Below are 71938 nucleotides of genomic sequence, written 5' to 3' on the forward strand. Positions count from 1 at the left end.
CTAGGTAGGGCAGTTGGTACCTTTAAAAGACCAACACCTGTCATGTCTTGCTATGGACAACCTGGACAATTTGTGACTGCACTCAATAATACCGTCTAATATTTTTTTTTCAGAAGCATTCTTTATTTTACAGTTTGTTTCTGAGATTGGAGGGATGTGGATCTGTGTTTTCCACTGTTGTAACAAATCATGCCCCTGTAAATTCATGGTCATATTAACCAGAAACGGCTTTAATTTCCCTATTTGTCATTCTGCCCGGCCCTATCCACTCAAGCCATCTTGCACTTTGTTTTATCTGAGATAATGTTCTGATCCCTAGAAGCTAAACATATGCTTCTCAAAGCATCTAGAGCAGACCAATTCCATGGTTTATCACAGGTTAAATTTTTTCTTAGGTTATGCAAGTCAGTCTTTAACACATTACATCTAGTAGTAAATTATCCTTAAGGCTGTTACGCTGTCCAGTATAGCCAATAATAAACTTTTCGGAGACATTCCTATGGACCATAGTTTAGCAGTCCAGTTAGAAACGGAAACATAATGACCAAAGCCATCTTTGTCAGGGTGCCTTGTCTGAGTGCTAACTGGTTAATCAATTTGATCAGGTGAGGCCTGGATACCAATCGTCAAAACTGATACGGAGCCATGACCGCGAGCAGAGGCATCCAAGTCCTAAACTTTACTAATGTAAACAGGAATATTATTTTCTTCTCCGCTAACAAAGTGAAGCAAAAGCTGACTGGGCACCTGAGCCCATAGTGCTTAGCAGCGATAGGTGCATTTAACAGAGACAGCACAGCAAGAAACAGCAACTCTGTAGTCAAATCTTCCCCCCTCAGCATTTTATAAGCTTGACCCTTAGTATTTTTTAATTTTTATTAATTTATTCAGGTTACATCTCAATTGTTATTCCATCACTTGTATCCTCCCGTTCCTCTCTCCTTCCCTCCCACACTCATCCTATTCCCCTCCCCTAGGTCTGTGACAGAAGGGGACCTCCTTCCCCACCATATGGTCACAGCCTATCAAGTCTCATCCTGGTAGCCTGCTTATCCTTTCTCTGAGTGACACCAGGCCTCCCCACCAAGGGAAAGTGGTCAAATATGGGGCACCAGAGTTCATATCAGAGTCAGTAGTAGGGAGATTCTATCAAGGATTCTGTCCCCCCCCCCCTTTTTTTCCTCTCCTTTTCTCAGGCGTAACTTGAGTATATGAAGACCCAATATCAGCATCAAAGCAGAGATATCATTAATATCCCCTTTAATTTCTATTGAGAGGAACGGGTGGCGGTCTGGCAGGTAGCATTAGCATTCTTATATGTTATTTGCCTGAAAATAATCATTTCTGCCTGTCCATTAGCCTTCAGGCAACTGTTCGCCTGATATGGCTGACCAGCAACTTGTATCTCCTCGCTATCCTCGACAATCTGCAATAATTTAGTTATTTGCCTTTGTTTAATGTTGAAAACAAATATAGGAGGCCAAATAAAGCCCATCCCGGTAACCAGTTATGATCACCAGCACAGGCATGAATATTCCACCGAATACAATCCCTTCAAGAAGCAACCGACAGCCAACTGGCATCTCCAAATCATCTTTAACAGCCCATAATAAAATGACAGGTGCTGATCGCAAGCTCCTTCAGCATCAGGACCCTTAAGCACAACTCCCTTGATGCCCACTTGGAATTACCATAGACCATTAACAGTTCCCTGCCTGACCCAGTTTATAAAAGAGTTATCTCTTTATAGGGCTAGTGAAAGCAAGGACTTTAAATACACATCTTTAAATCTGTCTCGTTGTCCTGAATAGACTTTATGAGCTAGGGGCTCTCTCTTTCCCTTCCCCCTCCCCCACCCACCTCTTCTCTTTCAGGAGGATTTTTACATCCTTACTGACTGGCAGTCAGAGTGGTTTTTTTTGTTGTTGTTGTTTTTTGTTTTTTTTTTTTTTTTTGTTGTTTTTTAAATACAGAATTCAATCGGCAGGGCAGATACACGTTGTTCCAGACTATAGATCAGATCATTTTTTGGTCCCCAGACATGTGTTTTAACCTTTTTCTTAGTTATGCACAACATCATAGTGGCCCAACATGAGCTAATTTTTCTAGGAAATGTGTAGTCTTAACATTTTTCTCTTTTATCATGTCTCCACATCACCCTTTGTCCATCCGTATAAGGAAGAGAGGCTATTATTTTGATCTGCTGCCAGCCTCTCTAGTCTACCAAATATTGTTTATCTTTTATAGTTTATTTTGTTCTGATTAGCTTGTTCCTGAGTAAGTGCAGGGGCAGGCGCGCCAAAAGCATCTTTGAGTCAGAGCCTCATAAGGAGGTCTCGGGCATACTTGCTTGAGTCACGACCTCCAGGGCATAAGGAAGACCATCAAGTAGGGCCAGATAAGGATATTTCCCCAGAAGTGAGAGGGGTAGCATGGTCAGGACATTCCTGGGAAAGCTTAGAAGCAGCGCTCCCGGGAGAGGGTGCAAACGATTTCTTAGAAAATTTCCATCAGTCTGACGTCCCCAACTTCCATCACAACTGGAACAACAGGAATCGAAATAAACACGACTGCCTGACTGATTCCCAGATTGGTGATGACCGACCGAAAGTTGTCCGGAGACGAAGAAGTCAGAGGTCGTAAGAGTATCTGCGACCTCGGAAGCTGAGGTAGACGGATGCCAATGGAGCTGACCTAAGGGCTGTAATTTGCTAATGTGAAGACTGCATGTTTACGGCTAACTCGGATGTGTTCCAATGCCCGTGGAGGTGGGACTTCGCGTGTAACCACGTCACCTCTAAAGCATTGCATGGAAGTGGAGTGACACGTCCACTTAAATTGTAGGTGGTGGGAACAATTAATGTAACTTTAATATTTTGAATTTGATTATCCTTAAATAAGACTGCCTTTCCTCAAGCGTTTATCCTATCCTCCAGCTTTTTATCACTTTTTTTTTTTTTTTTTTTTTGAGTGATTGGTGCCTAGGACATATTTCTTGAAAGCTAATCTACGTGTTCTGCAGGATGACCCTGTTAAATAGTGCTGTGGCAGAGGCCATGACTGGCCCCACAATTCAAATTAAGGCAGTAACTTCTAATAGGAGGGCATGCAGATTTGTAAAGCATCCCATAATATTTGGTTCAACATGTGAAAATCAAAATGTAATCCAGCACACAAATAGACACAGGGAAATAAATCCCAAAAGGTTTCAGCACAGCAAACACATTGCCAACGTGGGGCTACGGGGAGACTGAGGGCCTCTCCTTGAAAAATCTTTGTAGAGACTTGTCTCTACACTCACGGTCAGTATAGTACTTGAAGCCTGGGCTAAAGCAATAAGACAAGAGAAGGAAATAAACACAAAAGGAAGGCCGACACTTACCCTATTCCTTAGTGACTCTCAGAAACCTCTTAGATCTGGTGGGCACTTTAAGTAAAGAGCCAAGATAAAACCAACAATCAAAACCCAGGAACCGGCAGGAGCAGAAACCACATTCACAGTAGTGCTCCAAAACAAACAAACAAACAAACAAATAAATAAATAAAAACAAAACTAAACTTTGCTTAACCAAGGATGTGAAAAGGCCTCTCAATGAAAACTTCGGAAAGAAACTGAATTAGACAGTAGAAAACAGAAAGGTCTCCACGCTCCAGGACCAGCAGAATTAATGCAGGGGAAGATGGGTACATTGCAGAGGGTGGATGTATACAGTCAAAACTTCAAACCCCATCACAATTTGAACAGTATTCTTCATACCAAAAAAGGATCCCAAACCGTGTAGGCATCACATTACCTAATCTCAAACTATGTAACAGAGCCATAGTGACCAAAAAAGGACATGGCACTGGCACAAAAGCAAAATGTGAGCTGGAGAGATGGCTCAGAGGTTAAGAGCACTGGCTGCTCTTCCAGAGGTCCTGAGTTCAGTTCCCAGCAACCACAGGGTGGCTCACAACCATCTGTACTGAGATCTGGCGCCCTCTTCTGGCCGGCAGGTGTACACGCAGGCAGAACACTACGCAATAAATCTTAAAAAAAAAAAAAAAAAGCAGAAATGTAAAGCAAACAAATACAGCAGACAATCCAGAAATAAACTGGCACAACTACAGATGCCTCATTTCTGACAAAGGTGTCAAAAACATACATTAGACGGGACGTGGTGGTTGCACGCCTTTAATCCTAGCACTCAGGAGGCACAGGCAGGTGGATTCTCTTGTGAGTTCAAGGTCAGGCCAGTCTATAGAGCAAGTGCCAGGCCAGCCAGGGATACACTACTACTTAGAGACCCTGTCCCAAAACAATACCAAGGGCAAACATGCACTGGGTGGGGGGTGTGGGGGATAGGGGATGGGGGTGGGGGGGTGGGGAGTGGGGGCCTCTTCCACAAATGGTTGGCAGGTCTGATGGTCACAAAAGAAGGAAACTAGAGCCGTATCTCCTACAAGAACCAACTCAAAATGAAGCACAGATTCTAACGTAAGATGTGAAAAACCTGTAAGAAAATACAGGCAAAACAATTCAAGACGCAGGCACCTGGGGCTGGTAGAGTGCCTGACTTCATGAAACCCCAGGCTGTAAGTAAAACCGTTTTCTTCAGAACTGGGTCTTTCAAACCCGCTACTAACCTATTTAAAAAAACAAAAACCCAACGGAGATATGGAAACAGTTGTTGTCTGTCACTCTTCTTGATTGTGTAGCGTCTGTTTTGGTTTGGTTTGGTTTGTGGGTTTTTTTTTTTTTTTTTTTTTTTTGGCTTTTCAAGGCAGGGTTTCTCTGGCTGTCCTGGACTCCCTTTGTAGACCAGGCTGGCTTCAAACTCAGAGACCCGCCTGCTTCTGCCTCCCTGAGTGCTGGGATTAAAGGCGTGTGCCGCCACCACCTGGCTTGTTTGTATGGTTTTAATGATGTGTGGGGTGGGGGACGGGGTGGTACTTTTTGCTTTTGTTTGTTTCACTTGGTTTAGTTCAGGATCTTGAAAGAGCATCTCACCTACGTAGCACAGGCTAGCTTGGAACTCCTGATCTTCCTGAGTGCTGGGGTTCTTGTGTAGCCCTAAGCTCTCCGGTGCTGTTCCTCGGTGTTTCTCTGGTACTGTTTAGGGGCGGCTGTGGCTTTCCCAAGTGGGAAGCCACATGGTGCTGACCCTGAGGCTCCCGGAGGAAGTCTCTTCTGCACCCACATGGTGTAATTTACTCAAAGACTGCCCTTGAAAGCCTGAAAGTTATCAACTCACTTAGCAAGGGACTCTGAGATTAAACTGCTTTTTAACACCACACGAATCACCCAGCCAGTCAAGTTACCATCCCGTAGTCCCCAAGCTGGCCAGTCTGCCTCCCAGTGACAGGCTTCCAAAGAGGCAGGGCACGGAAAAAGACTCAAACTGAGGAAAACCTCCTTCGGTGCTGAGCAGAGCGGGCCGCCAGTAGCTATTACAGCGGCGGGATGCGTCACTGAAGTGGAAGTTTCCGGCTTCTTTGAGGACTCCGTTGCGTGAGGTCCTGTGAGAGGTCACGGGGTGTTATTTCTGGAAGGTGTCCTGTGAGGGGTCACGTGGTGTTTTGCTGGGACCAGACACGTGAGAGGGCAGATGACGGTGGGGGAAGAAGTATAAAAAGAACCATGGACGAGGCTTTCCGCACTTTCATACCATGGAACACTTCCCTGGTGTTCGCTGGTCTTCATTGGTCTTCGCTTCACAGAGGGAAACAACACAGAACTCATGGGACGCTGTCTGATTCTGGCTGCTCGTGCCAATTCGACAGAGCCTTGTGGTTTCTTCTGGGGCGTGCAACCACTACAAATTCCTGTTGCTGCCTGGTGTTGGCTATTGGACTGGACTGCTGGGATCCTGACATCGCAAAGTGGAATCAGCCCAAGATTTCATCTAAACGAGTCCACAAACCCGCTTTTCCTGTTAACATTCTTTCTCCCCTTCCTCCGGTTGGTGGGTTAGAAGTGGGGTGAAGTGTTTAAGAACCCTAAGTGAAACAGGTTTTGAACAGTCTAAGCCGACAGGTCACCACCCAAGTCCTATGTGCCTGACGCCATGGGAAGGGAGAAAAGTTCACCTTGTGAGGATTTCAGCTGATGGACATGTCAAAGATTTCAAAGCTGCCTTCTGCCAGGGCAGGCCCAGCAACGGCAGATAAAGTCCTTCCTCGTTCTCGGAGATAGTTCTAAAGTTCTCCAGAGAGGCCTGACAAGAAGGATCACAGATCATGGTGAGTCAGGAAGCTGACCGAACAAACCAGAGTATGCAGCCCCAACAATTTCTGCCTGTTGGCCAGCAGGCTCGAGATCCAAGGAGAGATGCCCTTTCTGGTTGAGTTCCGGAAGCAGGAAAATAGCCATTTATCTCAGTTCAAAGGCAGCCAGACAGGAGAAGCCCTCTTACTCGGGAGGTGGGGGGTGGTGGTGGGGTGGTGGTGGATGGGGTAGGGTGAGGGGTAGGGTGGGGGCGGGGGTGGGGTGGGGTGTCAGCCCTTTTGGTCTACTGGGCACTTCAGCTGATTGCGTGAGCCCCACCCACACTAGGAAGAGCAAGCTTCTTGATTCAATGGACCCACTTAGGTGTTAATTTTATCCATAACTGCCCTCAGAGAAACACTCAGAATAACGTGTGTCCGGACGCGTGTCCTCTCCATACCTAGTCACACTAGCACTTAAGATAGTTGTCATATTAAGTTAGAAGCAGGCAGCTCAACAGCAGTTCAGCAGTTACAAGTCATCCCACACTTGCATGACCCTTGAGCTACAAAGTACATAAAGCCCATAGCTAAACCTTGTGCAACTTAGCCCTCCCAGTGCAGGAAATAACAGTAAAACCCACATATACGATACCCAGCAGCGAGGGTTATACCACCAGGGTTGAGGAGGGGCGGGGGCCGCGGGGTGCGAGAATATGACCTGTTTACAGTAGGAAAGGATTTTTCTCTTTCAAAAGACTTCATGAGAAGAGCAGTGCTGGGGCTGGAGAGGTGGCTCAGCGGGTAGGAGCACTGGATGTTCTTGCAGGGGACCTGGGTTCGGTTCCCAGCACCCACGCGGAGACTCGCAGTCATCTACAACTGACCTCATGACCTGAGGCCCTCGTCTGGCCTCTGTGGGCACCAGGCACTGGACATGGTATGCACACCTGCATTGGGACAGAAAGCCCATACACATAAAATATAAATACTGTATTTTCCGGACTATAAGATGCACCTGACCATAAGATGCACCCAGTTAGTCTTAGAGCAATAAAACAAGAAAAACAATAAAAAAATAGCAATCGGACCATAAGGTGCACCCTAATTTCACCCCTACTTTTGGGGAGAAATATGGCTCCCGACAAAACAAGACTAAAAAGGCTGATTTAAAATGTCATAATTTTTAATCCCTCAATCAAGGCGTAAACGAGGGGTTTCTTTTCTTGTGTTCAATAATTTTTTTAAAAATGGCTAAACAACAGGTCTTAACTCAGAAGGATGCTGTGAGTCACGCCAAAATGCTTGTCCTTTAACATTTCCAAATTTCATTGAGTCTGCAAGTGTCGGTAGTTGGGTACTTGCCAAGGTTCTTCTAGTTTTCACTTTAAAATAGAGGGCTGTGGTCAGATACAGATATGGCCTGAGCTAATTGGATACAACAGCTCAGGACCCAGGGGACTAGGCCTGAGAAAGCCATTTAAAAGGGCCAAGACAAGCCAGGTCACCTCTTGGCGTCGGGCTGCCTGCCTCTGGCTGGGTTTTGGTGCCAGCCTGACAGTCACTATCAGGGACCAGCATCCTTAGTCGGATCCTTCTGATTGAAAATATGACTCTAAAAAAAAAGAAAAAAAAAAAAGAAAAAAGAAAAAGAAAGAAAAAATGACTCTAAAAAGACAGACAGCTCTTGTCACACAGAGCTATTGAAAATTCATTTTAGGGGCAAGTCTGTTGGTATCTCAGCAGTGGCCCCCTCTTACAAATTGGGAGATAAAACCTGTTTCTGTTTTTGATCCCAAGTATGGGATGGAGAAGAGGGCAGGATGTTTACCACTTGGATGTGAGAAAGCAGGATGTTTTTCCACTTAGAAGTCCAACTATTTCATGGGGGAGCTTGGTGAAAAACGTCATTGAACAGACTGAGAGGATAAATGTGTGTGTTTGTGTGTTTGTGTGTGTGTGTACATATATATGTGTGTGTGTATATATACACACATATATACATATATATGTGCTCAAAACAGGAGAGCGGGCTTTTAGTTGGGACTTGGTTTTTGGCTGTTCATCCCTCTACTTCAAGAGGTTCCTAAAGAGAACTGCTCCAGGGAAAGCTTCAAGGCTTTGGATTCTAGGCTGAGGCTTGAGGTTTCCGGCTGCTGCCCCCGGGTCCAGCAGCAACCTTGGTGGGATTGCTGGTCTGCTGAGATCCCGCTGACTACATCAGGAGAATCATTCCTCCAAACTGATATCCTTAAGGTTTCATTATAGTGTTCTTTAATGTCCTTTTCCGATTGTTTGGGTTAGTTGAGTTGTTAGGGAGGCAGGCTCATTTAATAAGTTCATAATAAAATATAATTGAAAAGAAAATTGAGCCTACAGACAGAGGCTTACTATCATGAGATAGGATCTGGCCAGGGTTTTGGACACACTGCGATACAGATATCTGGATTATTTTAGGTAAAGAATCTCAGAGACTCGAGAAACAGAGGAAGTTGGCATGGCAAAAGGACAAAAGGCTTTAACATATGGGGAAGGAGATGAGAGGTTAAGGAGTTAGGACCACAGCTGGAATACCAAGAAGTGAGATAGTCCTATCTTGTGATACGGGAGACCATGGCCTAAGCAGTTTGGCAAGGAGCCAATGCACTGTCTCTCCTTACCTAAGTCTCTTCAGGCTCGTTGCCTTTGCTAGCTTTGTTCAGCTTTAGCTATTTGGGTAAACTGAGGCATACAGGAAGCTGTGGTATTCTTTAATGGTGCTCTATGAAAAAACAAACAAAAAAAATTTTAAAAAAAAATTAAGGTTCCCCATCTCTTTGTGGGCTATATGTATAGTTTTATACAATTGCCAGTCTATGAGGTGTATTTATGGTTTAAAGTTTTATTTTGGTACTAAAAGAGCTTCAAGATTCTAATTTTTAGCCGGGCGTGGTGGCACACACCTTTAATCCCAGCACTTGGGAGGCAGAGGCAGGTGGATCTCTGTGAATTCAAGGCCAGCCTGGCCTGGTCTACAAAGCAAGTCCAGGACAGCCAGGGCTACATAGAGAAATCCTGTCTTGAAAAACCAACAAACAGCAACAAAAAAGAATTGTAATTCTTTTAGGCTATAATTAGGATGTGCAGATTAATGGTCACTTTATGAATGATCAGATTCTTTAAAGTTCTTAGCACTATATGTGTAGCCATGCTAAGAACTAATGCAGTTCATTGACAGAGATAAGAATTAAAAAAAAAAAAAAAGATTTATTTATTATGTATACAGTGTTTGCCTGCATGTGTGCCTGCAGGCCAGAAGAGGGCGCCACTCACCATGTGGTTGCTGGGAATTGAACTTAGGACCTTTGGAAGAGCAGAGAGTGTTCTTAACCTCTGAGCCATCTCGCCAGTTCTAGTTCACCTTCTGTAGATGTTTTCAAGGATAAGCCTAAAACAATTAAAGTTTATTTAAAAAGTCAGGTATACTTAATGGGTGGCCCTCAAAAACTCCTCAGAAATCTGCTGAACGTGGCATTTAAAGTGTTTAATGAAAAAGGCTTGCTATGATAGACAAAATTTCAGCCCCTCGTGGCAGCCCTAAGTTCTTCTTTAAAGAAGAGGACACTACCTGGATTGCGGTAACCCGGACTGCTGGGAGAAACCACCCCATGCCTCTCCTGCCACCAGTGCTCTGCCCAAACTGAACACTACTGGTTTGTGGCGGCTAACATTATTAGGTTAATAGCTAACTTTGTGTTTAAAAGTTTAAAGTATCTGTGCTTAAGAGAACTGTAAAGCAAAACTGGACTTCCAAATGTTAAGGACTCTTAGGGGTTCCTTTTGTATTTTTTGTTTGTTTGGTTGGTTGGTTTTTTGAGACAGAGTCTCTCTTTGTAGACCAGGCTGGCCTCGAATTCATAGAGATCTACCTGCCTCTGCCTCCCCAGTGCTCGGATTAAAGGCCTGCACCACCAGGCCGGGCAGGGGCTACTTTTGTAAATGCCTGTTGTCTGTTTACTCACAGACATTATGTAACTTTGTGTTCTTTGCCTTTAAAAGCCCCTGACTGAGGCGGCTGCGTTCGGAATCCAGAGTCTCCCGCGTAGCCGGGTGCCTGTATATGACTGACACCCTCTGCTTTGTTAAAATGTATTAATGGTCGGATGGGTGGAATGGCCCCACACCCATAACAATTTGTCTGCCATACTCTGCCTCATGAGGTCAACTTTTCCCACGTTCCTTCTCTGCAAGGAAAGTCTCTCTCTCTCTCTCTCTCTCTCTCTCTCTCTCTCTCTCTCTCTCTCAGATTTTCTTGGTCTGGTAGCCAAAACTTGACTCTGCTCTGTGTGGAAGCCGAAGATTTAATGCTATCCTGTATGACTGCCAAAGTGACCAATGTCCCCAATAACACCACCATGACCATGTGAACTTAGGGACCACCCAGGTGACAGCAAATCTCTGTCATTTTAACTGATACATAAACCACTGGGAATATACTTCTTGATAAATTCTTTCTGTTGTTGTTTAAAGATTTATTTATTATTTATACAGTATTCTGCCTGCATACCACAAGAGGGCATCAGATCTCATCATAGATGCTTGCTTGGGAGCCACCATGTGATCACCAGGAGTTGAACTCAAGACCTTTGGAAGAACAGCCAGTGCTCCTAACCTCTGAACCATCTCTCCAGCCGGATAAATTCTTTAAACTGGTTTCAAAGTAACTTTATGCTGCTCCTTTATTTAAAGGAACTTCCCTTGCAATGGCTGCTCACAGTAACCAACCACCTGCGTCTCATGGTGTTGGAATGAGAAGAAAAGGGTTAAAAGGGTTCTGAAGGTCAGACGGTGGGGGAGGAGGGTCCCCTGGGTCAGAGGTCTAGGAGAGGAGAGTAGGGCAGAACAGGGAAGGAGGGTGGGAACGGGAAGAGATACAAGCAGGTAGAGATAACAATTGGGATGTAAGATGAATAAATTATAATAAATGAGAAAGAAAAAGAAAAGTGTTCTACGATGTCTAAAGGCAGCTTGTAAAAGTTTGAGGACACGAAAGCTTAAACGGTGAGGCTCTAAAAAAGGTTTTAAGATGTGTAAATGCAAGTTATAAGGAAGCGGATCAAAGCCTATAAACATTTTTTAAATATCGCAGATTTCTCCTTCTCTCTGTGCTACTGTTACACTAAGACTTCTGAACACCCAGAGCTTTAACATTTATCAGCAGAGTTCTGATAAGCTATTGCTCTAACCTGGGTAAAGCACTCCCGTAGTCACACCAGAGTCACAAGCTCAAAATTATACATTTACTTTGGTTGTCTTCTAAGTATATAGACTTAGAATTGCTTCTCAAAAAAATGCATGTAAGCTTCAGGGAGTGGACTTGGATCCATTTCTCACAGGTCAAATGGATTCCAGATAAGTACCCCGGTCAGTCCACAGCCTAAGTGCCCCTGCCTACTGCCTATTCCTGAGGGTTGGTTCTTCCCACCTCATCCCCTTCCTGCCCCCCACCCAAGTCACCTGGCCACCAGGACGAAGGGTCTTGAAGTTTCAAATGTACACCCCAGACACAGATTTCCCCTAACCTAGTCTACACCTGTCCCAGCAGATTTCCAATCAACTAAAGATGACAGACCACTCCAAACACGCCAGCCCTGGGTATGCCTAATGGAATTTCCAACCAGCCTGAGCCTTTATGTCCCAGAATGCTCCAAAGTGGCTGCATGTCCCTAGCCTTCTCCCCCACCACCCGGTGGTCCCTCAGAACCTGGCAGCGAGTGAAACAGGCATCTTCCAGCCTGGACTCCTCCCTTCCCATTCTCTGCCTTTCTGAGCCCCAGCCAAGATGCCCCAGTTTCAGCAGGAAGTAGTTATGAACCATGGCATCCTTTTTATCATCTACAGTGAGTGCTGTAAGCCCAGTGAGGGACCATGATGCAGCCCACCCTCTCTGTGTGGGTGCGTATGTATGTGAGTTTGTGTGTGTGTGTGTGTGTGTGTGTGTGTGTGTGTGTGTGTGTGTGAATTGCAATGAACCCAACTCAGCAAGAGCCCATGGGGATCACTTACGGTATATAAAAAGTGTTATATGTGCAGATGTTTGCTGTTGTTCGTTGCTAACTACGGCCGCAAGGTAGTCTCCAGCATCTTCCTTTGCTAGCTTGCTTATTTTCAATGTTCCATTTTTGAACATTTGAACATTTTTACTTCTGTGGAGTCTTCCTGTTGTAAACGTGTCCTCTCTTATGGAAAATGATACAATTAGGTTCTCAATCTCAGGGTTTCTTCCTTTGAACCAGCTAACTGTCGAAGTGCCAATTGGTGCATCTCGGAGATGAAGATAAACTTCCGCTCTTTCATGAACTGCAGGCGGCTCTGCTTCAATGTGGATTCCAATACTCGGAGGGAGGTGCCAGCAGGTTAAAAAAGTGGCTAGGGAGGAGAAGAGAGAAACTCATCAGTGAGACCCTTCTAGGAGATGAAAGATGGGGCTCTAGGTCATGAGAGTGTGTGCCCTTCCCTCAGCCACCATCCATGCTGTTTGCAGAGTGGCCGTCAGTAACTTTGTAAGTACACCCGATAACCTATTGGTGGTTCCCCCAAGGTGAATGCCGGGCCAGTGAAACTGAACTTGAGTTTGTTGTTGGGGCCTTGTGGGGGAGGGGGGATAGGCATTGTAGCACCCCCAAGGAGAAAAAAACCTCACAACAGATGGCAAATCTGTTCATGTTATTTCTCATAGGAGTAAGACGGAAAATAGTAAGTAGAAGAATATGTTTAAAGGGAAGTGAAAAATGGACATATTTTTAGTATAGAAGGACCCGTATGTGCAGTTTAAGATGGCCGGCAGCTGGATGTTTTTTTTCCCAGAATGGAAGAGGAGGCTGGAAGGCCTGCGCAAGTTACAAAACTCTGATATTAGAGTGCCTGAGGTCAGAGTTCAATACAATGATGTCGAACTGTAACAGGCCCACAGACCTGCACATGGGCACACAAATATGTGTGCACACACGCATACACACACACACACACACACACACACACACACACACACACATACACATATACCCAAAACAGGAGAAGAGGCTTTTGGTTGGGACTTGGTTTTTGGCTGTTGATCTCTGCGTAGCTTTGACCATCCTGGACTCACTTTGTAGACCAGGCTGGCCTCGAACGGTACTTGAATTCTTAACTAGATCAACAAGACAACTGTAGGAGATGCAAACAGGAAAGGAAGAAGTCAAAAGTAACTTTATTTGAAGATGATATGGTCTTAAACACAAAAGACCCTTCCTCTCTCTGTCTTAAGCCCTACAAAGATACATCTAGATTTTTCTCTCACCCTTCAGGGGTGCAAAGCACCTCTAAGACTGCTCGTCTCCTTAGTTCCTGGCTCTGGACCAGCAATCTCGAGACAATTTGCCTCATCTCCCTAGACTTACCTTGCACAGTCAGGAGCCTGGCAGTGAACAAGAGACACCATGGTGAGTAGAGTCTGAGCAGCCTGGAGCTCAGAGCCTGTCTGTACTCGAGTGGGTGCCTGGTCAGCATTTCTGCGACCGGCCCCTTGCACCAGAAGCTGGTCTTCTCATGTCGCCAAGGGGGTGATATTAGGGACACAATGGAACATTCAGGAAATGAAATCCCAGAGACATGAACTTGGCTTTGGATCAAGAGGTCGATAAGAGGGCTGGAGAGATGGCTCAGAGGTTAAGAGCACTGGCTGCTCTTCCAGAGGTCCTGAGTTCAATTCCCAGCAACCACATGGTGGCCCTCAACTATCTATAGTGTGATCTGATGCCCTTTTCTGGTGTGCAGGTGTACATGCAGGCAGAACACTGTATACGTAGTAAATCTTAAGCCAGGTGGTGGTGGCACATGCCTTTAATCCCAGCACTTGGGAGGCAGGCGGATCACTGTGAGTTCGAGGCCAGCCTGGTCTACAAAGTGAGTCCAGAACAGCCAGGGCTGCATAGAGAAACCCTGTCTCAAAAAACCATTAAAAACAAACAAACAAACAAACAATCACAAACTAACAAACAAAAAGAGGTGGGTGTGCAGCCATGAGGGGCCAGGGAGCTGGGGGACAGAGAAGGAAGGGAAGCAGGTTCAGGGTAAAGAGTAGGGTAGAGGCGTGGCCAAACCCCAGAAATATCATCCTGAGATGCATAGGAGTAGCACCACCCTCCTCTGCTCTGGGCCTGCATGTTCTGGTGTAGTAGCCCTGGCCCCTCCCCATTCTCCCCTCCCAGGAAGTTAAAATTCCACTCCTCTTATAAGATCGTGTCCAGCAGCATCTGAAATTCCTCCTTATGCAAATGAGGCATCCCCAGCACCCTGGCCCCGGCCAATGATGTACACTCACCCTTAAAGCCCCTACCCACCCCCTAAGGGTTTAAATAGCCTTTGTTCTGGACCCCCCCCCCCCCATTAAATGAGCTGTTTCACTGAACCTGTCTCCCTAGAATTCTGTTTCTCATCATGCTCACCCTGGCCATGCCCACCTCCCTGCTTCCTGCCCCCGGATCCACTAGCTACGGTTTTGAACAGCATAGCTGGGTCCCCATACTTTGACCTAATAAACCACGGTGAGTCCCTTGAAGGTGCCTGCTCTGCCCTTCCTTTTCTTTTCCAGTCCTGTAAGGGCAACCCGTGAGTTCACTCACCTTCAAGAATCACCTGTAGGGAGGGATTACAGGAAAGTCACCTGAGCAGAGGACAGAGGTCAGCCGGTACACAGAGACGTCTCTCTACACCTGCTACTGAGGCTGGTTTTAGCCCAGGATATCCAGGTCACCTCCTCTTGCGTTTTCAGGACGTGCAGCTCTTTCTGCTTCTAAATTTCTGTCCAGGAACATAGGCCAATCTGATGACAGATAAAGAACTGATCTCCTAAACCAGTCATGACTCAGCTAGCCCATTTTTCTGCCCTAGAGTCATCCTCATCACCTCCCTGCTGAGAGTAAGGCCTCCTCCCAGAGCTAAGATGTCACTAAGAAGGCCAGGAGACAAACTAGTTAGGTTTTCTGTGTCACAAAAGGAAACATACCCTTAGTTTGGGACCCTAAGGCATCCCTCTGTGATGAAAACAGCGCCCCCCCCCCCCCCCCAGGCCTAGGACACAGCAGAGGTAGGGGCTGGGGAAAACAGTTGGCAAAGGCCTGCAGCAGTCTGTGGGGGATGGGGAACTGAAAACTCTCCCAGGGAAGAGAGAGGAAAGGGCAGGAAACAGGGACGAGCCCTCACAACAGGCCCTCTTCTGAGCCCATGTGACCCTGAAATGTCCAGCCCCAGAGTGAGCTGAGTTCAGAGAGGTAAAGGGCAGCAGAACTGATACCAGGCTCCTCCTCACAGGGGGAGGACAAAGCCGACGGCAGATCATGGAGCCCCCTTCATCTCTTCTCCCAACGTGTGTCCCCTGGCAGGGGCTCCTGCTTTCAGGTGAGGGGGACAAACTTAGGCGTGGGCAGGAAGATGGTGAAGAGATTGGCTGTGCCACAACCAGGGGGTGTATCCGGCACAGATCCAGGGATGGGCCAGACTGGCTGGCAAGGAAACGAAGGCAAGACAGACGGACACACAGACATAGGGGAAAGCTGGGATTGGGTGGACTGGGATCTCACATGGAGAAACCACAGCACAGGGCAGCACAATGTGTGTGTGTGTGTGTGTGTGTGTGTGGTGTGTGTGTGTGTGTGTGTGTGTGTGTGTGTTTTTATAGAGTTGTTACCCTCAGCTGAACAAGGAGACTGGGTTTGTGGGAAACAGTTGGATCAAGGGGACAGGAAATGTCTTAGGAGCAGTTTTACAATTAAAGTAAGAATGTAATAGGATGCCAGGCAACCGATATTATATTAGATGAGTATTTTATTAAATGAGCATCGAGGTGAAGGAAAGGGGGAGGGGTACCCCAGAGAGAGCCAGAGACAGAGACAGAGAGAGAGCCAGGAGGAGGATCTGTCCTTTTATACAGCCCTGGGCAGGGCCACGCCCCTGTGGCAGGTAAGCAATGACATCATAGGGAGGCAGACTGAAGCAGAGTTCTAACATTCCTCCCTTTTCCTATAATTAAAAATTGAGGAACGTTGGGTTAATATATATATATATTAAGTTGAAATATATAAATATAGGTTCATTGAAAGCAGATTTTGGCTGCCATGTAAGGGGAAAAGAGAGAGCTAAAAAAGCAATAGCGACAAAAATGTCCAGATGATGTGGTGAAGGGGAAGGAAAGCTCTGTCCTGAAAGTTTAGCGGTTAGGGCAGGGTGTTGTCAGCCATGGCCTGCAGCAGACGGGGACCGTGGAGTCCTGGGGGAACCTGGAGCTGTCTGTCCCGGGCCTGGAGCACAGCATTTCAGCCTTTTGTAAACGGCTAAGGGGCAAAGTAATTGTCTTAACTACTTCCTGTTGACAGTAGGGCAGCTATAGAGGGTTAAAAGGCTGAAATGTTGGCCAGGTTCCAGAAGAACAGGCTGCTGCATTTGCTGTCCAGGGTCTGAGAACATCTGTGGCTGGGAGGGACAATGCAGGTCCAGCTGACACCATCTGTGAGGTTGGACTGGAGCACCTGTGGGTAGCTGCTTTGGCGATGTCTCAGATAGAAGCAGTCTGGCAAGGATACTGGAACATATATGTGGGCAGAAGACAAAGTTAATAGGTTAGGGAGAAAATTCCCTTTAGGTGTACATTTGAAACTTTTGGGAGAGCAAAGAGGAAAAGCTTGAAAATAAGGAAAGAGCCAATGTTGATGATGATTGAGAACTTTGGGAAAGCAAAGGAAAGGTTTGACACAGGGAGCTTCCTTCCGTTTACCCGATGGCTGGCAATAATTAAAAGGCTTTAGTTTTGGATCTGCCCAAGTTTGGTTGCAGAGGCGTGTAAGCTTAGCAGCCCTTGATGTGGGCACAGGGATTTGAAATTCTCCAGAAGGCATCCTAGAGGCATGCTAGGAGGAACAGGAGACTGGATGTTTCCCATGGGGTGGGCGAAGCCAGTAATCCATTAGGGCATCCCCAGATAGTGACTCAAACAAACAAACAAACATAAAAAAAAACCCAAAAAACAAAACAAAAAACAGGTGCACAGACTGTTCCAGTGACTCCAAAAGACCACAGCTCTGCAACTGAGCTGGCCTGGGGACACAGCCCCCGCCTAGTGCACTAGGAATTTTCGGTGGGCAAACTGGGTGGGGGGAGGGTGGGGGGGGGCGGGCTGGTGGCAGGGGGGTGGCCCGTCAGTTCTCACCCAATGAAAACTATCCTAGTTGTAGGTCAGCGAGATGGACCAGGCACAGTCAGGCAGATCGGGGTTGGGTACCTCTGCTCCCGGTGGACGTGGATGTGTGTAGGAAGGGAGAATTCAGCTGGTGATGGTGTAGGAAGGTGGCAATCAGGTAGTTAGGGGAGTCCCAAAGCCGGTGAAAAGGGGGAGACATCAGAGATAGGTGAAAGGTAGGAAACGTAGGCTGTTGATTGGCAGTACTTCTCTGGATTCCATTTGACCCAAGAGATGGATTTTCTGTAGCTTACAAGAATCCCGTTAAGTTCATAAAAGGAGACACGGTTTAGACACGTTAGCATCATCACTGTTTGTAATCTGGAGGGAGGCATGCATTGTTAGATGTGTCCACAGTGTAGGAAAAGGCGGCAGACATACAGCAGAGCAGAGGCTTGGGAAAAGAACTCTGTGTTAAATGCACAAATACTCTTTTTTTTTTTTTTTTTTTTTTTTTACTTTTTTATTAATTTATTCTTGTTACATCTCAATGGTTATCCCATCCTTGTATCCTCCCATTCTTCCCTCCCTCCTATTTTCCCCTTATTCCCCTCCCCCATGACTGTTCCTGAGGGGGATTACCTCCCCCTGTATATGCTCATAGGGTATCAAGTCTCTTCTTGGTAACCTGCTGTCCTTCCTCTGAGTGCCACCAAGGCTGAAGCCTTCCTGACATCTGTGGAACAGTACATGGGGAGGACAGAAATCTCCTATAGAACAGACAGGAGGGAAAAGGCTCACTTCAACATAAGCATCCATCATGAAAGATGTCTGTCCAGAACATTGGGTGTATATAATTTTAGTACAATGAGAGACATTTTAAGAAAAAGACAAACAAAAGGAAATTTAAAAATTTGAGCTTGGAAATATGATAGCAGATTGTGTAGTGGAATGTTTTACCATAGTTTGATTTAAAAAAAAAAAAACACCAGAGCTGTATTCATCAGGGTCTTCATCAGGGTCAACACTCTGAACAGTTAATCCAATAGTACAGCAAAAGGATGAATAAAACATCTTTTAGACATTTTAACCTTCACAACTTGCATTTACCAACTTAAAACACGCTTTTAGACCTTCTACCATTCATAACTTCCATCTACCAACTTGAAACCCTTTCTTAGACCTTCCAACATTCTTAATACACCTTCTTAGACCCTCCAATATTCATAACTTGCACATACAACTTTAAAACACTTTCTTAGGCCCTCTAACATGCATAACTTGCATGTATCAACCTTAAAACACTTTCTTAGACCCTCCAATAGTCATGAGACACCTTCTTAGGCCCTCTAACGCGTACAACTTGTATGTACAACCTTAAAACACTTTCTTGGCCCCTCCAACATTTGTAAACTACCTTCTTAGACCTTCTAACATTTATAAAATGTCTTTCGGGACGCGTTAAAATATAAGTGAAATTGCTGTAAGTGGTCACCGTCCTTTAGCTAAAAGAAGTCGGGTAATAAGATAAACTGTATCTAGATCTGACAGTTGCTCTAGGAGTGAGGTTTAAAGTTCGGTCTCCTGCATATGAGGAGAGCTGGGAAGGTATCTGACGCCTGGTTATCTTTATCCTGAGGTCTGTGAGCAAGGCAACTCTGTTTGTCCTTTTAAATGAGAGATCTAGTATCTAGTAGTTTTAACTAGTTAATGAGTTGACCAATGAACTAATATGGCAGATTACTTTAGGCTAAGGAGCTAATTGTTTTCTTGCTATCAAGCTAATGTCAGCTTAGCTGTCGATGTGATCAGAGACCTGAGAAGGGTTAGCATATTTTAAGTTAAGCGATCTTTGTGTCTATTTATCTGCTCTAAACTATACTTTGCAAATGTAAAACTGAATGCTATGATCTCATTCTATGTTTGGCCTTGAAAACATAATTAATCTTATTGGTTCTTAGTATGACTAAAAGTACATTTTTGAATATGTTAAAGGACTTGATCATTTATAAGACCTTAATAATCAAAGACTAGGAGCTTAGGTTTTATCCCTAAGTAGGGGAGCAGTGAGAGTACTTAGAGAAAGCAATTAGGTGGCAGACAGTAAAGGGGCCATGGGATTTATGACCCTTTGGATTTTGTATCCCGGGGTTTGGCACCAATTTTATAACTAAAATAAGCTATAAGGTAATAAGATGCCGGGCAACAGATATTATATTAGATATGGAGTTTATTAAATGAGAATGGGGGGGTGAAGGAAAGGGGGAAGGGGTACCCCAGACAGAAATGGAAGAAGAAGGAGGAGGAGGAGGAGGAGAAGGAGGAGGAGGAGGACAAGAGAAGAGAGGAAGACAGATAGAGAGGAAGGAAGTAAGAGAGAAAGCTAGGAGGAGGATCTGTCCTTTTACATGGCCCTGGGCAGGGCCACGCCCCCATGGCAGGTAGGCAATGACGTCACAGGTAGGCAGAGCCCTAACAAGCAGTCTCTGTAGGGCAGCTGTGGTGGGCATCTTCTACATCCATATGTTCCCTCTTGGTGTCCCCTGAGGAAAGATTTGCCGTCCTGAGCCTAAAGTTGTGGGTTCCTTGACATGACCCTGTCGTGTCAACAGCACACATCCTCTCGGGATTTAAGTCACCCTGGCTTTCTCTGCTCCCTACATAGCTGGAATCTCATGGGGGAATGTAGGATCATAGGAAGGGACGAAAAGGCTTCTCTTGGCTTCTGAGAGGAAAAGACAAATAGAGGGACAAGAGGCTCAGCAACAGGAAGTGCTTGTGACCTGCAACTGGTAAGAGAGAGGAAGAGTTCCACTGCCTCTGCTCCAGATCCATCCCCAGTGGCCTCTGTGTTCTCAAGACTGATTCTCACAGTGTGTCAAGGCTGCAGTGAGTAACAGAACCTCGTGCACTGGAGGAGCAGTAAACACCCAGACTTGTCTGTCTTTCCGCCGAGAATGCTGGGAAAGGATGCGGTTTACAACCTGGTGGATCCTTTGCTGTCCGGAGGGCCAGGCTTTATCTGAATCCACCCCCCCCCCCGGGTATTATATTTGTTTACCCCAGACTTTCCCCCCTAAATCTGGAGCATTGCTTCTTAGTTCATAAAACTCATCCTCGTGAGTGACGTCACTCACAGCAGCCTAAGTGACCTCTGTGTTATCTTAGGGACAGGCCGACACTGACTGCCTCAGTCATTCTCCCTACACCCTTAATCTTGAGTGCTGTTTCTGAGTTGACAGAACCCATCTTTACGGAAGAGACCATATGTACTTTGTGAAGAGTCTGAACATAAAAATGTCTTAGGTTTGTTGTCTATTTGGGACTGAGTTAATTGTTATCAGGAAACTCCCCCCCCCCCCAATTGCACTGTGCTTAAATATGGCTAAAATAAACCACCTAGAGTCAGACTCCAAAAGTTTGTCCCAGCACCAGATAACTAAACTGGGTTTCGTTCTGATGTTTGCAGGGACCCCACACAAGGTGACTCAAAAACAAAAACAAAACAAAAAGCAAAACAACAATAACAAAAAACTGGACCCATTAAAAACTTTCCCACAGTTACAAAGCTAAACTTTCAACATATGGGATCATGGGAGTGTTGCTTCCTTCCTACGCAGGTATCTGAGCCTATTAGCCAACTCAGACAACAGTTGAATGAAACCAATCCTCATGATGTTAGTCAGGAAGACAGACCACCAATGGCATCTCGAAAGTGGATTCTGTAGTTGACAAAAGCCATGGGCAGAAAAGATCAGGGGAGGGTCAGAAAGTGGAGACCGAAAACTGCGTCCCACAAGGCTGGGTCCTGAAAACCTGACTGGTGTGACCAGGCCATAAAAAGAAAATGACAGAGACATAGACATAGGAAAACTGGGATGAGGTGGGCCGTGGGCCCCGGTGGAGACGTGCAGAGGGAAGGCAGGTGACTTGGCGTGCTTGTTTTATGCATCTGAGTTGAGGAGGCAGGCTTATTATTATGTATGGCTGAACAAGAAGGCAGAGGGGTTGGTTAATGTCAGTAGGAGGAAGACTCTCAGGGTGGAAACATCTGGAGGGAGGAAGCCGTGGTGGACATTTCTGCATGCAATCGTTTGTAACATCCATATATGGATCAGAAAAAGATGTTGCCATCCCTAAGGCAATTGCCATTCTCCTGGGTTTGGGGTCTTGGGGATCCTCGACATGGCCGTGTTTGTGTTAACAATACACATTGACTCACGGACTTCATCCACTCCCCACAATCTAGGGTCACTAGAAGAGGTGGTTAAGGAATACGTGCCCCCAGGATGCCTGAATGTGAGCGTGCCTCTGAGGACAGAGTCGAGGGGGCGACTGGTACAGGAACCTAGGGGGATGTTCTATTGTACAGAACAAGTGACAGGTTGAGGAAGCTGAGGGAATACAGGTCATGCTGCTGACCTCAACAGTGGCAGGGGCTGATGGAAACACACACACACACACACACACACACACACACGCCTGTTGAACAGAGGCACCTACTCGTGACACAGGGCCCCTTCTTTCCACACACAAAGGGTCCACATCATAATGTCTTTCTCTATTCTCCCCCTTAGCCTCACTTTTAACCATCTATAGCATACCCACCATGGCAGAGCCCACTGTGGAGTCCATGCCACCTGCTGTTCTAGAGGGGAAGACCGTCCTTCTACTTGCTCACAACCTGCCAGACGACCTTTCAGCCTATCGCTGGTTCAAAGGGGAAGGGTTGCTGGACAAAGATCTGATTATAATGTATGACATGAAATCTCAAGAAGCTAGACACGGAAAGCTGTACAGCGGCAGAGAGACGCTGCACCCTAATGGATCCCTGATGTTATATAATGTCACCTTGGAGCAATCTGGGGTCTACAACCTAAACATCCATTCTGCAGACCTCGGCCAAAAATCAGTGTTTGTGGATGTCTCTGTATACCGTAAGTGATCCTCTAGGGTCTCCAGCAACAGAGTGGGGTTCATTGCAGTTTACACACACATGTACACACTCACACACACTCACAAACCCACATACACATACTCATAGACACTCATACGCACACATGTTCACATACACAGTCATACATTCCCCCCACACACACGCACGCACACGCGCGCACACACACAAACTCACGCACCCACACGGAGAGGGTGGGCTGCATCATGGTCCCTCACTGGGCTTACAGCACTCACTGTAGGACACACGGTGGGAACAGTTCACAAGAGGGGCCTCCTTCCCCTGCATCCGAGCTGCACAAAGCAGGCTGGTGTGCAGGGGAAGCTCTGCCCCACACCTGCTCTCTGTCCCAGGTACATGGCTCTGAGGAGGACCCTGGAGGACCCACTAAGGACAGCCTAAGGGACCTGGATCCTCACCAAGTCGGTCTTTTCCCCAAGATCTAGAGGTTGTGAGCACTGTGAGAGTTATCTAGAGATGAGACACTGATCCCAGAACACTTACCCTGCTGAAAGGAATCCAAAGCACGAGGAAGTGCAGTTGCTGAATCTGGGCCACCCAGGGCATGAGTGCTGCTCAGAGGACCAGATGCCACCTGCAGCCACATCCTCGCCTCTATGGCTGGATCCCTTCAGAAGCCCCTGGGGCCCTGGTGGGTCAGGTACTTTCTTCATAGACAGGCTTAGGGGAGAGACTGGTCTGTAGGTCAAAGCACACATACAATATTTTTTTTCATTTGTTTGTTTATTTTCAAGACAAAGTTTCTCTTTGTGCCCTGGGCTGTTTTGGACTCATCTGTAGACCAGGCTGGCCTGGAACTTAGAGAGATCCACCTGCCTCTGTCTGCAGCGTGCTGGGATTAAAGGTGTGCGCCACCACTGCTCAGCCATAATCCTTTTTACTCTGCAACAAAATGACCTAAATCAAGAGAACGGCTGGGCTACGTCCTCCAGGCACACATGCCAGCTTACTCCACGTAAAAAATCACACATTTCTTTGATTCATTGCCTGGGGGTGTGTGACTCCCTTTAAAAGATAAATGATAACAAGAATAAATTAATAATAAAAAATAAAAAAAAAAGAAGATTAAAGAAAACACAGTACTTTCTCCTCTTCTCTGGACGCTGGTCCCAGAACAGATGCCAACGATAGTCAACTCCTGAGAGCTTGGCGATAAAGAATGGGGGGCGGGGCGGGGGCGGTGGTTTGGGGAGCTGAGAAAGATGGTGTCAGCCTTTTAATCCCAGAGAGGGAGCACCGCCAAAAGTTCTAGACCAGCTCAGACTGCATACTGATGAGTGAGCAGGGAGTAAGTGGGTGAACCCTTAAAGAGTTTTAGATTCTGTAACATGTAGAGTGTAGACCTGCAGACATCCCCACTCTCTGTTCATCCTGGAGGCTGATCCTGTGCCGTTCCCATGAAACACGAGCTCCTAAGGCCACCCCGGCAGCCATTTCTTGAGTGGACTTTTAGTTCCAAATTTCTGGTTTACGTCTGAGGTAGCTGTGGGGTTTGTGGTCCATGTGAGCTTAGATGTCGCTTGTAAGACCCCTGGATCCTTCTGCTAATTTGCCCATCACATTCCTTTCTTATCACAAGTGGGACCACGCCTCCTCTTCCCAGCTTGCTTCCCCCCCCCCCCACCTCCGTCCAGTTCCCTTCCTACCAAGACCCTCTTGTGGATCACTAGCAACCGCAGTAAATGGAGGAGGCTGTAGCTTCAATGAGACGCCACCATTAGCCAAAGCTCTATCGGCCTGAGTCTGACCCAGGGCTCTTCGGTGTCTGACATGTGCTATAAGCCACAAGACCGGGCAGAGAAATGACTTCCACCTACAGTATACGGATTTCTAGGGAGACAGGCTGCAAGCTACAAAGTTCCTGGCTCCTTCCCTACAGGTCACCGCTTCCTAGACCCTTCAAGAGGGAACCGTTTCAGGCAAGGCTGGGCCACTTCCACACACAACTGTGTTCTCGGGGTGTCACCAAGTCCTCTTACACGGTGACACTCGGAAGCTGTTGTCAGCTCAAATCTGCGAGTTTGCTGTCAATTTGCCCCATCAGGGAGAGCCTGATACAGCTCTGGTTGTGGTTTCTGGGGTCAAAGGTAAAGGGATAAAGCATTTCATATGCATTTATTGGCTCCTGTGCACTTTGCCCAACTCTCCAGAGCAGCTGTGGACATCCCCTCCTTGAAAGTTACTGCATTTAATGTAATGGGCAAGGCCGATTTCCCCGTGAGCGGTGCTGTCCCTGTAGAGGGACTCTAACACTGAGATTGGGGCTTAGCACAGAGTTGATGTCAGTCCTGCTTCAAGACTTCTGTGCATGGTTTTCCTGGTCACTCATCTAATGCTTAGGTGAGGGGGGATGTGGGGGATGGGATGCCCCGTGGTCACTCACCAACATGACAGCCTTGAAAAGCAAAGCCTCAGGGGACTCATGCTGAGGCTGAGCAGTGGAGAGTGCCCCATCTTGAGGGACTCAATCACCCCATGCTCTAAGGTCAGGTAGTGTGGGCCAGGAGAGCCAGGTGGGATTGCTGCTGCCGTTCCTGGGTCAGTCCACAGCCAAACACGGCAACTCAGCTCACGTGTGGGGAAGCCAGTTCTTCTCCCACACCTGGTGCAGTGGCTGAGTGCCCAGAGCCTAGTGCATCTGTCTGTGGTCCTCCCTCTTGGTGGATGGGTGAGAGAGGCCCACCCTGTGAGGAAAGGACTTTGCAGGTATCTGGTTACCACACAGATGGTTCTTTTTTTTTCTTTTCTTTTTTTTTAGTATTTACTTATTATGTATACATTGTTTTGCCTGCCAGAAGAGGGCACCAGGACACCAGATCTCATTATAGATGGTTGTGAGCCAGCATGTGGTTGCTGGGAATTGAACTCAGGACCTCGGGAAGAGCAGGTGGCGCTCTTAACCTCTGAGCCATCTCTCCAGCCCACAGATGGTTCTTTTCTGTTACCTACGCAGCTCTGTTGAGCAAACCCTCCGTAAGAAGCAATAGAACCGCAGCCGTGGAGGGTCGAGACGCTGTTGAGTTAACCTGCGAGCCCCGCCTCCTGAAAACAACTTACCTGTGGCAGCTGAACGGTAAGCAGCTTCCAGATGATAATGGCACCATCCTGTCTCAGGGTAACACGACTCTCACTTTACTCGAGGTGTCGAGGCATTTCAAAGGACCCTACGAGTGTGAAGCCAAGAACCCACTGAGTGCCTCTCGTAGTATCCCATTCTCTCTGGATGTGTTCTGTGAGTAACTTGTATTCTTCTCCTGCCCCAGCTACCCAATATATATCCAATGCTTGGGCCTGGGACGCTGACTCTTGCCCCTGAACCAGACTGGCCACACCATCTGCTCTGGGCACATGCTGGCAGGCCAAGGCTTTACCCAGATGGTGGAGGGGCTGCTCTGTTCTGGAGAGGTTCGGGATCACTACCTAGTGCGAGGAAGCAGGGGCAGCCACAGGTTTAAGGTTTTTAATAAACAGAATGTGGGTGGATCCTTTGTGTGTGTGTTTGTTGAGTGTGAGAGAGGGGTGTGAGCCCTTGTGAGACAATTGCTTTCCAACTGATCTAATTGAAAGACCAGCTTGGGCATGGTCTTGCACACGGGAAGCAGAGGCAGGAGGATCTCTGTGAGTTTGAGGCCAGCCTGGTCTACAAAGCAACTCCAAGACATCCAAGGCTACACAGAGAAACCCTGTCTCAAAAAAAAAAAAAAAAAAAAAAAAAAAAAAAAAAAAAAAAAAGAAAGAAAGAAAAAAAGAAAGAAAGAAAGAAATATCTGCGCCAGGCGTGGTGGTGCACGCCTTTAATCCCAGCACTCAGGAGGCAGAGGCAAGTGGATCTCTATGAGTTCGAGGCCAGCCTGGTCTACAAAGTGAGTCCAGGACAGCCAAGGCTACACAGAGACCCTGTCTCGAAAAGCCAAAACAAACAAACAAAACAACAACAAAAAAAGAAATACCTGCTTGGGACATGTTATAAAGCAAGGTTGTCATGAACACACACTGGCCTTTTACACCAACCAGGTTCTTTCTTCCTCCTTTCATGTCATCATGTGTCTTTTTCTTTCCTCCAGATGGCCCAGATACCCCCGAGATATTTCCCCCCAACAAATACTTTGAGGAAGGAAAAAGCCTGTGGCTATCCTGCCAAGCAGAGTCTCACCCCAAAGCACAATATTCCTGGACTATCAATGGTAAACCCTGGAATTCTAAAGAAGAGGTATTTATCCACAAGACCAGCGTAAGTAATAATGGATTATATGCCTGCCTCGTCAGTAACCCAGCAACCGGCCGCAACAATTCCACAGTCAAAGAGATTACAATAGTTGGTAAGTGGCTTCTTGTAACCTCGGAATCTCTGGGGGTGGGGTGGGGCCTGGTTTTCTGTAAAGAAAGGGGGAGGAAGGAACTGCACAGCTGAGTCCATAGTCACATGCAAATCCTAGTCCTCCCCTGAGGTGCCTTGATCCAAGAGGCACTCTCTTTCCCCAAATACACTGACTTCTCTCTGATGACTTGGGGTTCAGTGTGGGTTGGAGGAGAGGGGTGCTCCAAACCCTGTAAGTACTCAGGCAGTATCAGCCTGTCTCAGGGAGGAGGAGGAGGAGAATAAAGGGACTTTGTAACTCCTTCACCCTCCGTGTTGCCTCATGTCTTTTACGCTCATAATCTACAAGGACCACCAGGATGCTGGGACATGGTCACGCTGTTTGTTCCTACCTGTGGGATGGTAACACATCACCCCAACAATAGATGGTAGACCGGAATTCACAACTCTCCCCAGTTCTGCTCCTGTCCGCTGGCTGGTTCTAGAATAGGTCAGGATCTTAATCAAGATGGGATGAGAGGGGGCTGGAGAGATGGCTCAGCAGTTAAGAGCACCACCTGCTCTTCCAGAGATCCTGAGTTCAATTCCCAGCAACCACATGGGGGCTCACAACCATCTATAATGTGATCTGATGCCTTCTTTGGCAGATAAAGCATTGATATACAATAAATAAAATAAATCTGAAAAAAAAAAAAAAAAAAGATGGGATGAGAATGAGAAAAAGCGAGCTTTGGAGTAGACTTCCCTAAGCCTGGTCCTGGCCCTGAAAATGTGTCGGGAGGTGGTGAACAGGTGGTACCTGTGATGCCCCAGAGAGAGCAGATAGTTTCACTGTGGCATCACTCCTTGGGAAGGAAGGAGATTAGGCTAGAAAGATGGCTCAGCCGATCAAGTGTTTGCCATTGCAAACAGGTGGAAACAAGTTCAGACCCCCCCCTGCCCCCTCCCCCCCGCCAGCACCCATGTAAAACCAGGTTGGGCAACATGCATTTGTAACCCCAAAGCTCGGTGAGGGAAACACAGATAGCATCCCTGCTCTGGCCCACTGGTCTATTCTGAGACATGATCAACAGACCAGACTGAAGAAGAATCTAAGACACAAACTCAAAGCAAAGTAAAACCCTCCGATGGAATTCTACCAGAAAATATGACAAAGCCTAGGGATGAAATGGACAGTGAAACAGAATAGGCAGTTTGAAACGCAAAGAGGAATTATCACAAAAGGACCTCCTCGAGACACATGATGCCGGAAACTCTCTACAAATTACAAAAAGCTGCAAGGGAGAAATGTTAACTCAATTACGAAGGCAAGCCTGTCAGAAGAATACCAGAGTCCTCAGCAGAAACTGTGGATGCCAGAAAACATTAAACAATACATTTCAAAACCTGAACATAAATAATCCACACACAAAATCATTCATAAAAAACAAGACAAAAACACCCAATTAATTTCACATGAAATCAGAAGTTTTTTTTTTTTAAAAGAAATTTCCAACATGCCCATAAAATGCTTCTGCCACTTTGTGCGAGGCACCAAGATGACACAGGGTTCCCATCAGCACATAGGCTGAAACTGGGGTAAGCAGGGATTAGCATGGTTGCACACAAGGATGACACCCAAATTCCTGAAGCATTCCATATGTTTAATTCCCTTTTGGTGTTAAATTTTCATTGAGGTTTTAATTATGGACAAAAAAAAAAAAAAAAAAAAAAAAAAAAAAAAGGAGCCATGTAATTTATAAACGACAAGGGAGCTGAGATGGTGCTGTGGCAAAAACCAGGTGGCCGTAAGAAGCATGGAGGAAGACTTTCAGGTCCCTATCAGGGAAATGCAATGCAAAGTACACTGAGATTCAGCACACCCCAGTCAGAGTGGCTGTCATCAAGGGTACAAATAGCAAACACTGGAGAGGTGGCGTGGGAGGGGGCATCTTACATACTGGGTATGGAAATTTAAATTACTACATGGAGCTTGTGAAGTCAGTATTTAGTTCTTCAAAACTAAAAAAGTTAAAAAAAAAAAAAAAGTTGGAAGGTGGTGGCACACGCCTTTAATCCCAGCACTCGGGAGGCAGAGGCAGGTGGATCGCTGTGAGTTCGAGGCCAGCCTGGTCTACAGAGCGAGTTCCAGGACAACCAGGGTTACACAGAAAGACCCTGTCTCAAAAGAAAACAAACAAACAACAACAACAACAAAACCCAGGACTACCACACATAACCAAGTGTATATTCCAAAACCACCTAAGCCAGCACAACGGGGTTACCTGCACAGCCACTCCCACTGTGGCATGGCTGATAACGACACACACCCTCATAGACACGCTAACATGTGAAGACATATACAAGAAACTAAGCAAGCCTGTTCTATGACCAAGTAAATTAGTATCTAGTAAGATTTGTAGGGAACTAAATACCAACGTTGATTTCCTATCTTCCCCCCTCCAACCCCCCCCCCCCCCCCCCCCGCTGTGGCATTGCTGATAATGACACACACCCTCATAGACACGCTACTGTGCACACATGAATGTATGGATGGACATGAGAAGTGAAAGCAAAACAGAGGCAACTTGGCAGGATGGAGTGGCCATCGAGAAGGGAGGGGACAAATGAAAGTAATGATAGAAGGACTGTGAATGAGGCATAATGGCATACATTTCTCGGAAACGTCATAATGAAACTTATTATTTTGTATGGAAATTTAGAATTCCCTGACAGTGAAGATTTTGGACAATTGGAGCCTAGAAGGGATTCTTGATGTGGAAGCCACAGACATGTTCCTAGGGTCGAGTCAGGAGACCCAGTAGATGAGTGGAGGTTCAAGCAGGCCCCTCCCTCTCCCTACAGACTGTCAGGGGCGGGGGCTCTCCACAGTGTTAGCGACAACATCTTACCCTTCCCTCTCTGGGCCCCAAGAGCTGGCTGTAACTTTTACAGAAAAGACTCCTTGTAGCTGACCCCTCTCTCTTCGGTTTGTTCACAGAGGAACTGCCAAAGCCCCACATCCAAATAAAAAACAGAACAGTCCTAGAGCACCATTTCGTGGACCTGACCTGTGTGTCAGAAAACACCGGAGTGTCCATCTGGTGGACGTTCAATAATAAGAGGCTGGAGGCCACAGACAGGGTGACGTTCTCCTGGAACAACAGAAGGCTCACCATAGACCCGATCACAAAGAAGGATGCCGGCACGTACCAGTGTGAGGTCGCCAACCCCCTCGTCTCCAGGACGAGTGACCCCGTCAACCTGGCTGTGCTCTGTGAGTGACCCAGGTCCCTCCCACAACTTACTGGGGGGGGGGGGCGGGATTCTTATTGAGAAGAGCACAGGTACCGTGGTGCATGTGCGGAGGTCAGAAAGCAAGCTTATAAAGTAGGTTCTCTCTTTCCACCTCTACCTGAATTACAAGCTGACTCCAACAGTCAATCTTCTTCACCCAGCTGTTGTACCCTCTGTACCATCTCCAAGGCCTCTTATTTGGGGGATTTTTTTTCCACCAATGCTGTGCAAAATAAACAGACGGACACAGGGAGGAGAATATCAGCTGAGACACTCAAATAGTGAAGTGTGGTACCCTACACTTGAGAGGTTAAGGTAGGAGGATGGAAAGCAAGGTCAGGCTGGGCTACAGTGCATTGACCCTGTCTCTAAATTGTTTGTGTACAAATAAAACCCAAACAGTAAACCCAATTACTGTGTGGCTAGGAGGTAAGCTCTGAGCCAGGCCTGTGACCCTTGGTATCCGTGGGTAACTGGCTCCAGGACACCTGCAGATATCAGAATCTGTGGGTGTTCTTATTTCCATGCCAGTCTGTATGTCATCCCACACACAGTGCGTCATGTTCAGATTCTCGCATCCAGTGTAAGCACTGTGCAAAGAATAATGTGCCACCATGTAAATGTACCATGTTTTCACTACGTACCCATCAGCTGCTAGACGTCTAGACTGTTTCTAATTGCTGGCTACTACAAATAGAGCAGCAATGAACACGGATGAATAGGGACCTGCTGAGCAGGGTATATAGAATACCTTGCCTCTCAAATGCTAGCGTCAAAGGTGTGTGTGCCACTGCGGCCCGGCAGAAGTTCAGCTTTTTAGCTGTTTCCTCTGAAATAAACATTTGGTTTGGTTGAGGTCAGAAGGAAAGCAAACTCACAAGTCTCAGGAAGCTTCTGAAACTAACAATCACCGCTCCCTCTTTTCTCCCTGAGGTTGTATAGAGTTACAGTCTCAAGGGGAGTAGGCTTTCCCGCTCACCAAGCCGCCTGCCAAGCAGCACAGGGAGCTCTAGGGACGCAGCTTCATGAGCAGGCACCCACACTGAGATGAGCTTGTCGGGGATGTGGCTGCCTCTGAGGCTTCCACGGCCCTGCTAAATAAGCCCTCTCCCGTGTTCCTGTAACTAACTCCAATAAACCCACCGGTTCGCTGGGCTCAGTTTGGATAAAAACCAATGCAGTCGATGCCTCTTTGATTGCATGGCACAAGTGGCACCTGAGTAAAGGTGGACAGAACCAAAGATGAGCTGGGGAGGAGGAGCCACATGGCCACAGCAAAGGATGCCAAGACATGGAGCTGGGGTGACCAGATGAAGATGGCTTATCTGTTGAGTTGCTCTCAGTATGGTACCTTTCTCCGTGTGGTGTGGGATGGCTCACCTTGGAGGCTACCCATTCCGTGGGATGGGTGATAGGGTGTGCAACCGTGGCCAAACCTACTGAGACTAGAGTGAGGCAAATCCCAGGCTGACCATCCTCCTTTAACAGTGGGGGTGGTTACGTGGCCTTGGTGAAAGGAGTGCACCGCATGACTGTTCCATGTGCTACAGAATATATCGCATGCCGTAGAATAGAGCATCCAAGACAAGATCGTAAGTAGATGCCTTTGTTTTGGTGGCGGTTTTGTTCACTTCCCCTTCCCACCAAGACTTCTGCCTGAATGAGAGAGGATACAACAGGCAAAGGCGTGTGGACGGTCTCCATTAGTCTCTGGTGGGGGTGGGGGGAGAGGATGAGATGGCCAGATGTGGTGCAACAGAGTCGCAGTTAGGTCTGCACTCTAGACACAAACCCTCAGAATCCAACCGAGAGCAAGAAGAAAGAGAACATGGCAGAAGTGGTAGACTCTCCTCGTGTCTGACCTTTAACCCTGGGGTGGGGGGGGAGAAGGGGAACGCACGGGGGGCGGGGGGGAGAGGCACATTTCAGTGCACTGAAGCCTTAACAGAAGCTCCATATAAGAAGCCATGAAGATCGCTGAGTGCTCAGCCTATGAACTACTCGCTGGGAAAGGCCTTTAAACAAGCAACGCAAGCTCTAGGCACAGCCTGCATCATGAGAACTCTGGTCTGAGTGTGGAGGGACTGATCTGGAAGCAGAGAAATAGAGCGAAGTCAAGCGCCCATCTGTCCTGAGACAAAGGCTGTGTGACCTGAGGGGACTAGGGCAGAAATCAGTTCCTGACTGCCTGGCCTGTATGAGCTATGAGGGGTGCTGTTAACATCACCCAGCAGTATATTAGACAGCAGAAAGGAGTTGGCTACGCAAAGGTAGCACTCTGTAGCCAGTGTATTGGGCTGAAGAGGGGTGCATTAAGGAAGAAGCTTAGGATGGGCAGAGGGCTTCAGTGGCTTGGTGGAAGTAGGATTCATCCTTTGTGAGGCAGAAGTTCTGTCACAGCTGAAAGCAGCAGCAAGTGATGCAGCTAGGGAAACAAGAGTGGCGGGAGAAAGGGTGCTGTCTTAGGGGTTCATTGCTGTGAAGAGACACCATGGTCACGGCAACTCTTATATTTAAAAAACAAACAAAGAAACAAACAACCACAATAACAAAACCCACTCCTAATTGGGCCTGGCTTACAGTTCAGAGGTTTAGTCCACGCACGCAGACATGGTGCTGAGAAGGAGCTGAGAGTTCTACACCTCGGTACACAGGCAGCAAGGGAGAGACTGTGTGCCACACTGGGTGGAGCTTGAACATGGGAGACCTCAAAGCCCGCCTCCACCGTGACACATTTCCTCCAACAAGGCCATGCCTCCTAAGAGTGCCGCTCCCTATGGACCAAGCATTCGAACACAGGAATCTACGGGGACCGGTCCTGGCCAAACCACCGCAGATGGTAAAGGGCACTAAAGACTCTGCCCAGGTGACTCAAAGACAAATGTAGCAACCCAAGAGGAGCCAGAGGAGCCTGGGAAACAATGAACAGAACCCAGCTGCTGTGTCCTTGATTTAAAACACCCGCAGCAGCTCCAAAGAAACACAGATGACTGGAGAGTTGAGAAGATTAGGCTTGGCCTAGGGCACACAGTTATCGCCCCAGGGCATGTGGTGTAAAGCGTAACTCATGTGGATTCTGTCTGCCCAGGCTAGGGTCTTTCCAGCCGTAGCCTATGGCCCCTGAGGCTGAGCTATGCCAAGTAGTTCAAACCAGAGCTGCAAAGTGGCTGAAGGGTTTCTGAAAAGCATCTGTGAATTGTGGAGAGCAATATGGAAGTGTCCCCCACCCATACCAATGAATCCAATATCACCCTGTTGACAAAAACCACTGAGGAAGTGATGGGATTACTAAGTGATGAGGCCTTGCTAATTTCTCTCTTAATATCCTCATAGCTGCCTGACATCAGTTGTCACTTACTCCGAGTGGATGGAGACCTCACTACATAATGCTAACCTTGGCTTGGTTGTCTCAGCAATGTTCAAAAGGGATTGGGAGAGGAAAGGCAGGCTTTCATGAGTTTAAGAGAAGGCACCCTGTGTGGATGAGAAAAGAAGCCGCTCTCACAGCCATAAGGTTGTTGAATAGAAACCTCAGTGCCAGATGGGAGTTACCCCTGATAGGTTGTTATCCAGGGAAGCCACACAGTCTGTAAAGACTTTTGCCTGCTGCTGTTGGCCGCCTGACGGAAATAGATGGCAAGTCCTTACTGCCTAAAGCAGCACATGCACTGGTTGGAGCTACGACTGAACTGGAACTATCCTTCTGTTGTACACTCAAAGGAATCGCAACGGTTAGTGAGTGAAAGACTCACCCCTCAGTTCCACTTGGCAAGGTGGGTGGGCCTGGTGGCCAAACAGTGACAGACTGCTTCAGTATGCACCCAAATGCTTTCCAGTTAGATTTAAGCCCCGCCCCCACCCCCCCCCCCCCCCCCCCCCTACACATGAGAGACCTCACATCTGGTACAGAACCCTCTGCTAAAAGACCATGGCTGGGGAGGTCAGAAGCCCAATGGAGGAGGCCACTAATATTATTGTGTTAAATGGCTGAAATGGCTCCTGTCAGATTGCATTGGAAGTTTGTTTACAGCCATTGGTTACTGCTGCTGCCTGCCTTCATCAGACACAGAAGGAAAAGCGTTTTTATAGTGGAGGTGCTGTGCAAAGACACTGAGAACAGATGATTGTTTTGTGGCCATAGATGAAAGAAAATTATCAGCCAGCCATATCCCCACCCCCCACCCCATGGCTCAGGGGGCAAAGGCAGAACAAGGGGTAGCTGGCACACAGCTATTTCCTGAGAGCCGACAAGCTGTTAATGCTCAGGAAGGTACCCCAACTCACACGTCTCAGGAAGCTTCTGAAACCTACGCACTTCACAAGGCCCTCATCCATATTCGTTTTTCTTTTTTCTTCTTTTTTTCGAGACAGGGTTTCTCTGTGTATCCCTGACTGTCCTGGACTCGCTTTGTAGACCAGGTTGGCCTCGAACTCACAGCGATCAGCCTGCTGGGATTAAAGGCGTGCGCCACCACCGCCCAGCTCATATTCTTGTGAGTACTTTATCCAATAATCTCACTAGTTCCCTCAGTTAAACTTGTGTGAAATGGTTTCTTTGGTCTGTTGTTACCCTATGTGAACTACAACAGAAACCTGCAAGTCCACATCTCCCCAGGAAAAGTCATTTGGTGAGATCTCATATGCGAGGTCATATAACACTTCTTTTTCTGTGCAAGAATTAGTTCACTTAGCATGTTGTCCTCCACGTCCATCCATGGTCTGAAAATACAGGACTTACTTCTTTTTAAGGTTTTCACTGCACGGCAAGGTGTTTATTTAGCACAGTCACTTTCCCCCTCATCTGCTGGCGGACATTTAAGTTTCTGTATCTTAGCTCCATGACGATACAGAAGAACATAAGGAATCAACTGTGTTTGTAACACACAGTCCTGGTTGCTCTGTATGGACGAAGCACAGTGAGATTGCCAGATCAGAGGGCGGGCAATGCTCTTAATGCCTAAAGTTTTCTGCTTGCAGGAGGCCTAGATTATATTGTCCAGTTAATACTGACGCCTCTGCATTTCTGCCACAGTCAAGAAACCATGGCCAAATCCAACGTCGTGAGGCTTTTACCTTCTTCTAGAAGCTTAAGAGTTTTCAGTTCTCTGACCTAGGAACCTGATCTGCTGCTTTTTGCAGACAGCACGAGGGAAAATCATTTGGTACGAATGGCTATCCAGTTTTCTGTCCCTTCCTGCGTACAAATCTCAGTCACTCTTGTCAGAAGTGACTGGGGGGTGATGGGGATGCTTCAGTGGACAAAACTGGCTGCAGTCAGGCATAATCATCCGAGTTCCTTCCCCAGGATCCACATGGTACAAAGAACAGACTCCCACAGCTGTCCTCTGTTCGTCTCATACAGCTCACAGCACACGCCCAAGCACACACAAAACAAATCAATAAATGTTAAAAAAAAAAAAATCATTTACCTAGCTACAAGGACACAACAGGATGGAGGTATGTCCTGTTTTGTGTTTCCTTTTCTGGTTCTGAGACGGGGTTTCGCTCTTTACCTTTACTGAGAGCAGCTCTGACTTCATTCTGTCATCCAGTGTCACCTGCCCCAGCCCCACAGTGGACCATCTTACAGAAAGTGCCCCTTCCAAAGGAATAAACAGGGACACATGGCATGATGAGAGTGCCTTCCTGGTGCCCACCATAAAAGGACTGATTCCGTCTTCTGATATCCTTTCACAATAGATCAGCCATCAGAAAGTTTCCCAGTATCGGCTTTGGTTGCTGCTGGCATGGCTGCTGAAGTCCTGGCTGGGCTGGCCATCCTAGGAGGCCTGGCATATTTTGCGTTTTTCAAGAAACTGGACACGTATGTGTGAACTTTGCTCTTCCATTTACTCCAAGCTTGGGACCGGAAATGGCTTTCTTGACCTCTGCCTGCCTCTAGAATGGGCCTTTTCCTCACCTTTCCTAAGTGCCTGCTTTTCACTAATTCCTTGGGGTCATCAGGTCCCTGCCTTCCTGCTCCCCAAAAAACAATCTCTGTTGGTCAGGTTACTCCCCTTCCCGTATGGCTTAGAACAAAGGATCTCTTTATTTTTCTCTGTTTCCTAGTCGGATCCCCAAGAAAAACACAAGAGACAAAAAGAACAGAAGAAAGAAAAAGAACAGCAGGAGATGATGACATCATACAGAGAATCAAGAAGAGGGACAAGCATCAGGGTCTCCTGGGACAACCAGTGAGAAGAAAGGAACCCCTAAACTGTGGGAGGCAAGGTGTGTGTGTGTGTATATACATGTATGTATGTTTATGCTCTGTAGTGCAGAGCAATGAAAAGAAGACATCTTCATGAATGGGGTTTCCACACTCCTCCAAAGTACCAACCCAGCACCAGGTACAAAAACAAAAAATAGGACAGGGTGAAAGAACAAACGCTAGGAGGGCCCTGGTTAGTTGGGAAAGGAGGCAGCAACAAGAAGGGCAGCAGCAGCCATGGTGTGAGCTCACAGCAAGGACACCAAGCAGGAATCACCAGCTCCCAGGGTCCTTCCCAACTCAGGAACCAAACAACACTGACAGTGTCTCCCCTTTCTTTAGGCCAAGAAGTAAGAGCCTTCTCAGTGAGGACAACCCAACACTGTCCACACAAAGTAAGTAAAGCCCGTGACCAAAGGAAACCAGAAGGTTCCACCACCTGCTGTCCTTCCATGGCATCCAGGACACAAGCCCCAGTCTCCTGTCTGCCATGCAGAGCAGATCTTCTCCTCCCAGCCCTCAGGTGCTGTAGGCTCTCTCCCCTTCCCAGACACAGGAGACCAAGGCAATGCTAGGCACTGAGACTAGGCAGGCCTGAGGGAACCAATTGTCCAGGAGCCAGCTCCTCATCCTAATGCCTTCCCTGCGGCCTGTGAAGGTCCGGGGCATTCACTCTCCCTGAGGAGACACTCTGCTGTGTGTTCTGGGTGTCATGGCCACTGTGTTCCTCCTCCTCACAGGAGCATGTCACTCACAAACACACTGAGAGGGAAGAATAAGCAAGGCTTTGTGGACTGGGAGAACTCCTGCACTGAATAAGCCAGGCCTCTGTCCTTGTTCCCTCTCCTCTGGTCCTAATAAGCTGCATCTGTAAAGCAGATGATGTAGGATGCAAATTCTCTACCAACCATGAGCATCCCCAACCCTCAGCCCCACCCCACAGCTACACCACCCACTGCCACCTCCTTCAGCTGCAAATCACAAGCTTTGCACTTCCATGGCCTGGTGACTCTTCTCTTGCTTCCACAGGTCACAGACCCCATGACAGCTCTCCTAATGAGGTGAGTGTTGCCACTTGCACTGCCTGTTTCCTCTCAGATGTCTCTGCAGAGACTTGGGGCCCTTGGAGCCACAACTGTGAGATCCACTTTGTGTCCTTAGTTCCTCATGCAGCAGACAAGGAGCTTCGCCTCTTTCTTCCTTGGCCTGCTCACCTGCATTCCCTCTACTACAGAAAGAGGTTAAAGGGTGGGAAGAGCTAGCAGCTCTGTAGCTCCCAGCACAGACTCAAACAAGGAAGGCCACACCCTTCTCCCTTGTCTAGCCTCATCTGGACCTGCTCTGCCCTTCAAAGCAAGGATTCCAGTCAAAGCAGTGAGAGGGGCAGCGGCAGGTTCAGGGACCTCACTCTGTCTCCTTCTCTGCCCTGCATCCTAGTCCCTTGTCATCTGACAGATGAATTCAGACAAGGCACAGGGCATTGGATAGGAGACTGGCCGGTTTCTTAGAGAAAGACAGAAGGCTTGCTCAAGAGTGAGGGTGGGCGTCACCCAAAGGGCCCACTGCAGACGGAAGGCCCTCAAGAGCAAGAGTGGACAGTGGACAGGGGACTCCAGGCTGCGTGTTAAATTAGGCTCTGTACTGCTTTCTGACGTCTCTGGCACACATGACCTGTTTTCCTGTTCAGTAGATCGACAGACCCTATAGGCTGCCTCTTAATAGAGAGGATGCTTGTGAGCCTTGTGTTCTTAGCAACTGTGAAAGTCATCCTAGGAACTTGAAAGAGTTGAAAAGTCTGGAAATGGAGTGCCATTGCAGGAGTGCTTGCCCAGTGTACAAAGGTCCTGGTGTGGTCAACAGCAGCACGTAAGGCAGGAATGTGTTGCACTCACAGCACTCTAGGCCCTGAGGAGCATGGGGACTGCATGGGTCACATGGGACCCAATTCACATGCATGTACAAACACACACACACACACACGGAAAGAGACAGAGAGAGTGGGGACGGACACGCAAGTTGTTTTATATTTATCTATTTTCTATCATCTTTCTATCAACGATCTATCATCTCTATATCTGTGTGTGTATGCATCTATGTATGTATGTATCTATCTATCTACCTACCTATCTCTCCCTCAGTCAACTGTACTAATCGCTGCTCATCCTTTTCAGGTGGGCGGAGCTTCATATTATTTCCGGAAGACCAACACCCAGCGACCCACACCACCAACTTCAGTGTCCCCATCCCCATTACCAAGAGCAATGGCCTTGCAAAGTAAAACCACATCGATGGGACCTGTCCTGTTAGCTGCACTGCCCGTCAGCGCGTCTCTCTGCACATATGTCCTGTCATGGGATTTCTGCTGTACACATAGGGGCCATGAAACCAAGGGTCCTGCACCTGGAACAGTCCTGGTTGGTCACAGTGTGCTCCTGGGCTAAGGGTCTGGTCATCAGCAGCTGGGCTGCAGCTCTCCGGGCTGCAGAGCTATGCCTCCCATGCATGTCCATTTGGGATTCCTGCACTGTGCAGTCTACCCACCCCTCAGCTGTCACTTGTTCTCTAGTCCCACAGACCTAAGTGACCCAAGCCACCAGCAAGTGCCTGAGGCACTGCGCGACTTTTGCCCACTCTGTGCTCTCAGGTCTTCCTTGCCACCACTGTCTCCTTGGCTCCCTGAACCTAGCTCTGTCGCCTACTGGGGAGTGTCCAGTCCTGTTACACAGTCCAGACTTCCTCTCTTGCTCGCATTCCCCACTGTCTTCCCCACCAAGCATTGCACGATCCTCCATTCTAACTCCATCTGTCTCCCTGTGCGCCTCTGCCCACAACTGTGGCAGGAGAGGAGAGGATGAAAAGGCTGCATCAAGAAAGAGGCCCAAGTCTGTCCCCACCGGCCTTCACACAGTAGCGCGTGCTCAAGAGATGCCTGGCAGAGGAGGTGCAGAGGTGGGCCCCTGCATGTCTGATGTCTGAGGCAGCTTAAAAGGGACAGAAACAGAGAAATGGAGGCTTTGACCATTTGCTGGTGGGACCATGTTCATTGGTGGACACAGCAATGGGATATCATCACACCCACATGACTGTTGGACTCTGTCTGTGCTAAAAGATGGCCACAACCCTTTACATATTAGGTGACACAGCTGCAGCAAGTTTCCTCTTTTTTGAGATGCCTGGCTTGGCCGAAAGGGAAGCTGGGAAGTGTAGTCCATTAACAGGAAACTATCATTCCCAGTTCTAAGGAGATACAGAAAAACGAGGAACAGGGGCATCAATTCTGTTTTTGCGGGTTCCTGATGGGGAGGGTCTTTGTTGGAGGGCAGTAGGTCTGGGCCACTGAAGAGGGGTCCTCTGGTCACCTAGCAGGTGAGTTTTGACATGATGGTGGGATGGATCGGGTGATTGCTGCCCTTCATTTCTAAGAATCTTTTTGATCAGAACAAGAAAACACTAAAAGCCAAAAGGGAAAATGGCAAGCTATCCCAAAGGCAGACCTTTCAGAATGACAACCAACATCTCAACAGAGACTGACTGTAAAAGCCAGAAAGGACTGGAGAGATGTCAACCTAGACTACTACACCCACAAAAGTCGCAATAGCCATTGATAGAAAAACAAGGTATTCCAAGACAAAACCAAATCTAAGCAGTATCTATACACAAATCCACCCCTACAGAGGATACTAGAAGGAAAACTCCATCCCAAGGAGGTTCACTATATACAACAAAACACAAGAAATAATTCCACACCAAAAAAAAAAAAAAAAAAAGGAAACACACATACACACACACACTTACACCACTAAAATCAAAATAACAGAAATTAACATTGGTCACTAATATCTCTCAGCATCAATGGACACCTCAGCACCGATGGACCCAATTCTCCCAGAAACCACACAGGCTGACAGAATGGTTGTGAAAACAGGATCCATCATTCTGCTGCATACAAGAAACACTTTGTAGTAAGTTGTGTCTGTAAGGGTATTTAAGCCCTCTGCCAGTACAGAATGGGGGTCTTTCCATCTCCCCGTGTTTTGGTGGACCCTGATGCGTCACATTAATAAATTCCTTTGTTTTTGCATCGACTCTGGAGTCTGGCTCTCAACCGGGCTTCCAGGAACAGCTCAGGCGATCAGAGTCTAATAGTTCCGCTTCCTGGTAGCAGCTTTCCTAAGCAACATGCCAAACCTCTTGTATCTCTGCCATGTCGGGACCTCCCGGGCAATCCAGGTTTCACCTTAACAGCTTCCCACCATGGCCTCTCTAAGCTTCTATACAGGGACACCCCTGACACATGCCTGACCTCAGTGGCTTCCCAAAGCTGTGGAGAGAGAGCCCACAACCCACCCTTGTATCCTTCACTCTAAAGGCAGAACCACCTGACCAAAGCTGCCAAGTTCTGCTGCCCGCTGGGGCTGGAACATGGTCCCCTCGTTCAGTGACACCCTCAACAGCTGTCTTGTGTTGATGGAGTTTCCTTCACTTCCTTAGCTCTCCTGGAACTCACTGTGTAGACCAGGCTTGCCTCAAACTCTGATGTCCACCAGCCTCTGCCTTCCGAGTGCTGCGATTAAAGGTTGCAGCAGCACGCCTGGCCATAAGTTTCTCTTTATTCCTCTTCACGCTGATTCTTTCTCACAAGTTGGAGGCGTAGCTGGGTGGGGCCTTGCTCTGATGTCACCACTCCCTTTATCCCACCTGGCATCAGGCTTCTCTTTATTCTGTTCACACTTCCTGGCCCTCTTTTTCCTCAGACTGTACCTTTTGTGTTTTTCCTTGCTCAGCTTGCTCCTTTTCACTATAGATCTGCACAAGTGTGGCCACTAATAACCAATCCTCACAGTCAGTACTAGGCTGTCTGGAAAGCTCTTCTGCCACAGCTGTCAATCCACAACCCTTCAATTAGCCTCAGGCAGGGTCTTTGGACAAGGGCAGACATCAGCTACGTTCCTCACCAAAACATCCCAAGAAGATGGATCTCTAGGCCACATGTTCATGTTCTCCTCTGCAACCTCTTGAGCCAGGCCCCACAGTCACCCTCACCACCACTCTCTTCCACACTCCTCCTAGTGTGGCTCCTTAAGCCGTGTGCAAAGTGTCCACTCGCTTTTGTAGTCCAAAGTCCCAGGGGTCCACATTCCTCCAGGCAAAAGCATGGTCAGGCCTATCTCAGCAATACCCCAGCCCTGGTACCAACTTCTGTTCTGTCTTAGGGCTTTTACTGCACGAAGGACACAATGACGACAACAAAGCATCTCACTGGGGCTGGTTTACAGTGCAGACGTTTAGTTCATTATTATCATGGTGAGACAGAGAGAGAGAGAGAGAGACAGAGACAGAGAGACAGACAGAGAGAGACAGACAGACAGACAGAGACAGACAGAGACAGAGAGAGATGCTGGGCTTGTTTAAGCATTTGACATCTCCACACCTACCTGCAGGGGCGCACACTTGCTCCATCAAAGCCAAACCTCCTAATAGTGCCACTCTCTAAGAGTCTATGGGGGCCATTTGCACTCAAACCACCACACCATCTGATCTTGACAGGCTCAGGGCCAGGAGCCCGACATAGCGGGGAAGCAGCAGGCACAGCAGCAGGAACAAGAAGCTGAGAGCTCACATCAGCAGCTGAAGTACAGAGCAGAGAAAGCACCTGGAAATAGTGAGGCCTTGAACCCTCAAAGCTCATCCCCCAGGAGGTACTGCTCCAGCAAGGCGCTTCCTCCTAACCCTCCCCAAACGACCGCCAACCACTCAACTGTCTGAGTCCACGGGGCCATTCTCCTCCACACCACCACATTATGGCTGTAGTGCTCTGAAAAGATTCCACCTTCTCCTCCCCTTGCCTCGGAGTGCCCCATCCCCCTTTTCAGCAGTATATGGCTTTATAGCTCAGGCTGGCCTGGAACTTGTAATCCTTCTGCCTCAGGCTCCCAAGGGCTGGGATCATAGATGTGGGCCTCAAGGCAAAATTTAAGGAATTTTTTTTGGAGTGGGGAAAGGGAGTTTGAGACAGGGTTCCTCTGTGCAGCCTTGGTTGTCCAGGAACTCCCTCTGTAGACCAGGCTGGCCTCAAACTCACAGAGATCCACCTGCCTCTGCCTCTAGAAGGCTGGCATTAAAGGCATGTTGCCAGGTGTGGTGGCCCATGCCTTGAATCCCAGCACTCCGGAGGCAGAGTCAGGCATGAATTCGAGGCCAGCCTGGTCTACAAAGTGAGTCCAGGACAGCCAAGAGTACACAGAGAAACCCTGTCTCAAAAAACAATCCAAAACAAAAAACACAACTACAAAAATGTGTGGTACCATGCCCAGCCAGTTTAGGGACTTTGAGATGAGTATTATTTAAGGTAGGGACTGGGTGGAGAATCACAAAGGTCTTACCAGAAGGGTGGCCAGTAGAGTCAACAGGAGTCAGGATGCTGGAGGCCAAAGACTCGTGTGATATGAGGAAAGCAGGTAGCTTCCAGAACTCGAGTAGAGTATGGATTCTGTCCTAGAGTGTCTAGAAGCAGACACACGCAGTGTACCCACTTTATGCTTCAGATAGCAAGAAAATTATCTTGTGTGCTCTTCACCTTTCAGTGCTAGGGACTGTAGTGTGTACATGTGTACTTATGAGTGTGTGTGTGTGTGTGGGTGTGTACATGTGTGTGGAAATGAGTGTATGTGCATGCGTATGCTTGTATGTATGTGTGTATGTATGGGCATGCATGTGTGCTCATGGGTTGGTGGTATGGACCAAGGGCTTCTTGCATGCCAAGCAAGCATCAACATGGAGCTTGTGTTGAACCTAGAGACTGGCTTGTCTAGTTAGGAACTCACTCTGTCTGTCGCGCCTGTGGCTTTGGTTTTGTTTTGTTTTGGGGGGCAGGGTTTCATGTAGTCTAGTCGAGTGGCTATGAACAATTCTGAGCTCCTCACTCTCCTGTTTGCATTTCCCAAGTGTTGGGGTTACAGGCATACACGACCGTACCCAGACTGATGGGATGATTGAGACTCAACACCGGGGTTCATGCATGCTCCGCCTGTGGAGGGCTGGGATTAAAGGTGTGCACCACCACTGTCCAGCCTGTATAGGGATTATGAGATGGGTATTATTTAAGGTAAGCGACTGGGTGGTGAATCACAAAGGTCTCATCAGAAGGGCCATAAGACCTACTAACTGAGGCACCTTCCCCGACCCATTCTCCCGCGACCCGCCCCCCCATGTTTGGCATATGTGTCAGGGCCTCATTATATTTTCTTGGAACTCAATATATAGACCTTGTTAGCCTCAAATTTGCAGTGACCCTCTTGCTCTGCTTAGCACATATTTGGATTCCTGGTGTTGGTCACCACACTCAACTAACTTTGTGACTTTGTAGGTTTTTCCCTTTTCCTTACAAAACCTTTCTCTGTCTCTCTGTCTTGGTCTCTCTGTCTCTGACTCTCTGTCTGTCCCTTTGTGAATATGTAGCTTTGGGTGTGTCAGAGGAAAACTTACAAGAGAAAGTTCTTTTTTCATCTACCATGTAAGTCCTGAGGATTGAACCCAGATTATCAGGTGTGGTGGCAAGCACCCTCACTTACCATCTTTGCAGCCCCCTTGCTTTGTTCTAAACTGCCAGGACTGTGGTGACTTGTTATAAACAACAACAGGAAATGGATCCAGTGGGGTGGGTTCAAAGTGGGAGCTCTGTGCTGACCACAGACATGGCCATGTGACACATGCTAAGTTGGAGTCTGGGCTCAAGGGTGCCTTTGACTTCTGAGCCAGGGGCCTGGGAGCCCTGGCATACACTCATGAGCTTGAAAGGGCCAAGGCAGACCAAGACCCAGAACACTTTCTAGTCCTGGCTGCCTGGCAGGACTCCAGTGCACGCACATCCAAGGCTTGGCAGAACTAGCTTCTGTATGGCAGCCTGCAGCTGCCACATAAAAGCTCAAAGCCCTGTCAGGGGACAGACAAGGACCAAGTTGGGGGCTGGCCGAAGTCATTCAGCTAAAGAGGCAGAGGAAGACTGGCTGGGGAGGAGTGAGGGCCTAGGGAAGAAGGCAGCCCAACCCCTTCAGGTGCTGAGGCAACATGGAACCACATTTGGGTTGGCCCGAGAGGCATCGAGGTGAAGATGGACCTCTGCTCAAGGCTCTTTGGACCCTGTGAGATCACGGAGGTTGGAGTACAGGAAAAAAAAAAATGTTTCCAGCAGATTCACAGTGAAGAATGGACTTTGGGACATCACCGCCAGCCCCTCCCTGCCTTTTCTTCCCACCATCCCACAACTTCCCAAGGCACCAGGTCACTTGGACCTTGCTACTTCCTGCTCTTCAGTCCACAGTTCAGACTATGGAGCTGTGGGTGCAGCTGAAGCAGGCCGGACAGGGGCCCGTTGGGTTAGGTCCACTGCCCCAGGCTCTAAGGATGGCCCCACCAGAGGGGAACCCTGGCCAGACCCTTCTGTCCTCAGGGACAGAACCTGGGGGTGCCATGGAGCTGCTGCTGTGGATCTGGGAGGAGCTGGGGAGTGACAGGGCCTGAGAGACAGAAGGGAGCGGGAAGGAAATGAGTGGATAGTATTAGACAGGGCTAGGGATGAGCCAGGCCTCGGGGCTCATGCCTGTCGTGCAGCGCTCAGGGGCCTGGGTCCAGCCTGGGCTGCAGATGGAGATCAGGTGTGAACATAAATGAAATAGCGGCAGAGACAGGAAGAGGTGGGGTCAGAGCGTGACAGAGAGAATGGAGCCAGTCCCAGAGACAACCAGGTAGAGATCAGAGCTGGAGAGCAGGGGCAGGCTGGATCCGAGTGGAATGGGGGCTGGGAGAGACCAAAGGCAGGGATGAGAAAATGGAGATGGAGATGTGGAGACAGAGCCTGAAATGAGGAGCCACAGAGATGAAGGGACAGCGACAGGCAGAGAAATAGAGGTCAAGAGGGAGGTGGAGAAGAGGGTGGCATGAAGAGCCCAGGAGTCAGGGAGGGCCCTGACCAGGCAAGCCAGGACCTGAGCTAGACCTGCCCCTGGGCAGCTCCTGGCAGGCCCCCTTGCTCCTGGAACAGTCCTTTATTTCCTTAGGGGAACCTGCGCAGAATAGAGGTCCCGCTGTTAGGACAGCTGTGTAAGGTGGGACTGGAGATGGAGTTTCTTCAGGAGCAGCTGTCGCCATCCTGGAAGAGGAGCAGGAGGAGCAGGAGGAAGAGGAGGAGAGCTGTGTTGAAGAAGGGGACAAAGGGCCCTGGGGCAGGCAAGATGACGGACACTCAGGGGCCTCCTATCCAGCCCAGCTTCTCCCTGATGTTGAGATGACCATTCGAGGTGATTTAGAATCAGTGGTGCTCCTGCAGCAGATAGCTCTCCCCAAAGATGTGCAGTGGCAGATCCTAACAGTGGCCTGGATGCTGTGGGCAGGGTCCATTGTAGAATACGGAAGGCACTGAAGCCATAGGTCTGTCTGCAGAATTGTTTCTAGTGTGGCCCGGACACTCGGTGCTGGCAACACTATTGAGTATAGGCAGACAGGACACGAGCATTTAGTATAAAATCCTATTAGTAATGTTAGTATTGACTGCAGGTGGATAACAGGATTTCAACAGCAGTCAACATCGGCCCAGTGCTCCAAGGAAAGTTGGGTCCACCTTGTCTGTTTTTCCTGAGGCCACATCAGGTCACAGCATCTACGCTCATCAAATTCAGTCTTGGAGACGTGAACACAGTACTGGCTAAGGAGCTGGAGATAGAGCCTGTTTACCAGGCTTTGTTTCTGCAGATCTCAGCAGCTGCCCACAGTGCCTGATGTATCCTGACTACCCATTGCTGGACCTGCACTGTCAGGGTCCATGAGCACGCCCCTCCCTCCAAGCGTCTCCCAAGGACAAATGCAATAGAGCCAGGAGAGGAAGAGAAGCTTCCCAAAATGTCAGCCAGGACAGGAGCAGACCTGGGCCGTAGCTCCATCCGCTGAACCCACAGAGTGTCTTCCTGACCGTTCTCCTGCAGACAGTGGAGATCATGGCCACCCAGCCTCTCAGCTTTGGACCACAGCCTTCCCAGGACACACATGTCGCCTCCTCTTCCATGCTCAGGAAATGAAGCTGCTTCTGAGACAAATGAAACAGCATATCTGTCCTCGGGACAGAGGCCGTGATGGTGACTGGTGGGATAACCACCTTCACAGTGTTTGAAGGTGTGTCTGTGGGTTGTCAACTGTTAATTTGTAACAACCTGGGAGCTAAACGCCATCAGGACTTTGGTATTGTCCTTTCTACGGTCCATCACTGGATTTTCTATTGTGTAAATATTCCTCCTTCCTCACCTGCTAAGGCAATCTAGAATTGTGTCAGAGATTGTCTTGCTACTGACTGGATGTAATAAAGATCTGATGGCCAATACTAGGCAGGAAGAAGAGGGCAGAACTTCTGGGCAGAGAGAAGGATGCTGGAGAAGAAAGAAGAAGTGAGAAATTCCAGAGGGGGCCCACACAGGAGCAGACATGGACAGCAGCAGAGCGGAAAGGTAGAGAGCTCGCCACAGGGCAGCTTGTAGGTAGGAGAGTCTGGTGCAGTTAGATGAGCTAGCTGGAGAGTGGCCCAGCAAAAGGCCTAAGCTTTACACTATACTAAAGCCTCCAGGTCTTTATTTATACTGATGGGGGTCCACAGATTATTCCAGTACAGGTGACGTGCACACAAGACAGTCCTAACATCAGTCATGACCCAAATGGCCCCTTGGCTCCTACAAGAGTCACAGGTATTCCTTTCTGTGGGAGTAAATCCTACTTGACAGACACCACACTGGGAAACCCAGGCAACCAGCTGAGTCACAGAAGGAAGAATGCTCTAGTTGGAGACTCCAGGGCTTCCCTCTGTGATGAAGAGAGTTCCGAGGCCAGGACACAGAGAGGCCCTCACAGGAGACAAAGGGGTTCCCATCATTCTTGGTCAAAGTGGGGCATGGAGGGCTGAAAACTACCTCTAGGAAGGGAGAGGAGGAGGAGGACTCCTGACCACAGGCCTGGTCCCCAGCTCACGGGACCCTGGGAGGTGCTCCTGCGGGAAGGACACTGAGCTCACAAGGCAGCAGAGCTGACATCAGAGTGGCCGGCCTGAGAGCAGTGCTGGATCTGAAGCTCTTCTCCACAGAGGGGAACAGCGCCAGCAGCAGACACCATGCAGCCCCTCTCGCACCCTCCCCACACAGAGAGCATCCTCCTGCAAAGATTCCTGCTCACAGGTGAGGGAGCCAGCCCTGGGGCTAGCAGGGAGGAGGATGGGCAGGGATGAGATAGGGTCTCCTGGGGAGAACAGAACCCAAGAGAGGACACAGGGCTTCTGCTTGGTGTCTAGGAGAGGACGGGAAGAGGGACAGACGCTCCACACAGGAAGCCTTCAGTGAGGGAGAATTAGTAAGAGTTAGAAAGCTCAGGGCTCCCTGTGCGACAGTAATTCTCACTTTGCTCCATGTTCTTAAGCCGGGGGTGCTGTAACCACACCAGGCTCACTCTCCACACACAAGCAAAACTGGGCTGATCAAACTCTCGACGGAAGGGATTGGGCACACACACACACACACACTCACACCTGCACAGGGAGGTAAGCCTTTTTAAGACACCTGAGCTCTTAATACCGATACTCTTCAAGCTACTCCAAAACAGAGAAATGGATGGAACATTATCAAATTCTTTCTATGAGGCCATAGTCACATTGATACCTAAACCCCACAAAGACCCAACAAAAAACAGAGAATTTCAGACCAATTTCTCTCATGAACATTGACGCAAAAATACTCAATAAAATACTCGCTAAACAAATACAAGAACATATCAAAGACATCATTCACCATGACCAGGTAGGCTTCATTCCAGGCATGCAGGGATGGTTTAACTAAGGAAATCCATCAATGTAATCCACCATATAAACAAACTGAAAGAGAAAAACCACATGATCATCTCCTTAGATGCAGAAACAGCATTTGACAAAATCCAACACCCATTCATGTTTAAAGTTCTGGACAGATCGGGAACACAAGGCACATATCTAAACTTAATAAAGGCCAAATACAGCAAGCCCATAGCCAACATCAAATTAAATGGAGAGATACTCAAGGAAATTCCTCTAAAATCAGGGCCCAGACCAGGCTGCCCACTTTCTCCATATCTCTTCAATACAGTTCTTGAAGTTCTAGCCAGAGCAATAAGACATCAAAAGGAGATCAAGGGGATCCAAATGGGAAAGGAAGAAGTCAAATTATCCCTATTTGCAGATGATATGATAATCTATATAAGTGACCCCCCAAAATTCCAGCAGAGAACTCCTACAGCTGACAAACACCTTCAGCAAATTGGCTGGATACAAAATTAACTCAAAAAAGTCAGTAGCTTTCCTATATACAAATGACAAACACGCAGAGGAAGAAATTAGGAAAACTACACCCTTCACAATAGCCACAGGCAATATAAAATATCTAGGAGTAACTCTAACTAAGCAAGTGAAGGACTTGTTTGAAAAAAACCTTAAATCTCTGAAGAAAGAGATTGAAGATGACACCAGAAGATGGAGGGATCTCTCTTGTTTGTGGATCGGGAGTATTAACATAGTAAAAATGGCCATCTTAACAAAAGCAATTTACAGATTAAATGCAATCCCTATCAAAATACTTACAAAGTATTTTGAAAACATTGAAAGATCAATTCTTAACTTCATATAGAGAAGCAAAAAGCCCAGAATAGCAAAAACAGTCCTATACAATAAAAGAGCCTCCAGGGGAATCTCCATACCCGATCTCAAGCTGTACTACAGAGCAACAGTAATTAAAACAGCATGGTACTGGCACAGCAATGGGCTGGTAGATCAATGGAATCGAATCGAAGACCTAGACTTGGATCCACACACATTTGCTCACTTGATTTTTGACAAAGAAGCCAAATCTGTTCAATGGGAAAACGACAGCATCTTCATCAAATGGTGCGGGTCTAACTGGATGTCTCCATGTAGAAAAATACAAGTAGACCCATCTTTGTCACCATGCACAAAACTCACTCCAAGTGGATCAAAGACCTCAACATAATACCAGAGACATTAAATCTGTTGGAAGAAAAAGTGGGGAAGAGCCTGGAACACAGTGGCACAGGAGACAACTCCCTGAACAGAACACCAACAGCCCAGGCCTTAAGGTCAACAATTAACAAATGGGACCTCATGAGGCTGAGAAGCTTCTGTAAGGCAGGAGACACTGTCAACAGAACAAAGCAACAGCCTACAGACTGGGAAAAGATCTTCACCAACCCTACATCTGACAAGGTCTAATATCCAAAATATATAAAGAACTCAAGAAAGTGAACACCACCAAACCAGATAACCCAATTAAGAAATGGGGCTCAAAACTAAACAGAGAACTCTCAACAGAGGAATATCAAATGGCTGAGAAACACTTACAGAAATGCTCAACCTCGGTAGTCATCAGAGAAATGCAAGTCAAAACGACACTGAGATTCCATCTTACACCCATCAGAATGACTAAAATCAAAAATTCAAGTGACACCACATGCTGGCGAGGATGTAGGGAGAGAGGAGCACTCCTTCATTGCTGGTAGGGAGGTAAACTGGTACAGCCACTTTGGAACTCTATCTGGTGCTTTCTCAGAAAACTGGGAATAGGGCTTCCTCAAGACCCAGCTATTCCACTCCTTGGAATATACCCAGAAGATGCTCCAGCACACAACAGGGACAAATGCTCAAACCATGTTCATAGCTGCCTTTATTCATAATAGCCAGAACATGGAAACAGCCTAAGTGTCCCTCAGTAGAAGAATGGATAAAGAAACTGTGGTACATTTACACTACACTACAGCTATTAAAAACAAGAAATTCCCAAAATTTGTGGACAAAGGGATTGAACTAGAAATGATCATAATGAGTGAGTTCACCCAGAAGCAGAATGAGTCAAATGGTATATACTCACTTATATCTAGGCACTAGCCCAAGGGGACATGTCCCATGAAAGTCTTCACTTACCAGGAAAGTGGGTCAGGGGGGAGGACATCCTATTGGGACTTTAGGTGAGAGAGGCATGGGAGAATAGGGAAGTAGAAGAATCCAGAGGGTCCTAGAAACCTACAAGAAAAACCCTATGCTGGGCAGATCTGGGCCCAGGGGTCCTGCTCAAACTACGGCACCAGCCAAGGGACAATACATGCAGTAAACTTCAAACCCCTACCCAGATCCAGCCAATGGACAGGACATTCTCCACCATTGAGTGGAGAGTGGGGTGTGACTTTCACACAAACTCTGGTGCCCCTTGATGTGGAGGCCTGGGGACACTGAGAGGAAGGATAGCAGGTTACCAAGAAGAGACTTGATACCCTATGAGCTTACAAGGGGGAAGAGGTCTCCCCTCAGTCACAGACATAGGGGAGGGGAGTAGAGGGAAAGCGGGAGTGAGGGAGGAAAGGGAGGATACAAGGGGTGGGCTAACAATTGAGATGTAATATGAATAAACTAATAAAATATTAAAGAAAAATGACACCTGAGCTCCAACAGAGATCACCCCAGTCTGTCCTCACAGGGCCTCATCACCCTGAGCAGAGAGAGAGACAACAAGGACATATAGTAGCTGAGGCCAGGGGTTGACAGGAAGCAAGGAGGACACACAGCAGGGAAAGGTTGGAAGGAGATGAGCAGAAGGCTCTTAAGGAGGAATCCACAGGGGCTTCACATGCACGCGAGCACACACACACACACACACACACACACACACACACACACACACACACAAACACACACACAGCTGATGGAAGGGCCATACTCTCATGACCTAGAGCCCCATCTTTCATCTCCTAGAAGGGTCTCACACTGATGAGTTTCTCTCTTCTCCTCCCTAGCCACTTTTTTAACCTGCTGGCACCTCCCTCCGAGTATTGGAATCCACATTGAAGCAGAGCCGCCTGCAGTTCATGAAAGAGCGGAAGTTTATCTTCATCTCCGAGATGCACCAATTGGCACTTCGACAGTTAGCTGGTTCAAAGGAAGAAACCCTGAGATTGAGAACCTAATTGTATCATTTTCCATAAGAGAGGACACGTTTACAACAGGAAGACTCCACAAAAGTAAAAATATTCAAATGTTCAAAAATGGAACATTGAAAATAAGCAGGCTAGCAAAGGCAGATGCTGGAGATTACCTTGCGGCCGTAGTTAGCAACGAACAACAGCAAACATCTGCACATATAACACTTTTTCTATACCGTAAGTATTCCCCGTAGTCTCTTGCTGAGTTGGGTTCATTGCACTTAAACACACACGCATGCACACACACACACAAACTCACATACATACGCACCGACACAGAGAGGGTGGGCTGCATCATGGTCCCTCACTGGGCTTACAGCACTCACTGTAGGACACATGGTGGAAACAGTTCACAAGAGGGGCCTCCTTCCCCTGCATCCGAGCTGCACAAAGCAGGCTGGTGTGCAGGGGAAGCTCTGCCCCACACCTGCTCTCTGTCCCAGGTACATGGCTCTGAGGAGGACCCACTAAGGACAGCCTAAGGGACCTGGATCCTCACCAAGTCAGTCTTTTCCCCAAGATCTGGAGGTTGTGAGCACTGTGAGAGTTATCTAGAGATGAGACACTGATCCCAGAACACTTACCCCGCTGAAAGGAATCCAAAGCATGAGGAAGTGCAGTTGCTGAATCTGGGCCACCCAGGGCATGAGTGCTGCTCAGAGGACCAGATGCCACCTGCAGCCACATCCTCGCCTCTATGGCTGGATCCTTTCAGAAGCCCCTGGGGCCCTGGTGGGTCAGGTACTGTCCTCGTGGACAGGAGGCTTGGAGGAGAGACTGCTCTGTGGGTCAGAGCACACATACAATCCTTCTCCATAAACAGAATCACAGGAATCAAGACAATGAGCAGTGAGTGTGCGCATGTGTGGGTGGAGGAACGAACAACACTATGTCCTGAACCTTTCAGAAACTGCAAAGCAAGCAGAGCCCGGGACACTCTGAGCACACCTACTCCTGGCCCTCCTGGAGGCTGACACCTTCCTACTCCTCCTCCTTCCCCTCTTCTCCTTCCTCCTCCCCTCTCCTCCCCCTCCTCCTGCTTCTCCCCCTCCTCCTGCTCCTAGGGTCCCCTTGCCCAGACACCAATCACAGGTTGGCTCTAAGGCTGCTGGGACGTAGGAAGGTTCTTAGCATCATTCTGGTTTGCTTATATATTCTTAATTCAGTTACTTTAGTCATGTGGAGAAAGAGGAAGGGAAGGCACACGCAGCAACTCCTGTGTGGAACTCACTGGACAACCTGTGAGAGTCAGCTCCCCGGATACCCTATGGGTTCCTGGAATAGAACTCAGGACATTAGACCATGAAGCCTTCTTGCTGGCCTGTGGGATTATTCAGGGCTCTCTGGAGCTCATGGCCTATGTGGGCATGGAGGTCACTGTGAGACACCTGCCTCTCTCTCTCTGTTACTTCCGTGCCTCTCACACCCTCTTCCCTCTTTCCAGGCAAAGGTATCGCTGCTACCTTGCCCTTCCCTGCAGTGTGTGGCTGAGCATCCATTCTTTAGGTACTGACCCCTGGGCCTGCACTCCCTCCAACAGTAGCAAAGGGCACACACGTAGGTAGAGGCCGAGGCCCCATTATGAGCCAAGGGTCCAGCAGTCACTGTGTCTGAGCCAGGGCTCTTGTGTGACCCACATGAGAAATAGGCCACAAGACAGGACAGAAAGTGTCCTTACTCTGTCTACACTGCGAGGCAATGGGTCTGAGGCAGAAGCACAGGTTGACAAGCCACAAAGCTCCAGGCTGCTTTTCAGCATTTTGCTACTGACTGGGATTTCATCCCTGTTCCAGTGGAGTTGGCGCATGGTCCTCCCCTGGGTCCTAGGATCTTAAAGGGGAGCCGGTCCCATCAGTGCCAGGGTGGGCCTGCCCTCCTGTGCAGGCAGCTGACGTTTCAGGATGTCGCAGTTGTGACATGTGAGTCCTCTCACACAGTAGTATGCTGAAGGCGATGTCAATTCTAACTGTCCCATTAGGGAGACCCTAAGACAGCTCCAGGGGGATTTCTGGGGTCAAAGGTGAAGAGATAAAGCTTTTCACATGCATTTATTGGTTCCTGGGCACTTTGCCTGACTCGTCATAGCAGCTGGGGACATCCACTCCTTGAAGTACTAACAAGACACTGCACGTCCCTACATTCATCCCTTTCTATAGTAGACACCTCGAGCGTGTGTCGGATCAGTTCTGCCTCCACAACAAGACTCCCAGGTCTCTCTGGACAAGAACCATGTCAATCAGACCACATTCTGCATCCCCCATTCATCATCTGTCACCCTGCAGGACTTCAGAGCTTGGCCTAGGGCTGGCTGCACGCTGCAGAGAGAGCTTCCTTCCTGGAATTGCCTTTAGAACCTGGTGTCAATAGCAGTCATCACACGTTGTAAACAGTTACCGTCTTAATGTCCCTCCCAGATCTGTCAGCACACAAGGCACATGAGGGCCTGAGGTCACAAGTCCCTGTTCTGTGTGGTGCGTCAGTCGCATCTGCATGTGAAAACATACGTCTGCAGTGCAGGAAAGAGCACGTGGTCCTCTGTCTCAAAAGCAGGATCAGCATCTACTCCAAAACTGTCTGTCCTGCTCACTCTGCTAATAATTTCTTGAGGTCATGACTTCTTTTAGGGGGCCATTGGCTCAATGACCACAAAAGAGCTGAGAGCACAGGCCATGGTCCAGGGTGACCACTGCACCAAAATGCCAGGCCTGCTTCAGGTCTTCTGTGAGTGACATGTGACCACACACCCAGACTTGGGTCAGGCTGTGGGATCACCTCAGGGTGAAAGAACAATGGGAAGTCCCTTCCTGGACCACCAGTGGGACAGCCTTGAAAGCAAAGCCTCAGGGGACTCATGCTCAGGCTGAGCAGTGGAGAGTGCCCCATCCTGAGGGACTCAAGCACCCCATGACCTAAGGTCAGGCAGTGCAGGCCGGGAGAGCCAGGTGGGACTGCTGCTGCCGTTCCTGGGTCAGTCCTCAGCCAAACACAGCAACTCAGCTCATGTGTGGGGAAGCCCGTTCTTCTCCCACACCCAGAGCAGGTGGGCCCAGGGGCTGAGTGCCCAGAGCCTCGTGCATCTGTCCGGGCTCCATCCCTCCTGGGTGGACGGGTGGGAGAGGCCCAGCCTGTGAGGAGATGCCTTTCCATGTGTCCAGCCACCTCACTGTCCGTTCTTTCTTGTTATCTATGCAGCTCGGATAACAGCCCTCTACATTGTACCTAATTATAACTATGGTGAGGAATTTGTAACCTACATTGTACTGCGATGTCAGCCTCCATATGAAAATACATCCGTCACATGGCTGCTAAACGGGAAGGACACTCCAATGGAAGAATATACTGGCCTGGAAGACTATAACAGAACTTTCCGATTAAATGGACTCAGAAGAAAATACAGAGGAAACCACCAGTGTGTAGCCACAAACCCAGCAAATACCAAAACGAGTACGCCACTGTGGCTGAACGTTATATGTGAGTAACTTCCGTTTCCCCATGGTCCCCCCTGCCCAGATAGATCCACATGCTCTGTGTCCATACTACACGGTGCTCAGGTCCGTGACGTCGGGTCTTGACCCTGAGCTCCCGGGGTGGGGATGCCATGTGCTCACACACATCCTGGTAGGCCAGGCCTTCAGACAGAGAGGGGGAGGGGTGCTTCTGTGTGGAGAGGCTCAGGACCACTCTGGGTGATGGAAAGCTAGGGTGGGCACCTACAAAGGTTCGGTGTGCAGGGTGTGGGTGGGATCCCCTCTCTGTGTGGAGTGTGAGAGAGGCACCTGGGCCTTGTCACCATTGCTCTACAGCTATTGCAATTGCCAGCCCTGCTTGAGTCATGATATAAAGCTAGGTTGTCACCTGACTCAGGGATAGACTGGCCTTCTGCACAACAGGATCTTTCTCTGTCCTCTCATGCCATCACCTATCTTCCTCTTTCCTCCAGATGGCCCAGATACACCCACAGTGCATCCTAACATCACTGAATACATGGTGGGATCAGACATACGAGTACGCTGTGACGCGGTCTGTAACCCGCCCGCGTGGTATAAATGGTATTTCCAGGGTGTGTTATTTATGTCTACAAGAGTCTTATACATCAGAGGGGCTACAAGGGCTAATACTGGAGAGTATAACTGCATGGCGACAAATCCTCATTCTCCTGTCAAAAGCAGCAAAAAGCTGTCAATTACAGTCTATGGTAAGTGGCTGAATGGAGCCTCAGGGCAATTCTCTGGGGTGGTTTCTGGCTATATGTGAGCAAAGGGGAGGAAGGAACACCATAGCTGGTGTCCACAGTCACAAGTAAATCCCAATCTTCCAGTGAGATTCCCTGACTCAGGAGACACTCTCTTCCCCTAAGCAAGCTGACCTCTCCCTGCAGGCTTCGTGAGAGACTGTCTCAAGAAATAAGATGGAGGGCAACTGAGGGAGCCACAGGACATTGACCCCTGGACTCCATACTCCGCCCCACATATAACACAGCTTTACACGCACGTGCACAAATTCACACATATCCTTCACACACACAAAACCAAAACAACCTAACTATACGTAAGAACTTTGCATCTGTGGAGGTTAATGGTGTCACTATGACCACATCTGGCACCTGGGCTTGTCTCTAGGGATTACCTAGATGAGGGTAACTGTGGTAGGAGCCCCACGCGGAATGTGGGCAGGACTCTTCCACTGGCTGGATTCCCAGACTGAATCAAAACAGAAAGCCATCGGAGCATCAACGGTCATCACATTCTGCTTCCTAACTGGACACACGTGGCCAGCCTCCTGCTCCTGCTGCTCCTGCTGCCCACATCTTCCCTACTATGCTGCACTGTACTGAAGCCCAGACACACCCTTCCTTAAGATGAGGAGAAAGTGCGATAGGGACCAACAGGCCGCCGACCATGCACTGGGGATGCAGAGGAAGGAAGAGCCCGAGTTCAAGGCCATCTTCAGATACACAGCAAGTTCAAGGCCAGCTTCGGCTCTGTGAAACACTGCCTCAACAGAGCAAACAGAGTATGAAGGGAATGCGAAACCTTGTGTTGATATGTGACTCGGATTGCAGAATGTAATAAATAGTCACAAAAGAGGAATGGAACACCAGCATTAAAGAAGACAGAAGTTAATGGGACTGAGAATAAAAGAACCCTACTAAGAAATCAAGTAAATGAAGATTTCCTTTCTTGAGAAGACATGAAATTAACATGACCGTGGGGAAACAAAGCCAAAGAAAGAGAGAACGTGAATAGTTAAAACAAACGTGAGAAGGCATTAGAACAGACACCAATGACTTTGAGAGGGCAGCTAAGAAATGTGCTGAAAATGTCCATACTAAAAAGCTGAAAAGGAAGAAGGGATAAACCTTCACACAGAGATGCCAAAATTAACTGAGAGGTAGAAGGCAATTATGCAGACCTATAACATGTGATGGGAGTAAAAGTATCGTTGAAACTCTCCCCAAGGAGAAGCCGAAGTCTGGGTGAACTGCACCAGACACGTGCAGAAGATCTAGGGCCTGGAGACGTGGGTCAGTGCTTAAGAGGTCCTGCAGCTCTGGCAGAGGACCCAAATGCACTTCCCACACCTCTGTTGTTCAGCTGACAACCAAGTGTTATTGCGGTTGAGGGCATCTGATGCACTCTTCCGGCGACCACACTCACCTCTATCCATTTATACATGGCCCACACCCCCACACGTGCACACACAACATCGTATTCAAAAATAAGAGAAAAGATTTAGATATAATACATATGGAAGAGAAACCCTGACAGCAATGCCCCCCAAACTATTGCATGAAACAGGGAGGGGGACGGTTCCTCTTCCTAAGCATCCTGACTGAACTTACATCCACCCAAGGAAAGAGCAGTGCTGCTCTGTGAGGACGGTGCCAGCATATGGGGATGCGACCCGCATGTGCATGTGCACAGCTCCATCAGGCCCAGGACCCTGGGCTGAATATAAAGAGAAGAGGGGAAGGCACGGGCATTGGCATCCATGTCTCCTCTCGTGGAGAGTTTCCTACAGGCTGAACCCCTCCCTGTTTCCAGAATAATGACTTCCTGCCCTTTTTACTCTGATCAAGTCCTGCCACGTGGCTGGTACCTCGGCTCAGCTCCCATGCTTCTGTCAATAAATCGATTTCTGGGAGATTAATATCTCCTCCTGCTCAACGAGCATTTCCTTTAAAGTCCTCTTAGATTTCCCCACAGTTGCTTGTTTTGTAACATTGGAAGACATAGCGGCAACAGTTTCTAGGCCATAGTGTCAAAAATACTGTTGCACTGTACTGGATACATATGGCTGAGCATCACAAGCTTTAATCTGCAAAGGCATCTTTAACATAGCCAAGGTCTCTAATAAGGGTGCAATCTCAGAATCTTTTCAGAATTCAAGGCAGACGCTCATTGAAATCCAGAAGATGCATCAACAGTAGGATGTATCAACACGTATTCGTGTCTTAAGTTTCTAATCACTACAAATAAAGCACATAGTCTATGGTATGCCGTTGCTCTACGTACACAGCAATAACCAGAATCTGGACTCTTAACTCAATATACTGTATCTTGACGGGCTGCCATTCTGGCAGCCTTTGTGGATTTCTCCCATGCAGAAGTGTCCCCCTTGATGCCACTGCAAGTTGGAGAGTGCATTCCTCTGAAGGTCTCTATTTCGACTCAGAATCCTCCAGCCTCTGTTCTATGGCCTTTGACCTAGAATCTGTCTCAGTCCCTTTTTTCTCCAAATCTGTCTTATTTTGTTCCCTCCTACAGAGGAAACAGAAAACTAATTGTCACTGAAAACACAATTTGCTGATAAGCGAAGCAAATTTATATAGAATCGAGATATATTGTGATACTGTGATTTCCTACACTTTTACCACGGAAAATAATTTTTTTTAATGATCTCTCTCCCTAAGGACTTCACTTTCCTATTTCAAGACAAATATTTCCCCCTATGACTTCTTTATACCCAGCTTCCTGTCTCAGATACTGTTTTCCAAACGCAATCCCTTACCAGCTCAGACACCTGGGCCTTGGTAGTTTTTAGCTTGAGCTGCCCTTAGCCCCACCCCGGCCATTCACTGCTGTTTAGACCAAGCCTTAAAGGGCAAAGCCTCCTGCCATGACCATACTGACAGGAAGGGTGGTCCTACCTTGTTACAAACTGTTCGCTGGCTTCTCAGTGGTATCTGCTAGCCACCCCTGCAGTGGCTGGCCCAGACAACTGTGCTCTCCACCTGCCTCAAGTGCCTGGACTTGCCCAAGAGAATGCTACACAGCTCTGGCCTCCACCTGCTCAGCCAGCTGTTCATAGGCCATGTTCCCCTGTTCTGCCAGCCACTAAGACAGTTCTTAACGGGTCCATACCTGGCTTTCTGACCTGGCTCCCATGTCTGGAACTTTTGGCCTAAGCCTGAATCTAGTGTCCTAACCTTGGATTATGTGGCTGACAGTGGACATCACTATGGTGTGGAATATTAGTTGTACCCCTGTGTTCCCAGAATAACGACTCTGAGAGTCAAAATATATTTACATGCACCTTGGCCATGAACTTTGTCTTGTTCTATGAGTAGCGCATAGCTTAATGTCTCATTTATTCAAATCTACGTTCTGTTGCATGTCTGGTTAATCTGCTCAGCCACCATGCCTCTCCTCCGTGTTGTTCCCAGATGAAGTTTCACTTTCCTGGCCCTATCCCAGAATCCTTTCTTCCTACTGCAACTCAGGTGACATATCCAGACAGTACACAGCATCCTCACAGCAGCTGCTTGCCACTCTACCACACCAGCCCCAAATGTTCACTGTGTCCCCTCAGACAAAAGCCAAAGTGAGCCCTTCCTTCCATTACACTTCTCAGGAATTTGTTCAGAGAAACAGAGGAAACTTGTTCAGGAAGAATCTACTGACGCCTTCTGATAAATGTTTGTTACCCAATCTGATACCAGTGGGGGCAAGAACATACCTATGCAGGAATTGAACAATATGTTAAAGAGATCAGCCGATTTGGTTCCATTTGCATCTAGGGATGCAAGGAGGAGTCAGTCCTTGACTCTCAAAGGATGTAATGAACCACAAAAACAGAGTCAAGACAGAGATCACGCAGACATCTCAAGAATTATAAAAGACCTTTGATAGGGTTCACCTTCATGATAAACCCACAGAGAAACTTCAACAGGCTAACTGATGGCCATAGCACACACATGCACACAACACTGCAAAAACAATAGCAGAGGCAGCAGTGACATCGCTTCCTCTAAAATCAGGAGCGAGAAAGGTTGCAGGCTCTCTCTAGTCTTAGTGTAGTGCCGGTCTGTTTTACAAGGGCAACAAGGTCAGGGAAAGACCCAAAGGGTAATAGTGGAGGATGGGAGCAGTCAAGATAGCTCTATCTGAGGACAAATGGTCCTGAGGTTAAACGATCCTGAAGATGCCAACAGAAAGCTGTGGATGATAAACAGAGGAAGCAGAGTTCACACAGTCAGAAGCTCCTCTGGGTACCACTGAGTGTAACATCAAGAGAGTATTGGCAGACTGTCCTGTCTGCTCTTGCGGGTTGGGAGCTGAGTCTGAGACAGACTCAAGTATGTTAATTCCAAAGTCCCGCTGACTCCAACCCACGGACAAGCTGGCCCCAGTGGATGTGTAGCAGGGAGGAAAGAAAACAGCAAACAGCTAAGGGTGTTAGAAAGACACTGCTACTGCCAGTGGGATTGCTGTTGGTAATGGTGCTCGTCATCAGGCCTGAGCACCTGAGAGTGATCCCCGGATCCCAGTTAGTGATGGGTGCAGAGCTGCTCGTGGAACTCACCCCTTTCTGCTGGACTGTGGAATACACACCTCTCTGTCTGGGAGATGCCAATGGAAAATTCTATCAGGAGACCACACGGACATAATGAAAAGACTTTGATGTGGGAAAAATGATTGGTAGGGAGGAGCGGGACCCGAAGGGCAGAGGAGGGAGACATCAGAGGGCTGAGGTCAAAACAACCAGAAAACATAATGTGCATAGACGACATCATCAACAAACAAGTTGAATTTAAAAATCATTCAAAGGGATCTGGAGAGTTGCCTCAGTGAGGAGCGAGTTCAATTCCCAGCACCACATGGCAGCTCAGATCTGTACATGACTCCAGTTCCAGGGAATTAGATGCCTCCTTCAGGCCTCCATGTGCACAAAGCAAACACATGGTACACAGAAGTATGTAGGAGCAAAACACACATACACACAAAAGAAAACAAATGATTTAAAAAGCATCTTGAAGAGCCAGATATGATGGTTTGCACACCATTAATCCCATGCTCAGGATCTCCCAAGCAGGTGGATCTCCATGAGGTCCCTCAGGCCAATTCAGTCTACACAATGAGTTCTAGGACAGCCAGAGCTACATGGAGAGACCCTGTCTCAGAACAGAAAACTAAATTTAATAGGATTAGAAATGATTTTCAACAGTTGAGAAAACAGTCACAAACCTCTTTCTGACATTTCAACAAGGAATGGAAGACATTTGAACAGTCAAAGTGCCTGCCAAATGCGTCAAACTTGACCACGGTGGACAAGCAGCACTATCCACCTTTCAGAGCAGACTGATGAGCACCTCCTCCTCATTATGAGAAGTGTGAGTTCACCTTTAGGAAATGCAAACATCACACACACCAAAGAACTGTTTTACACTCAGTTCTTCATGACTGGCTATCAGTAAAAATTTGAATCACACCTGACCCTTATGTACCCATATCCACGGGTCATAAGAAATATTTCTCAGGCGAAAAGAGGCCACAACAGGAAAATGCTTAGGAAGTCCTGGCATAGAGAGAGATGGTGTAGGAATGAATTCAGACAGCTACAGCCACCTGCTTGTCAAGGAAGATGTCAGAACATACGGTGGAGGAATGACACCCTCCCAACAAAAGGGGGTGGGGATCTGCATGTCCACACCAGGAAGAAGAAATGAGACCCCCACCTCACACTCTGTACAGGAATCAGTTCAGGGGTCTGGGACACACCATGAAGCCTGGGGTTTGCCCCCCAGCAGCGCATGAGCCAGGCATGGTTGTGTATACATGTACTCCCCGTGCTTGTGGGTGGAAAAGCAAGAGCATCAGATGTTTTAGCTCTTCCTTGACAACACAGCAAGTCTGACCACCCTCGCTTACCTGAAACCCGGCTTCAAAGCATCCACAGTGGCTTAAAGACCTTATGTGAGGCATGAAACGGAAAGACCTAGGAAGCCTCAGGAAGAACTCACAATATGAGCGCAGCACAGAATGAGTGGCATAGCAGAGAGCAGCAGGCAACCTGGGCAAGGATTCTGTGAAATTTCAAAAGCTATCATAGCAATCATTATAATAACGCGACAGTCTTCATAATGGGGAAGATATATTCTCATGCAAATAGGAGATTAATTCTGAGAATGTATGAAGAACTCACGGGGCCCAGGGCATGACTCGTTGGGTAATCTGCTTCCTATGCAAACAAGAGGACCTGAGTTCTGATGTGCAGCAATCATGTGAAAGCTGGAAACGGTATGTGGATCTCAAGTCTTCTCTTCCTCCCTATGCACACATGAGGATGTCCAGCCACTCACACATGGACACACACACACACACACACACACACACACACACACACACAACAAGTTATCTCAGAACAATTCAAGGGTTTATTTTAGTTACTTCATTTTATTTTATGGAAATAGCATTTTTTCCGTATGGATGTGGCTTGCCTGGAACTCACTACGTACACCAACCAGGCGGGCCTTGAAGCCAGAGACCACCTGCCTATGCACCCTAAGACCTTGGGTTAAAGGTATATACAACTACCACCTGGCACCCTAAAAATGTAAAAGAACAAAATTCTATCTTCCCATTAACAAGTAGGATAATGGATGGAGAAACACACAAAAAGCCATCAAGATCCTGGGAAATGTTTATCACTTTAGCCATCATGAAAGGAACTGAGAACACCATGGAGATCACAGGGCCTGCCAGTCAGACTGACTGTGGAGAGAGCAAGCGCTGATACATGTTGCTTAGGATGCTGGGCAGAAGGAAGCTGTGTGTACTGCACAGTGGACTTTCTATTACTGCACATGCCCACCATGACTGAGGTCCATCAACAACTAAATCTATAACCACCATATCATTCAGCTGCCCCTCCCCTGGGAGTTTACCTAAGTCAGCACATCAGTTACCTGCACACCCATGTTCACTGTGGCACTACTGAGAATACACATCCATACATCCGTGTGCGAGCATATGTATACACGTATGTAAGTATGAATGTGAGGCACAAATGCGGGGGGGGCGGGGTACGTTTTGCTGGGTGAAGTGGATGAGCAAGAATGCATGGGGAGAAATGAGAGCATCCACACAGGAAAAGTCATAATGAAACTATTGTGGTTATGACATTTTAACATGAATAAACGTGAAGGAATCGGAGGGGGAAACTTCATCTCATGTGGAGCATGTGGGGAACCTGGGTATTGAAGATGTGTATTCCAACAGACAAATTCCAGAGTTAAGCCAGGGCCTGGCCTAAGTGCCCTGGGCCTCGCTCACTACAGACTGTCTCGTGGGGGGCAGGGGGAGACTGTGGGCCCCAAGAACTCCTGAAACCTGTGAGAAAGGACTCTTCTCAGTTGTCCTCATCCTCTGTTTGTCCACAGAGCTGCTAACAAGGCCTGAAATCCAAGTTGATTTCAAGATTTATAGAGAAGGAGATACTTTGAACATGACCCTGCTATGGAAACTGGCACTGAATCAGCTTTTCATGGTGGCGGATGACAATCCACTGAATTGGAGCCTGAAGGATGAACATGTCAGAAGACAACAGGAATATTGTCATAGAAATGCTCATACATGAGGATTCTGGGAAATATCAGTGTATGCTTTCCAATGACACTGACTCTATAACGAGTGAACCATTCCAACTGATTGTGAACAGTGAGTGACCTCTCATCTCTCCTCTTATATCGTACTGGAGGATTCTCTCTTATCCAAAATCAGTATTATTATTTATGATGACACGAGACCCATGGTGCATGTGTGGAGGTCAGAGAACAGCAATATGAAGTCGGTTTGCTCTTTCCACCTATACCTGGGTTTCAAGGAGTGAACTCAGATCATCAAATGTGTGCACTGAGCTAATGTACACACTGCACCATCTCCAGTGTCTTTTACTGGGGGAATTTTCTTTTAGCGATGCTGTGACAAAGTGACGTCAGACACAGGGAGATGACAGGCTATCTGTAGAGACACCCATATAACGATGCATGGTACCCTCCACTACAACCCTACACATGGGAGAACGAGGCAGGAGAGTAGGCCAGCCTGGGCTTCAGAGCATCACATTGTCCCTAACTTGTTTGTGTACAAATAAAACCCAAACAGCAAACCCAATTACTGTGTGGCTAGGAGGTAAGCTCTGAGCCAGGCCTGTGACCCTTGGTATCCATGGGTAACTGGCTCCAGGAGACCTGCAGATATCAGAATCTGTGGGTGCTCTTATTTCCATGCAAGTCTGTATGTCATCCCACACACAGTGCATCATGTTCAGACTGTAGCACGTGACACAACACCAGGACTACCCAAAGAGCACCACTCCGTTAGTGAGAAACGATGCCAGGAAAGGTCTGTGCCGGTTTTGGTGCAGAGACAGCTGTTCTGAAATGTTTGTGTTGTTGGGGTCCTTTTGTTTGCTTTTGGAGAACAGTGTCCCATGCAGACAAGCATCCTCACTGTAAGGAGATGATGACTGTCTGGAACTCTGTTCACAGTGATGATAAGACAGAGACTACTAGGCTTAGGGTCTGCCATGGAGCTCTGCTGAGCCCTGGTGGTCTTTCCTGAGCTGTGACAAGCTCTGAGATGGGCTTCAGAGTGATGAAACTACCTCTGACTCACTCATCCTGTTAGTCTCACTAAGGTTCCCTCAGCCACACTCAACTCAACTGGTCAGCTGGTCTGTCGTAGCTGCCATCTGTGTGGTGGAATGCCATCTCTTCACAGCTCCCAGGAAGAGTCACACAATATGATCCCATGTGTAACTGAGATCGTGAAGGGATCATATCCTGCGCAAGGCTTAGTTCACTTAGCATAGTACCCTCCAGGTCCACCCATGGTCTCAAAACACAGACTCTACTTCTTTCAAAGCTCAACGGTATTACAGCGTATGTGCCACATTGTCTTTATCCACTTGTCCACTGATGGACACTTAGGTGCCATGTCTTACTTCCTCTAGTGATAAAGCAAGGAATATAAATACATGCTATCTCTCCAGCAGATCGGCAGTCCCTCTGTCTTTCACATCCCAGAGTGGGATTGCTGGATCACACAGCTGAAAATGCCTTTGATGAGCAGATAAGTCAGTTCTCGCGAGGCCTAATTTATTGTCTGGTTATTGTTGCCACCTCTGCTTTTGTGTCACAGTCAAAAGGGTCACTGTCAAACCCAACATCATGGAGCTTACATCACAGAGTCTCTTGTATAGCTTTAGATCTCGTATTTACGTCCTGGATACACGCGGAGTCTATGTTTGTATACAGCAGTAAAGAACAGGCCTTGGCCATGTCACAGGCCCTTTCCTGAGCACCCTCTGCACATTCAACTCTTAGCCTACTCGTACAGATCAATGCACACAGGGTGGAGCAGCATAGCGGACTATTCTGACTGGTGTCTTTCTTGTTCAAGTTGTGCTGGAGTTGCTGGTGGTGGTTTTGGTTGCTTTTGAGATATGGGGTGTTAGTACTTAGCTCTTCTGCCTAGGACCTCACTTGCTAGTCCAGCCTGCCCTTGGGCGCATGGCAACGCTCTTGCCTCAGTCTTTTAATTCTTGGGATTATATAAATGAAACTCCATCGACGGGTCCATATTTCTTTTAGTGGTTTTAGGTTGTTATTGTTTTGTTCCTTTGTTGTTTGTTTGTTTGTTTGTTTCCAAGACATTTTTCTGCATGGTGGTCTGTGACGTCTAGTTTTATATCAATTTGACTCAACCTAACTCATTTGGGAAGATGGAACCTCCATTGAGAAAATCCTCCCTTGCACCTGAGTGGCCTGTGGTGTAACCTGTGGGGCATTTTCTTGATGATGATTGATGTGGGAGGGTCTAGCTCACTAGGGACAATGCTGAGCCAGGGGAGGTGGTCCTGGTTTACCTAGGAAAGTAAACAGAGTAAGCCAGGAACAACAGCAGCATTCTTCCATGCCCTCTGCATCAGCCCCTCTCTCTGCACTGCTGCCTTCAGTTCCTGCCTCAACTTCCCTGAACACCACACTCTAAGCTGTAAGAGGAACTAAGTCCTCTCTCCCTCAAGTTCATTTTGTTCATGACATTTTTTCACAGCAACAAAGACCCTAACTAAGACAGAGTCCCTGTGAGGAACAAGTGACAATTTAGAAGCCACTAAACCAATGCATATTTCAATGAACTCCTGGCCACAAAGAGCCAGACAGGTGAAAATTCATGAATATTCATGAACACCAGCATCAGGACAAGGAGAATAAGATGACATCATTTAAGAACTCTCATTCTAACATAAAGACTGCTGTGGGCTTTCCCTGTCTTCAGAGCTTTCTGAGGACTCTGAGGTGATGTGATGGAGGCTACAGCAGTGTAAAGCACATGCTCTTGTCCCTCCACAGGCAAGGATTTGAGGGAAGATAAACGGGCTACCGAGAGGCACAGTGCTTGTGGGAGAGCTGGGAGTCTATGCCCCACTTATTGCCTCACCTCTGCTAATCTTTCTTACAGGAAGTGTGCTCCCCAAAGGAACAAACAGACCACACACCATCAACGGTTCCTTTCCAAGTGCCCAGCGAGGATGAACTTAATGTGATTCCTCTCCTTGTTTCTCCCCATGACAGATAGACAAACAAAGGAATGGGCACAGATTTGACAACACCAACACCTCCCGTACAGCACATACAGCAAGAACAGCAAAGAAAGCGTCATCCCTCAAAGTGGGGTATTATCGCAATGATTGTTCAAGGTCTGCTGGTGCTGCTTGTGTTAATGTTCGTAATTGGTTTCCTGTTAAGGAGTAGCAGGTAGAGTGACTTTTCTCCACATTATCACCTGGTCTCTGGGCTCTTTTTTTTCCCCTTTGCTTTGGGGCTGCTTCTCAATGATTCCTTCTAGTTGTCACATCCCTGCCTCCCTGTCTACTGTACCCATTGTTTGTTGGTCATAGTCACTCCCATCTCTGTGAAGTTTAGAGTGACAGGTGAATTGTCTTCCTATTTCAGGAAGAAGCAAGAGAAGGACCAAAACCTAAAGGAAATAAAGGAGGAAGGAAAACAAACAGAGGATGTAGGGAAACCAACAAAGGTTGAAGAAAAGCAAACAAAGAATGAAGGAAACCAACCACAGGCTGAAGAAAAGCCAACAAAGGATCAAGGAAAACAAGTGGAGAATGTTCAACCAACCCAAAAAGAGAAACCTGAAAAGATGCCTAAGGTGAACGTTTGGTCATCACAGCCGCAGAGGAGGGAGGAGGGACTGAGACAGTCTAGTGAAGGCTCAAGGGTCACAGTTCTAAGCAATCAGTGAGGATACAGAACAAGCCAGTGGGGGACAAAGGGGCTGTGTGTGAAAATAGAATGTGCAGAGCACTGAAAAGAAGAAATCATCAGGACTGGGCTTTCTTCACCCCCCAAGTACCATCCCCAGCTCCACAAACAAAAGTAGAAAAAAGGACAGGGTGAAAGAACAAACGCTAGGAGGGCCCTGGTTAGTTGGGAAAGGAGGCAGCAACAAGAAGGGCAGCAGCAGCCATGGTGTGAGCTCACAGCAAGGACACCAAGCAGGAATCACCAGCTCCCAGGGTCCTTCCCAACTCAGGAACCCAACAACACTGACAGTGTCTCCCTTTCTTTAGGCCAAGAAGTAAGAGCCTTCTCAGTGAGGACAACCCGACACTGTCCACACAAAGTAAGTAAAGTAACGTAAAGCAGTATGAAGCGTCCTTCCCCGTCTCTTTTGATTAGTTTTTGTTGAAAGTCTGTTTTATTAGATACCAAGACCGCTACTCCATGCTGTTCCTTTGGTCATTCTTCTTGGAATTCCTTTTTCCAGCCCTTTACTCTAAGGTAATGTTTACCTTTATTGCTGAGGTGTGTTTCTAGCATGCAGCAAAATGATGGGTCCTGTTTTTGCATCCATTCTGTTAGCCTGTGTCTATTTTTTGAGTGGTTCAGGCCATTGATGTTGAGAGATATTAATGACCAGTGCTTATTGGTCCTTTTTTTTTTAATGTTGTTAGTGGTAGAGTGTGTGTGTGTAAGCTTCCTTTCTTTTGGTTTTGTGGATGTGGGATTATCCTTTATTTTCCAAGTTTTTGGTCTGATGGTTGTCAGCCTTTTCCTGCGTTTCCTCTGACGTTTCCCTTATTGTACACTCTTTCTGCTACTGCCACCGAGTCCTGAAAATTCCTTTTTCCTAGTATGTCTATTTTCTGTAACTCTTTCCTAATATCTGGTGCCGCCTGGTTGGCAAAGTGTATCATTATGGCTGCTTTCGTCTCCATCACTTCCAGGTCTGTAGGCGTATTATCTAGGGAAATGATCCTGGCTCCTCTCTAGGAAGACTGCAGGGCCTTCCTCTGCCCCCTGCTTATATACATCTCCTACCTTGGCCAAATTAGTGTGCTTCTGAGCAGCCACTTTGAGACCTCCCAACAAAGCCTGGTGATTAATCCAGATCCTCTCCTTACTTTGTGCCAGGTTGAAGTCCCAGTCAGGTCAGGACAGATGAAAGTTGTTGATAGTGTCAAGATTGGGAGTAGGCTGAACCTTGTCTCCAGGACCCACTTCCCTGGCCTCCTGGATCCTCTGTCATTTGTCTGTGGTGAACAAGATCTTGAGGAGTTGCTGACTGTCATGCCAAGGGGGCTGATGGGTAATTAGGACAGTTTCTAAAAGGTTAATTAAATCCCTACGGTTATCTGAAAACGTGGCACGCTGAGCATACCAGTTATAATGATCACTGGTGGCAAAGGGCCAACAGTGGTAGGGTTGATTGCCATGCTCATCAGGTGGCCCCACTGCCACCCCCAACCTTGTCCTGCACGCATTCTCTGTCTCTGGCCTCTCTACAGTGCTGTGGGGAATAGGGGTAGGTTGGGAGGGAGGGAGAAAATGAGTTCTTCTTCGGTTCCTCCTTGGAGGACCTGGTAGAGTGGCACGGTCAGCTTAGTTTTGGTTTGTCTTTCCCCACCACGTCCTCTGGGAGTCTGTTCATAGGCTGCCAAGACTACCGCAGGTTGCCATGTCTGTGGAAGCAAGAAGGGCTTGACCCAGGCAGGAGGGTCGCAAATCAGATTTTCCCAGGTGACAACGTAAAGGACCTGGTCAGGGTGTCCCTGTGAGGATGAAAGATGGTTTCTTCCACACTCCCCTCGTGGTCTCTAAATCAAAGGTCCCTATGGGTGGCCATCCTACCCCAAAAGTGGGCCACTTCGAGCTACAGAGAGTCATGAATCTATAGCCTATTTAACTTAGTAACTGATTATGAGCATGCTCCCTAACTTCCTGAAAATGTTCCATCATAAAGGGGTGGATGCATCATCTCAGTCCAGTTCAACAGACAATAATTAATGACAGATAGACAGACAGACAGACAGACAGACACAGGGACAGATAGAGCCTAAAACAGAACAACCCTTCCTCTTCATTAGAGGCAAAACCAAAAGTAAGATGATGGCCTCACACCATTCCACAGGAGCAACCCACACCTTCCTCCAGGACACTCAGTCCCCTCCAAACTCAAGGGGCACTCCGTCCCCTCTAGAAGGGCCTGGAACGTCTTCTGGGTCCCTGTTGGTAGCCTTCCTGCAACGTGCCCACTCAGACCCTCTGCCAACCTGCTCAGAAAATGGGACCCAGAATTTCACACAGACAATTTCACAGACATAGAGACACTTACTGGCTGATGTCAACATTCCAGTAACGGGGAAGTTGTGGGTCAGGGGGCGGTCTTGGAGATCCTGAAAAGTCCCAAATGTTGAGCCCAGGTTGTAAGGAACACAAAAGTCCACCAAGGAGCCATTACTGATGGGAATACAGGAGAGTAATTTTATTGCAGCTCAAACAGGGGCTCACAACATTCACTAACACAATGCAGTAGGAGGGAAAGTCTTGAGCTCCAAATCAGCAGGGATTTAATTGGGGTTACAGCCAGGTTTGGAGAATTCCAGATTGTCAGTTCTCTGACTGATTGAAATTTTAACAAGTATTGGGTGATAGAAACTGACTGATTGTGTCTGGAGGGCCAAACCATAATTGTTTTACTCAAGCTATTCAAAACAACACTTGGGTCATCTCTAGGTACTTACTGTTGCTAGGGGTGATGGTTACATGGTACCAGAGGTTGGCAGCCAGCAATTGTTGAATAGAATATCTGGGCCATGTGGTAACCTCCAGGTATTTACTGATTAGTCCTTTGCTAGGGCTGATGGTGAAACTAGGGCAGAGGCGAGTAGTTTAAGCAAACCTTTGTGGGTTTTGAAATTTTCTTGAAGCCGGGCGTGGTGGCGCACACCTTTAATCCCAGAACTCAGGAGGCAGAGGCAGCTGGATCGATGTGAGTCCAAGGCCAGACTGGTCTACAAAGTGAGTCCAGGACAGCCAAGGCTACACAGAGAAACCCTGTCTCAAAAACCTAAAAAAAGAAGAAGAAGAAGAAGAAGAAGAAGAAGAAGAAGAAGAAGAAGAAGAAGAAGAAGAAGAAGAAGAAGAAGAAGAAGAAGAAAGGGGAGGGATTTCTTTGAAACTGGAGTTCGTGCCCAGGTCAATTTCCCTTAAAATGGAGTCTTTTTCAGAAATGGGGTTACATGGGCTTTACACTAGGCAAGAAGGGCCAGAGGGGAACCACATTTTCAGGAGCCAGTTCCTCATCCTAATGCCTTCCCTGCGGCCTGTGAAGGTCCGGGGCATTCACTCTCCCTGAGGAGACACTCTGCTGTGTGTTCTGGGTGTCATGGCCACTGTGTTCCTCCTCCTCACAGGAGCATGTCAGTCACAAACACACTGAGAGGGAAGAATAAGCAAGGCTTTGTGGACTGGGAGAACTCCTGCACTGAATAAGCCAGGCCTCTGTCCTTGTTCCCTCTCCTCTGGTCCTAATAAGCTGCATCTGTAAAGCAGATGATGTAGGATGCAAATTCTCTACCAACCATGAGCATCCCCAACCCTCAGCCCCACCCCACAGCTACACCACCCACTGCCACCTCCTTCAGCTGCAAATCACAAGCTTTGCACTTCCATGGCCTGGTGACTCTTCTCTTGCTTCCACAGGTCACAGACCCCATGACAGCTCTCCTAATGAGGTGAGTGTTGCCACTTGCACTGCCTGTTTCCTCTCAGATGTCTCTGCAGAGACTTGGGGCCCTTGGAGCCACAACTGTGAGATCCACTTTGTGTCCTTAGTTCCTCATGCAGCAGACAAGGAGCTTCGCCTCTTTCTTCCTTGGCCTGCTCACCTGCATTCCCTCTACTACAGAAAGAGGTTAAAGGGTGGGAAGAGCTAGCAGCTCTGTAGCTCCCAGCACAGACCCAAACAAGGAAGGCCACACCCTTCTCCCTTGTCTAGCCTCATCTGGACCTGCTCTGCCCTTCAAAGCAAGGATTCCAGTCAAAGCAGTGAGAGGGGCAGCGGCAGGTTCAGGGACCTCACTCTGTCTCCTTCTCTGCCCTGCATCCTAGTCCCTTGTCATCTGACAGATGAATTCAGACAAGGCACAGGGCATTGGATAGGAGACTGGCCGGTTTCTTAGAGAAAGACAGAAGGCTTGCTCAAGAGTGAGGGTGGGCGTCACCCAAAGGGCCCACTGCAGACGGAAGGCCCTCAAGAGCAAGAGTGGACAGTGGACAGGGGACCCCAGGCTGCGTGTTAAATTAGGCTCTGTACTGCTTTCTGACGTCTCTGGCACACATGACCTGTTTTCCTGTTCAGTAGATCGACAGACCCTATAGGCTGCCTCTTAATAGAGAGGATGCTTGTGAGCCTTGTGTTCTTAGCAACTGTGAAAGTCATCCTAGGAACTTGAAAGAGTTGAAAAGTCTGGAAATGGAGTGCCATTGCAGGAGTGCTTGCCCAGTGTACAAAGGTCCTGGTGTGGTCAACAGCAGCACGTAAGGCAGGAATGTGTTGCACTCACAGCACTCTAGGCCCTGAGGAGCATGGGGACTGCATGGGTCACATGGGACCCAATTCACACGCATGTACAAACACACACACACACACGGAAAGAGACAGAGAGAGTGGGGACGGACACGCAAGTTGTTTTATATCTTTCTATCTATCAACGATCTATCATCTCTATATCTGTGTGTGTATGCATCTATGTATGTATGTATGTATCTATCTATCTACCTACTTATCTCTCCCTCAGTCAACTGTACTGATCGCTGCTCATCCTTTTCAGGTGGGCGGAGCTTCATATTATTTCCGGAAGACCAACACCCAGCGACCCACACCACCAACTTCAGTGTCCCCATCCCCATTACCAAGAGCAATGGCCTTGCAAAGTAAAACCACATCGATGGGACCTGTCCTGTTAGCTGCACTGCCCGTCAGCGCGTCTCTCTGCACATATGTCCTGTCATGGGATTTCTGCTGTACACATAGGGGCCATGAAACCAAGGGTCCTGCACCTGGAACAGTCCTGGTTGGTCACAGTGTGCTCCTGGGCTAAGGGTCTGGTCATCAGCAGCTGGGCTGCAGCTCTCCGGGCTGCAGAGCTATG

General features: G+C 47.9%; 1 protein-coding gene and 1 pseudogene across 1 annotated transcript; both read left to right on the top strand.

Moving 5' to 3' along the window:
• Window positions 1-15542: 15542 nt before the first annotated feature.
• LOC127203228 (carcinoembryonic antigen-related cell adhesion molecule 1-like) lies at window positions 15543-37202 on the top strand. Its single transcript, XM_051162022.1, has 7 exons — window positions 15543-15603; window positions 21955-22314; window positions 25306-25584; window positions 26417-26671; window positions 29651-29926; window positions 35647-35770; window positions 37187-37202. The coding sequence occupies exons 1-7, from the start codon at window positions 15543-15545 to the stop codon at window positions 37200-37202; spliced, it is 1371 nt and encodes a 456-aa protein (XP_051017979.1).
• Window positions 37203-44470: 7268 nt separating this feature from the next.
• LOC127203229 (glutamate-rich protein 4-like) lies at window positions 44471-45575 on the top strand (annotated as a pseudogene).
• Window positions 45576-71938: the final 26363 nt, after the last annotated feature.

Source organism: Acomys russatus, chromosome 19 (assembly GCF_903995435.1).
Source record: "Acomys russatus chromosome 19, mAcoRus1.1, whole genome shotgun sequence".
Lineage (NCBI taxonomy): Eukaryota > Metazoa > Chordata > Mammalia > Rodentia > Muridae > Acomys > Acomys russatus.

Excerpts from the sequence above, each read along its gene's own strand:
- LOC127203228 (XM_051162022.1), top strand. The coding sequence starts at position 15,543 with ATGGAGCCCCCTTCATCTCTTCTCCCAACGTGTGTCCCCTGGCAGGGG. Across the intron at positions 26,672-29,650 it reads CAAAGAGATTACAATAGTTG|AGGAACTGCCAAAGCCCCAC; the intron begins GTAAGTGGCTTC and ends GTTTGTTCACAG. Across the intron at positions 29,927-35,646 it reads CGTCAACCTGGCTGTGCTCT|ATCAGCCATCAGAAAGTTTC; the intron begins GTGAGTGACCCA and ends CTTTCACAATAG.